This window comes from Oreochromis niloticus, linkage group LG17, assembly GCF_001858045.2.
Source record: "Oreochromis niloticus isolate F11D_XX linkage group LG17, O_niloticus_UMD_NMBU, whole genome shotgun sequence".
NCBI lineage: Eukaryota > Metazoa > Chordata > Actinopteri > Cichliformes > Cichlidae > Oreochromis > Oreochromis niloticus.
The window spans coordinates 38,303,282-38,375,370 of NC_031981.2; the positions used below are offsets into that span (position 1 = coordinate 38,303,282).

General features: G+C 40.6%; 3 protein-coding genes across 4 annotated transcripts; 1 reads left to right on the top strand and 2 right to left on the bottom strand.

The window, feature by feature from the left end:
• Positions 1-6,193: 6,193 nt before the first annotated feature.
• On the bottom strand, positions 6,194-8,525 carry LOC109195078 (uncharacterized). Its single transcript, XM_019346513.2, has 6 exons — positions 8,328-8,525; positions 8,104-8,212; positions 7,410-7,827; positions 6,846-7,005; positions 6,459-6,594; positions 6,194-6,262 (listed from the first exon to the last, which is right to left on the bottom strand). The coding sequence occupies exons 1-6, from the start codon at positions 8,521-8,523 to the stop codon at positions 6,238-6,240; spliced, it is 1,044 nt and encodes a 347-aa protein (XP_019202058.2). The 5' UTR covers positions 8,524-8,525; the 3' UTR covers positions 6,194-6,237.
• A 16,268-nt stretch (positions 8,526-24,793) lies between these two features.
• On the bottom strand, positions 24,794-48,120 carry cmah (cytidine monophospho-N-acetylneuraminic acid hydroxylase). Its single transcript, XM_005475614.4, has 15 exons — positions 48,058-48,120; positions 36,978-37,188; positions 36,808-36,899; positions 34,382-34,491; positions 33,958-34,148; positions 33,134-33,214; positions 32,984-33,050; positions 32,761-32,842; positions 32,545-32,682; positions 32,212-32,347; positions 28,366-28,509; positions 27,637-27,811; positions 26,702-26,818; positions 26,406-26,521; positions 24,794-25,857 (listed from the first exon to the last, which is right to left on the bottom strand). The coding sequence occupies exons 2-15, from the start codon at positions 37,181-37,183 to the stop codon at positions 25,689-25,691; spliced, it is 1,824 nt and encodes a 607-aa protein (XP_005475671.1). The 5' UTR covers positions 37,184-37,188; positions 48,058-48,120; the 3' UTR covers positions 24,794-25,688.
• Positions 48,121-57,573: 9,453 nt separating this feature from the next.
• ccdc107 (coiled-coil domain containing 107) lies at positions 57,574-67,806 on the top strand. 2 transcript variants are annotated; one of them, XM_005475615.4, is made up of 6 exons: positions 57,574-57,910; positions 61,960-62,159; positions 62,240-62,309; positions 62,418-62,508; positions 62,819-62,928; positions 65,730-67,806. In XM_005475615.4, exons 1-6 carry the CDS (start codon positions 57,769-57,771, stop codon positions 66,071-66,073), a joined length of 957 nt encoding a protein of 318 aa, XP_005475672.1. In that variant the 5' UTR covers positions 57,574-57,768; the 3' UTR covers positions 66,074-67,806. The 2 variants fall into 2 exon arrangements, with proteins under 2 accessions (XP_005475672.1, XP_003458725.1); XM_003458677.5 differs by having other exon boundaries at positions 57,575-57,910; positions 61,963-62,159.
• Positions 67,807-72,089: the final 4,283 nt, after the last annotated feature.

Below are 72,089 nucleotides of genomic sequence, written 5' to 3' on the forward strand. Positions count from 1 at the left end.
CAACCACATATTACCATAAAGTGATGCACAATTCTGAATCCGTCAAACCTTTTGCCAACGAAAGAAGAGGGCACTTCTCATGAGTGTAGAGACCACGTAGAGAAGGAGTTTAAGCCGAGGGATGACTTAACGGATGTGCCACTTGGTGAGGGAAAGGTTTGGTTTGTTGATGGTTTGAGTTTTACAACAGTAGAGGGACAGACTAAAACAAGTTTTACTGTAGTAGATGGTGAGAAAGTTATCTGTGCAGGACAACTAGCATGTTTCATATTTGCTTGAGCAGCAGAGATGCTAGCTTTAACGGAAGTGTGTAAAGCTGCAGAGAAATAAGATGTGACAATATACACTGATAGCCAGTATGCATTTGCTACATTACATTTCTTTGTGGTGCAGTGGGTGAGACGAGGTGTGACAGCCTCTACAGGGAAACCTGTAGAACACGCCAAACTCTTGCAAAATCTGCTGGAGGCAGAGTTATTACCCAGTAGGATTACCGTTTGTAAATGTGTAGCACACATGTGAGGGAAAGATCCAGTTGCATTAGGGAATGCTTTTGCAGATAAGATCGCGAAAGAGGCAACTTTAGGAGAACATGGTGTTAACGTTTTAGCAGTGCAACACCAGCAGATGTTGGCTATTATGCGGGATGCACTGGTAGACATGCAGGGCCACTCATCTACTGCAGGGAAACAGTTGTGATTTACAGTAGGAGCGAGCCTGTAGGATGGTGGTTTATCACACATCCTGTAGGATGTGTGATAAACCAATACTGCCTTAGAATTTGTATAAGACTGCTGCTATTTTGCGCCATGGGCTTTGCCATGTCGCAACAGGAGGGAGATAATGAGTAGTTTATACTTTAAGATTAAATACCCTTAATAAAAGATTTTTTTGCAGGTTATGTATGATATGTTGCAAGCACAATTCTCGAGGTAATTTGAGACCTAAGAGAGGGAAATTCCCCAGACCCGGTCACCCATTTTAAGTTATTCACATGGACTTTATAGAGCTGTCCAACTGTAATAACTATAAGTACTGTTTAGTGATAGTGTGTCCTTTTTCAAAGTGGGTAGAAATTGTACCAACTAGGGAAGCTGATGCCATTTCGGTTGCCAAAGCAATATGTAAGAATATCATTTGGAACATGGGATTCCCGAGACCATTTATAGCGATAATGGTGCAGGGTTGGTAGAGAGAACTAATGGAACAGTAAAGTTAAGACTTAGGAAGACACGCAGGACATGGTTAAACTGTATAGAATTAGTTAGGAGGTATACGAATGTACATGAGGATTACTCCAACAGAGAATGGTCTGACTCGTTGAGATTATATATGTTAGAGTATTTAGAGTTCTAGTCTTCTGTAGTGATGTTAGGAGAGCAGAAGAGAGAGCATATTAGCAGATTAGATGCTTAAATTGTGTAAAAATAAAGAAGTCTTGAGAACAAATGATCTGCCAGATGATTCTGTTTCTCCACAGGAGCAGAGTCTGAAGTCTGGAGATTGGATGTTGATAAGGCCATGGAGAGGAAGTGCTGGTCCAGTCCACGGTGGGAAGGTCCATATCGGATGCTGCTGACGACGACCCACAGCAGTGAAGATTGCTGAAAGGATTACTTGGATACATCAAGCGCACTGCAAGAAGGTAACACACTTCCTGGCCGACTCTGGGTGATGGTGAAAAGTCCAGGGTACAAAGGGGGGAGTATATCTCTAGGACCTCTCGTCTCAATCCTGGTGAAGAAACCAACGGATCCTGAACCCAACTTAGAATGGCTGGGAATGTGCTGTTCGCCTTCTTGTGCCTGTGGACCCAGAGTGGGATGACAGCAGCGCACTGGGACAGAGCAAATCACACCCAGTACCCGCATGGGGTTTTCAACAACTACCTGTGGCAGTTTGTGAACACAACCGCTCACATAAAGAACGAGACCAATGGTTATGCTTGTGATGCCACTGTCTACACATTCTTCTGGACTGTGGCCATATAGCATCACTGAGAGCGAGACAGTTTGTTTGGTTGCCTTAGCAACACATCCAGGAGTAAACGTACTTGGAACACTGCCAACTTTTCAACTTCTGAACCTGAATGGACGGTTGGTTCACCAGTAGCTGGGACGGTGAACTGCTCTGGTATGACAGACCTGCTAGTCTGACTCCAAGTATCTGACTTGCTGCAGGACATTGAACAGCTAAATGAACTGGAAACAGGCCAGTTGCCTATGTGTATGAAGGGCAAGGGATTAGTCCAAGTTGGAGATTTATCATGGAATTTATACAACATCACGTATTCTCTTTGTCCTCTGCAAGAAGGACGCAAACAGAGAAGCTTTTTGTCTACATTTACATCATGAACACTTCTCTAAGCTGGTTGAGGTTGTGAGCCAAGAAGATCAAAATACCTTGATCCAATTTCTTTTACAAAGCTTTTCCTGTGGTGACAACAGGACAGGAGAAGAGTTGTAAATGCGGATAATTTACCAGTTGACTCTGATGCCTATAGTGAAAAGATCTGGGGGGGTTGATAGGAGTCATAAAGAAGGGTGTTGACCAGGCTACAGCTTTGAAGTTAGCTGAGAGCCACATGGACAAATGATAAAGTCAACTGATGTGTTTGAATGCCCATGTCTGTATACAGTTGTATTGTAGTGACATATGTCCAAAAGTTTAATCTGTTCATCTGGACATAGTGTTTTGTGGGAGAAACGTTTCGTCACTCATCCAAGTGACTTCTTCAGTCTCAGCTGACTGCAGGTTTCCCCAAACCTTATAAACAGTACATGTACCCTTAGGCCCCCTCCTCGATTCAGAGATGGTCTTTCCCTTTTCACGTAAATGGCCTCCTTGACTCCGCGCTCAAACCAGCGTTCTTCCCTGTTCCTAAGGGTACATCTTTCGCCATCTTACAATGCTGTGATTGCAGCCATTCCCCAACTCTCTGTGAATGGGACTCATGGCCATTGATCAGTGTTCTTTGATCAGTGGGTTTTGGTCAGTGATTGTTGATCAATGGTCATGGGAATTTGCATAATTATGATTAAGGAACTGACCTCACAGCCCATTGTTCCTCAGTGGGCTGGTTTCAGTCATTATGCAAATGTACTCTTTATAAGGTTTGGGGAAACCTGCAGTCAGCTGAGACTGAAGAAGTCACTTGGATGAGTGACGAAACGTTTCTCCCACAAAACGCTACGTCCAGATGAACAGATTCAACTTTTGGAGATTTACTTTCCTGGATGATTGAGAATGCATCAAGACGTAGTGACATATGATTTTTGAGAATGTTGATTCTTCTTGTTTGACTGTTACATTCAGTTGTTTACTTGCAGGAATACATAATGAATCGCACGACAGGAGTAGATGCACCACGAGGCTGGATAACTTGGTGAATGTCTGGTCCTTGGTGGCATCTTCTTTTGAAAATATTAATTCCTGTTTTTGGACTGTTGACACTGATTTGCTTACGTATAGGATGTAGTTTACTGTGTATGAGATCAATGAGAAGCAGGTTAACTGCTTACATGTATTAACTGTGAACTTTTGCATCGATAGAAGGTGAATGAAGAGGAGTTGTGTATGAATGAAATCTACACTGTCACTGTCCAAACAAAGGGTGCATAAGTTGAAATTTAAGTATACAATGACAAAAAGGGGGGAAATGTTAGGTCTAATTGTTGAATGTTGCCATTGTTTTTCTTAAATTTGTACAGTCTTAGTTCGAGCAGTATTATCAAAGCCATTCCTTTGATCCTGAGCACCTCTAACCACTCTGTGTTGGGGGAGGTTTTATTATAGATACATCCTATCTGAAAGATCTGTTTCTTGTGTTGTAAGCTTCCTGCTTTATGACCTTTTTGGTCAGCAGGAGGTCACACAAACGCACCCCCAAAACACACACACACACACACACACACACACACATTCCTACTTACATATAAAAGTTCACACATATACATACAATGCCTTAGAACCATGTGGGCGTTGCTTTGCTGTGTTTTGTGTGAACTGTCTCTCAATAAAAGGCAGTGAGAGGAGGCCATCGTCGGGGTCATTTTTGTGCTGGACACAGATGAGGCCTCCCTTGCGCAAGTAATCGATCGATCGCTGACTGTCTTGTTTTCTTTCATGATGAATAAGTCTCTAGAATTAGCGGGTTTGTGGGAACAGACCCAACACAGGCCTTCTTCTAAGGGTAGGTTTCTGTGTAGCTCTAAGAGAGAAGTAGTCAAGCAGAAAATAGCATTTACAGGAAAAGGGTGCAAAACAAGCATTAGTAAGTGTCTAACACCACGGGAGAAGTATAGCGAAAGATATAGATCAGCGTAAAATGAAAAGCAGAACTTAGTAGCGAAGCTTAAGGTGCACAGAGAGTTCATACAGAGGCCACCCACACATAGAGGAAATGAGGGCATGTGTAGGGAAAATAGAAATAGAAGTTGGGGCAGATAACCATACAAGGAGGTGTTTGTATTGAAACTGTGCATGAAGAAGGGAACAACAACACACAGTACTAAGAAAACAGGATAGTCAGATGCTGAATGAGGAACTCTGAAAGAAGTATAAATGTAACGGATCCAGGGACCGCCCCTCGAATCTGCTTAGGCTGTTATGCTGTGCACATCCCCTATGTACGTGGTGGAATAAAGAATTGTTGAATTGAATTGTTCTGTCTCGAGTCGTTTTCTTGCACCAGGTCAGAATCAAAGGATCGGGGAGGGAATCCAGAATCCCAACATTAGGATGGTTCCTAACTGAGAGACGTGACTCAAAAGTTTCTGTGTGGCACTGTTAGAAAAAAACCCTAACCCTAACCCATAACAGGAGCTGTTCCAATGATCCAAATACTAAGGAAAGTGTCGCAGCCTGGAGGATCACCAGGCTACCAACAGAAAGAGCTTCAGTGCTTCCTTTATTGCCTCCTTTAGCATTGGATATACTGTACCATCTTTCATGAAAGGACAGAAGAAAATAACATCCTATAATTCATTGTGACACACCATCCAAGCATGAAAACAATTGACATAATAAACAAAGTGGCACATTATCATATAATTGTTCATCGTAACTGCATTTTCAATTTCATGCCATAAACTCCAGATATACTATTTGAACACCAGCCAGCTAAACTCACAGCTGAACTCATAAAAATAAATTCTCCCAGTCAACACACATATGTGGGGCCCAAATGTGGAGTAGCAGGGCTAATATTTGGGGCCCAGTTGGGAAACCCAACTGGGGTCCAGCTAATTTTGTCCTCAGTTTCCATGGTGGCTCAAAATGTGTTTGCCCACATGGGTTAATGACGGGCCCTGTATGGGCCCCAAATCAGGCCCAGCCAATAAACAAGTGTGGGACCCAGATGGGTAGAAGTGGGTCTGATAGTTGGGGCCCACTTGGGTTACCCACCTGAGACCCAGCTACTTTTGTCCTCAGTTTCCATGGTGGCCCCAAGTGTGTTTGCCCAGATGGGTTAATGATGGGCCCCGGATGGGTCCCAAATCAGGCCCAGCCAACAAACGAGTGTGAGGCCCAGATGGGTAGAAGTAGGTCTGATATTTGGGGCCCACCTGGGTTACCCAACTGGGACCCAGCTACTTTTGTCCTCAGTTTCCATGGTGGCCCCAAATGTGTTTGCCCAGATGGGTTAATGATTGGCCCCAAATCAGACCCAACCAAAAAACATGTGTGGGGCCCATATGCATAGAAGCGGGTCTGATATTTGGGGCCCACCTGGCTTACCCACCTGGGACCCAGCTATTTTTGTCCTCAATTTCCATGGTGGCCCCAAGTGTGTTTGCCCAGATGGGATTTTGGATAATACAGTAAGCTAAAATTTAAATCACCTGTACAACAAAGTCAGTTTATCTTTTTTATTAATACTGATTAATATGAAATTTTAAAACAGTATGCAGTAGAACAGTAATTTTTTATATACTATAAAAATACACTTTTTTGTTTAGAGAACATGTTGACAAAAATGTCCATAGTATACACAAAACAATAACAAATCAGTGTTATACAGTTTAAAAGAAAAAGAATCTGCTTTCCAGCCATTTGTTAGGGCAGCAGCATCAGAGTCTGTGAGTTTGAAGTCACACTGGTGACACACTGGTAAAGAAGGCTGGCGCTGGAGTTCCTGGAGCTGATTGATTCTGCAAAGAAGAATATTGCACAAACTGCTAAACATAACTGGAAATTGTTCACATACCGTAACACAGTGAGGAACCAAAAAACGGTTTAGTGAGAGCCGTCTTCAAGTATGCTGCAAACCAGAGAGAAATATGTGGTCATTCCTGGCAGGAGCCATCACCCTCCAGAACAACATGAGCTGATGACTCCCCCCCCCCCCAAAAACCCAAAAAACAAAACCCAAACATAATTTCCCTCAGTTGAATAATAAAGTATTTGTAATTAATTTCATCTCCACAGTCTATCTAAACCTAGTCACTAAGGTATACCTCTCTTGCACACGACACTGTGCCCCTGCCATGCGATTTCCTCCTCTATCTCTTGCACCAATAAACCACTTGGATGCTGCCTTTTCTGCCTCTTTTCTGGTAATCTGGCTGGTAAGAGCATTTTTTTTCAAGCTGCCTGTAATGCACAGATATTGACCACAAGAAAGTGAGACTATATTACTGAATCTAAAGACACAGCTGTACTTCTCTTTTTTTTGTTACATACTTATATTTATACTGTGACACGGCATAAAATCTCACATAAATGTAGAACGAAAGTATAAAAACCTTAAGTCACTGATTAAATTGTTTGGAAGACTGACTACAGCTGAAGTGAGCATCTGTTATTCAAACATCAACAAAATATCTTACAACTAATGAGCTTACCATATAGCACTTCAAAAATTTTAAGCCCTCGAAATTCCTGCTTTCCATGGCGCCCAACGAAGTTATATTGCCTGGAAAGAGCATTGTCCATAATGAAGGCCATCATTTTTCTGGTGGCTTCATCAACAGTGCTCCCACCGATCTCTACCACAACAGCAACCTTAGGACACACAAGGACAATAATTTTACTGGCAGTAATACCATCAGTCACACCTAAAAGAAAACCTGCACAGCTACACAGTAATTAGGCTCAATAATTTTGATGCTATTTGACTGAGAAAGAGTTAAGTATCAAAGTCAAACACTGTCTGATGCAAATGCAAAGAGCTAAATGACTGATCCACCAAAAGTGATTTCTTAAGGTTTGGTGTGGCACAACTTGTAATGTAAGTACAACTTATTTTATTTTCAAAAACAGCAACTTTTGTGGAGCTCACCTTCCACTACTTCATTGCACTGACCATGTTTGAACAAACACCAACTTTCCTTGATCATAACTGCTAGCATAAAACACAGATTGAGGCATTAATCAATGACTATTGTTATTACATCATTATTATTTACCACTTCTTTCAGGAAGACAGGGTCTATCAGTTTTTGCTCCAGTGCTTCCACATCTGCGACTGTCTGGAGAGGAAAAACAGCACCCTCGGGTAATACTGCAGCAACTGGTCCATCACGTTGTTTGAGGAGAGACTGTAGCATTCGACTGTGGATCCTCTGAGTCTCCTTAATGTCTTCCAGGAGGGTTATAACACGTACAAACATGCTGGTATTGGTGGCTTGTACAAGTTGTCTTGGAACTGGTTGTGAAACCACAGGTGAAGGAGTTGAGGGTGGTGGTAGCTGAACAAATGGATGAGTGATGTTCAGGTGGGGAGTTTCACTTGAATGTCTATTCTCCATTGCTGATGGTGATGAGGTCTCTGGCTGTTCCGCAGCGTTGTCCCAATCCTCATCTGAGCTTGACTGGATCACTGGCCTTAAAATGAATTTTAAAAAATATTAAAAAACCCCACAAACAATTTAGTTACTGGTTAGTCCTACAAACTAAAAACATTAATGTATAGTCCGGCATCAAAAGGAGTCTAAAACAGATTTTTAAAAGTCAAAAAGTTACAAAGTGCTATTTTAAGATCATATCTAAATCTGGTGAGCAGCAATGGTCTGCTAAAGATACTGTCAGTTTGTTTTTGTTTTTCTTATAATCACCACAATAAATTGTTGCTTTTAAGGCGTTTTTAAGAAACATAATTACCTCCTTTTCTGCTTCCCTTTTCCCAATCTGCTTCCAGAATCCGACTCAGTCTGCAGATCAGAGGTTGCTTCAGACCTCCGCAGTTTCACCCTGGCATTTTCATAGTTTTCTGTAAATTTTTGACATACATCAACAAAATGTTGTTAGTGAAATTACAGTGATTTTTTTTTGTTCTGTCTTTAATGATAGAATATTTGGTAGCAATAAACAAAAATGCTTCTTACCAGCTTTCCCCAAGATGCGAACTCTGTACTGTGACCAGTTTGCATCTGGAGTAACTCCATCCTTTACAGCCTTATTGATATTGACTCTCCCTGGTGGCCAGAAACAAGAATCTTCCGCTGGTCCTGTAAACCACTTGCAAGGAATTATGGATACACCTCCACCATCCAGAAATTCAACAACTGCAAATGGTAGCATGCTAGGGAGAAAGCAAAAAGAAGCCAACTGGTACAGCAGTGGCAATGCCACATATCCAGACTTCAGTGGCAAAAGCACCATTTTCTGTTTTAATTCATCAAGTAATACAAGATGCATTTGTTTAGACAGATTTGAAACAAAGTAAATTCCAAGGCATGTTGAGTCCAATGGATAGCTGAAAAAGGCATTACAGTTTTCAAAGACCTGACACAGTGCTTTGACAACTTGGCAATCCTGTAAAATGTTTGCCACAATAAGAATTTTTCCCCCTACATTGAAACAGTTATCTCCCATGGAGCAAGAAACATATGTCTGTCCATCAGTGTATTTTCTGTACTGCTTAAAAGTTCCAAGATCACTTGTTATTGGTCCAGAGTTATGAGGCTGTTTAAGAGGAGAGGGAACAGACATCCTCTCTTTTCTTTTCTTCTGAATACTTTGCGTCTCATAGACGCGCTTGACAATTTGTTCCACAGGTTTATGAGGCCTCCGCACAATCTTTTTCAGTTTACCCAGGAAGGTTTCAAATGGGAAGCAAGAAATACTGTCCAAAGGTCCAAACTTTCGCGCATCTTCAGCTAGGTGTATTAAATTATGTACATTATAACCAACAAATTCAAGACCATAAATCGAACCAAAATCTTTCACAAACTGCTTTAAAACATCCTCTGCATAATCACAGTTATCAATACACAAATCAGGACTTAGAAGAATTCTTATAGATACAGATAAAAGTATAAAGTGTCTATACATTTGGCTCGGTATATTATTAAACAGAACAACTGGGCCTGTGTAAAGCAAAAATTGTCTCAGTTCAGTTGCTTTCCGTATGCTAATTTCAAGGAGAGACCTTGGTTTCCTTGCAAAACTTTTAGGCAAATATTGCCCGACAGAAACCATGAATGCTGAAATCACGGTTAGAATTTGCATAGACTGTCTGCATTTTCGGGGACCTTTTAACCAAAGATAAATAAGCTTGCGCATTACCCCCAGACACACAAGGTGCATATAGTCCAGCACAAAACCTGAGACTAGTCCCACACCCAAGTCATTTAGAGGTGACACCCCAACCTGATGTTCTTTGTAGGCCATAGCACGAAAAGTCTCATCAGTCCTTTTCTCAGCAGAAATTTCAGGAAAACACAATCTCCTATTCATATACATGCCCTTTTGAGTGCACCACTCACACGCATAATAGCCAGTGTGTCCCTTCACACATTTAAGAAAAGCATGAGCAGGTGCATCACAAATGAATGCATCTGGAGCAGCAACACTGAAATGGACACCATTATACTGAACTCCATCTTGTATAATTGCCCTTACATCTTGTACAAAGTCATTCAAGTACTCCTGTACATTAGAAGGTTTGGTCGTACCTGAGTATAACCCGATCACAAAAACATCACAATTTGGGATCTCCTTGATCCTACCCAGAATAGGCCACAGACTAACATTGTTGCTGCGGAATAAAGGTAGACCATCAACATTAATTCTAAGTGTTAGATTGTTTGTTAGTTTCTTTAAATCAAAATCTAAAAGCTCCAATGCTGCAACAATTGAATTCGTTAAACCAAAATGGTAGTATGATCCCCCAGCCACATTTATCACATTACATTTGCGGGCAGTTGACATCAATGTTCGAGCATCTAGTGGTACATTAAGACCTTTCTGTCTAAGAATTTTAAGAAGAGCAGACAAAGCATGGGGTGGCTGTAGCTCAGGCGGTAGAGTAGGTCATCTACTGATTGGAAGGTTGGTGGTTCGATTCCTGGCTTCCCCTAGTCTGCATGCCAAATATCCTTGGGCAAGATACTAACCCCAAATTGCTCTCCGATGCATCCATCGGAGTATGAATGTGTGTGAATGTTACTTAGAAAGCACTTAGAACAATGTGCTTGTGCGAATGTGGTGTGAATGGGTGAATGCACAAGTTGTGTAAAGCGCTTTGAGTGCTCAGATGAGTAGAAAAGCGCTATATAAGAACCAGTCCATTTACCATTACCATTATGTGACACATTGTATTCTGCAGCCCACTCTGCAAGTCCTTTTGTATCATCTGGTGTGTCTGAAAAAGCATCAGAATCGAAACAGTCATCGTCCAGATCAAATTCAGTAAACTCAGACACCCCACTTTCAGAGTCTTCAGGAAACACGTCAAAGTCCAGTGCATCATAAAAAATTTCTGCAGATTGTTTATTTTGTGAACTGACTTCAGCATGTTCATCGCAATCATGGTACTCTTCCACGAGGGGTTTATTCTCAAAAGAATCCAAGCAAAAAATTAAGTCCTGATGATGATCTGACTCATTCTGCTGTGAAACGAGACGTAAATGTTCAACAACTTTCGCAGCTATTTTTCTTCTCTTTGTCCTCTCAGATTGCTCCATTGCTTTCTGAAAGATAAAACGTATAAAAAGGATAAAATGTATTTTTCAGTCACCTGGGTAACAGCTTGGATAGGTTACACTAACTACATCAACAGGTCCTTACTCAGAAATATTATTGGGGCCTGACAACTATCCAAAGCACATTTACATGTTATTATTCGTGGTTAATAAGGCCATTTTCTTAAATTTCATTCACTTTAGCATTTGGCTGTCACTTGTGTATCAGAAATATAGGAACAATCATCTTCTGGTGGGGATTTGTGCTGTTGGTCCTTCAGTTTAGCTTTAGATATTTAGAAGTCAATGTGGGCAAAGATCTACTTCTACATAATAAGCTCTAGTACATCAATCTTTATTATTTTCAGCTCATGATTTATTTCCATCTTTCAGCAAAGCAGCCTTTGAACTATGCACAGCACCTGCAAAGGGAGTTTTTCCTTCCCATTGTCACCAAAGTGCTTGCTCATAGTTGGTCATATGATTGTTGGATTTTTCTCTGTATTTGATACGGGCGGCACGGGCAGTTGCAGTTGCCCGGGGCGGCATCGTGGTGGGAGGCGGCATCACGGGCATCGGCAAAAAAAATAAAATAAAAATTGCTCGTACTCATGCTGCCCCGACGTCATGCCAGCGCATATTGGGAATGGCACAGGCAGCGATCGGTTTTCTATCGCCCATTTGCTGGGAGTAAGGGCGCCTCCGTTTGCGAGGTGCACCTGCTGCTTGCGGCACAGGGAGGAGAAGGCGGGGCGGCGGGGGATTCTCTGGCTGGCTGGAGCAGCATCTAATAATCAACTCGCAAAATAAAAGAAAATAAAAACAAACAAACAAACACGAAAACACCAGACATCATGATACAGACTTATAATTTGCACTGATGTTTTTTCGAAATTCATACGCGAAAAGTGAGCGCGAGAGCCCTCGGTGCGCCTGCTCGCTGCTGAAGTCAAAGTAAACTTTATTGTCATCTCTGCTACATACAGTCCAGTATATAGAGAGACGAGACGACGAAGCTCCATTTACAGCAGTGCAAGTAAATAAACAATAAATATAAGAAGAGTAAGAAAATAAATATACACTTTAGGACTCGGGGTAAAGGGATCAATGACAATGTAAAATTTATAATTTACAGTTTGATGATTTAAAGTCTCAAACACAATCCGTCGAAAGGGGAGGGTGTCGGCTGGTTCCAAATAGAGCACATTTCATTTATAATGTTGTAAATCCAAGCCCATTATGTATTCGTGATTTGAATCCTGGGTTGTGCGAAATCCCAGAAATAAACCCTAGACAAAGTGAATCTGTGAACTAAGGTGTAGGTCTGTTAGGTTATGTTGTGGTGATCCTTGGGTTGGGGGATGGGTGTTCATACTGGAGTGCAAAATTAAAACCAATGGAAGATGGACAAGAAAAGTTCAAAACCATCAGGTGCTCAGTTTAGAAAAAAACAGAAAAGAAGAGGAGGAGAAACGAGCAAAAGATACAGGTAAGCAGATGTGCCATTGGATAATGGCAGGTCATCCTGAACCAATCAGAATCAGAATACTTTATTAATCCCTAAGGAAATAATGTGGGTTACAGTTGCTCCAAGAAGAAATGGTAAACATAGTAACAGACTAAACTCCAAACAATACATTATGTTACAGATTTTAATTAGCCAATCAATTAGTTGTCAATTGTTGATTTGTCCTGTTCTCATTGTATGACGAATTATGATGGCTGTTTGGTAGCCGTTTGCATACGATGCATACTCTCTCTCTCTTCATATGTGTGTGTGTGTGTGTGTGTGTGTGTGTGTGTGTGTGTGTGTGTGTGTGTGTGTGTGTGTGTATGTTTCTCTGGTGAAATTCAGTATGGTTCCGACAACAGTTTTATGTTAATGTACAATCCGTAATATGTTTTATGTGTGTGTGTGTGTGTGGGGGGGGGGCGCCAGAGGGAGTGTTCGCCCAGGGCGTCAAATGGGCTAGGACCGCCACTGTATGTATTATTGTAGGGGTCTACTTTACAATATAAAGCACCTTGAAGCGACTGTTGTTGTGATTTAGTGCCGTATAAATAAAACTGAATTGAATTGAACCATCTCACAAGCTTACTCACAATTAGGGGTAGGTTTCAATAACCGATTTTCCGATTAAAATCGATTTTAGTTTGAATTAAGTGATATGGATTCATTAAAATCCTGAATTGACTTTTAAATTTAAATGTATTTTGCCAGAAACGCCAGAATCTCAGGCTACGTCCACACACGTTTTTAAAAACTCCTGCCAGGGTGGAGATTTTCGAAAACTCATTTTTTGCGTTTAAGTATGGATGAGGAAAACGGAGATTTAGTCACCCAACGTCAAAGGTGTGTGCCGTTTTTGACGTCACGCTGCACTGAAAAAAATAATCAGTGGGATAAACATAAAAAAATTATTGTAATCGGTTGCACGAAATTAAGTTATGTTTGGTTAACCTTAGTTTTTTATGTTATACCTGCACACATTTTTCTGGTAACATGAACATGACTTTTTTATGTTGTTGTTACGTTTTTCATTCCGGTCAAATATTTATAGAAACCACTTGTTTATCAGACATGAACTTTTTGTGTTAATTGTATTGGACTACTATGTGTTATATTGACAAGATTATTTTATGGTAAGCTTATTTTATTTTATAACAAATTTCTAATATATAATATATAATCTAATATATAATTGAGTGTTCAATAAATAAAAGTAAATTAAGGCTGATCTTACTGTGTGTACTGTACACTTTCTCTTCAATCAAAGAAATAAGCAAAACATTTTTGAACAATGACCTGTATTTTTGAAAATACTACACAGTTGTAACAATGGACTTTCAATTCAGGCTTCCAAAATATACATGAGTCATATTTGTACAATGCATCTCTTGAAAAACATTCCACAACATTCCTCAAAGTTATCTGCTGTAACCTGGATTCAACATTGTGGGGCCTTATGACATCACGCTATCGAGAGGAGAAATATTTTACCGCTATTATTGGCTGCTATTTTTATAATCATCATTACCATTTCATTATTAATGGTGATGTTGCATTCAGATGCATTCAGATGTTCAAATATATGGTTATAGTCTTTATTACAGGTTCAGTTATAACCACTTCAAACTGTGGAGTTGAATCTATAATTTAAAGGTTTTTGAATGTTTTTATATTCTTACACATAGTCTTCAGTGGGTGAGAGACGGAGTTGCAGGCTGACAGGAAACACGTCTGCAAGGCATGCTTTTGCAGAAGTGAAACTGAAAGCAGACTCTGAATGCAAGTACTGTGAGTAGGATATGAAACTGTATTAAGCTTTTAGTAGAGGCTTTTGATTAAAACATTTATTCAGTAGATTACATATATAGTTCTAGTTAGGTTATTATATGTAAGGATGAGCCTCTGTTTTGGTGAAAGGTCAGAAGTGCAACGGGTGAGATGTGAGAGCATTTAAGGGCGAGACACCCATAAACACACATACAGACACATATAGTGAGAGAGGTCACGACACGTACGCAGTACACAGCACGCACGCGCCCCCGCACGTGCACGCACACACCTATTAGATGGACTCATTTAGGTAAAAGTTTATAACTGCAAAGTTTGGGTGCGTACGTGGTAGTCTGTTCCAGGAAGTACACCAGATGTCCCAGAGATAAGCGACAGCGAAGGCAGGCTGAGAGGAAGCACCTGGCTTCGACCCGAAGAAGATGTTCTGTTTTAAACTATGTTAAAAGTCATTGTGGTTTTGGAGTGACGTATGCTTTGTTTAAGTCTGCCTGGTAACAGGAAGACTGCCAACCCTATAAAACCTTTGTCTAATTATTGTAAGTTTAGTTCGACGCTGAAATCTGCACAGCGTTCGGACTCACACATGTGTTCATTAAAATGCCGTCTAAGTGCACCAGGCTGGATCTGTGGTTATTTTTTGGATTCCCCCTCAATATTCTGAACCTTAACAACGCTTATGTAAAAAATAGTTTTTTAAATGTAAGAGCCATAAGGTAATATGGCAACAGGGGTGTAATTATTAAAATGACACAAAGAAGAGACTTAAAATAACATTATAACCCACAGGCACAAAACCAAGAGACCTAAACTGATTAGTATTGGCTTGCTTCTATCACTAAACATCACAATCACTAATACTAGACCACGCAATCTGTTTGTAGTGGTGCACCTTGGGAAAGAAATTGCAAACTGGTGAAATTGGTGCAAGGCACCATTTCCATTGAGAAAAATGGACATTCAAAGTTTGAATTTTTTTTCAAAAGAGCCATGGCTTGAAAAGTGAACACTGAACACTGCAGTAATAAAGGCCCCAAGTTGAAAAGTGCCAGAAAAATAAGTTTCACTATGTACTGCAACTTTACCAGTCCTGGCTTAAAAGAAAGGATGGTACATATTCGAAGAGGTAAACATGTTGTTCCCACATCATAACTGGAAAACTGTTCAATCGTACAGTCTGGTCCTGAAAACCTGGGCCTTCTTTGAAAGGCTGTTCCTTTTGAGCTCCATAACCAGTTTCTATAATACCTCGAAGGTATACTTTTCCAGTGGGTAGGTGAGGTTCAAAGTGTACATTAGTCCAAACAGCACTGCAGCTGCTAGGGTATAGTTATCCAAATCCTGCCAGACTCTCTGGCCTTCAAGGACTATCCTGATGTCCTCAGGGCTGCCATTGGTATCTCTTGACTTTATGATGTAAATTCCCATGGTTGTTTCCTTATTAGATCGTTGGATAATGGCTTCATCTGTGGCCTAGAAAATGCAGAATTCCAAAATTTAATTAAACAGAACACTGGTCAAAGAACATTATACCAAATCTTATTTTAATCTGTGTCACTATTCCAAAAAATGTTAACATTAACACATTAGGTGAACAAAAATGGATTCATTACAGCGTGTGATTTGAGTCCTCAGAATGCTTAAAAAGGTAATACATTTCTGAAGTGAAATCTCCATGCAAAGAAGCAGAATACTGTCAGAGCATAGAGAGGTGTTCAACTATGAACTCCACACATAGTTCTAATGCAGGTACAAGAAAAAAAAAAACGCACCCATGGTAAATTGTGAAAATCCCAGGTGATTTTCAACATACTCCTGGCATAGAGTGACAAGCAGCATTTTGTTAAAATTATTATTTTCCCTAAAGTGTATACACAAATTATTTTTTTTTCTTACCTGGGCCGTGGGCTCCAGAATGTTCTGAAGTCTTCTTCCTATATGTCCTCCTCGCCTTTTAAAGACCTTTATTAGTTTGTCAGATAGCACATCTATCTGCGAGAGTAATCTGGACTGCAGTGGCATGGTGGTAATGCACTTAAACTCTGCATTTATCTGAAAAGAGAAGTTGTCACATAAAAATGCTGTCAAAATCTCAGATCTCACAAGGTTACTTCCACACAAAGTTGTTATTTTGGTCAAATTACAATTTATTAGCTATGGGTCCCATGTTGCTGAGCAGTTCCATAGTTTCCTTTACTTCCATACCACCCAAAGCCTGTTTGCAACCACAGCAGTTGCCTCCTTCTGGCCATTTTGCAGTTCTGAAAATGACCCAGAAACTACATCTATTATTGTCATATACACATCAAGGTCTTTCATTAATACTTAGTTAAATTAGTTAATTTGACCTTTCCAGAAAATTTACCTTACAGAATGTGAGATAACATATGCAAATCTTCACTAGTAAATAAAATAATGTTATTAAAACCTTAACTGTAACACCGCTACGTAACAACGCTAGAGAATTGTTCTGAAGCAACACCAATCTGCCCTTCAGCAGGGATAAGCACCATGTATCGATACAGAAAAAATAAATTTAACATATTTATATTGTCATTTTTTTCTTATCTCTTTAAGCCCTCCTCTCAGTCTCTCTATAAATCAGTTAAAATAATTTGTTGGGTTTTTGTGTGTCTTTAACATGTTATCAGTACATTACATTCACTGCCCCAGAACATGAAATAAAGCCCCACGTCATGCACTTCCTCTCCTAATGAGTACTGCAGGTGTCATGCCCTAAATAAACCGACTTTAGTGAAGACCTCCCCCCCCCCCCCCCCCCCCCCGAACACACACACACACACACACACACACACACACACACACACACACACACACACAAACACACACACACAGAGCCCACCCCATGGCAAACTAGCTTGTTTAACTGTTTAACTAAAACATTTTAGGTACAACCAGTTAACTAAATGGACACAAGTTTGTTAGTCTGTATTCACTGAGAAAAAACAAGCGAATGTGACTGGGCACACACTGAAAAAAAGCTAATGCACATAATATTGTCCCGCAGCTTAAGCTAGCATTATCGTTAGTTAACTTAAGGAATGACTTGTTTTTTCCATTATGTTGCTCAACGGCAATTCATGAGAAAAACTTCCCTATCTAATGGATGTTCTCTTCGTTTCCTCTTAAACATGTAGTTTTCAGTTTACCTCGACAAAGTAAAACTCAGCACCAAAGGTAAACGAAGCGAAGACAAAAAATGGCGGACGCCACAGTGAATTTTCCCTCGCAGAACACACCCTGGGGGGTGGAGTTTCAACAGAAAACATAACTATTTTCTGTTATTTTGATATGACTGGTTTTAAAAGACTGAACATCCTTCTAAAACAAGTGAAAGGCGTGAGACTTAATTATGTTTAGACCAAAAATATAAATTATTCATGTTGGATATATTTACTGTATTTTTACTAATTTAACAACCTCATCATTGCATTAGCTTTATGCTATAGCATTACGCTTACATTAGCTTGAAGCTCAAGGTCGTCATTTTATTTAATTTCTTTTTCTGGGCTTACAAACAGGACACACAACATTTAGATAACCGTTACACTGAATCTTGGGTCTGTGTTGAGTCTTCCAGCTGCTGACTACAGAAGCTAGATTGACCTTTTAGCATGTTTATAGCGGCTGTGGCTATGTGCTGGTAATGTTACCATGTGTGCGCAGTCACATTGGCAGCAGACATGTTTCAACAAACTAGTCATATCCCGGCCCTACATTAGCTTGTTTAATGGTTAAGACACTGCAGGTACCACCACTTACTACAGACACCGATGCAAGTTTGTAATAGTCTGTTAATTTAGACTGAAAGAATATACAAACAATATTAACTCACATTATATATGTTAATTACTAATTTGCTTATCGCATAATTTCGGTTACCATTAGCTAATTGGAGCCTAACATTGGCCTTTCATGGTTTTCGATAAACAGCCCACATACCTGTAAAATAACAACACCCCAGTAAAAGTCCACATATATAAAGGGTCTACACTCTTTCTCACTGGTGTGTTAGCTTTAAAATCTTATTTACCTTCAAGTGTAAAACTCCAGATGGTAGTAGATTTTCCAAAGCGAGAGACAAAAATGGCGGACAGTGCAGCCGATTTTTCCTTTCCAGGGGGCGGAGCTTGAGCATAAAACACGACTAACTTGTTTCTTTTCAACATGATTTGTTCTAAAAGAATTAATATTCTTAAAGAATATGTGAAAATTAAAAGACAAAGATATGTTTAGACGTGAAATTTAAATTAGTCATGCTGGATATATGAAGTAATTCTATGCAAATTCAACAACCACCCTATTGCATTTTTTTCAGTGTGTCCTCCACGTTATTGTTTACATGAGATTCATTTCTACAATAAATAAATACTGTTGCTGTTAATCTTACCATCTGCAGTTTTTACACGCTTACATATACACATGCAGTTACTGTCCCAGAGGCATCAGAGTGAACCTCTACATTGAACACAGACGCTCTCACAACCCAAAATCCCGACGTCAGTTTTGAATAAATGTTTTTTAAAAAAAATTGAACTACTTATGCTGTATGCATTGATTAAATTACATATGCTGTATGCATTTTGTTCATTCCTAAGTTGCGAGTCTACATCAGCCAAAATACTGTCTTTAGTTAATTTGGAATGATGAAGGCACTTGAAAAGTAACACAAAATTAGCTGCCTTTTCAGAAAAATACGAAAACTTTTCAGAAGTACTTAAAGTTTTGTGACGCCACAAAACCCTGTTTACTCTTTCCCTCCTAGGCTTCAAGACTTCTGATTGGCCAACATTTAGTTTTTAGCGTTTACATGTGGGCGGAGATATTTGTTCAAAACTGCATGTGTGGACTGGATTTTTTTTGTTGTTGTTGTTGTTGTTGTTTTTAAACAAAAAGGTAAAATCTCTGTTTTCAAAAAGACCCCTGTACGTGTGGACATAGCCTCAGCTTAAAACTCACAAAACTATTTCAACAACCACCAAACAGCTAAAACAGTAAATGAGAGCAGGTAAACGGATTCTGCACAAAGATGTAAACACAAAGCGCAGAACCGACGCATCAAAATGTGTGAGATGTCAGCTTTTTCGCTGAGGGCAGGTACACTGACACTCTGTCAGGGCTGAAAGCCGACAGCTCACTGATTCTGACGCTGCAGGTTTCATCACTCTGAGCAAAATTTAGCAAAAGAAGATCCAAACTACGCTTAACATTTGATAAACATCGTCATTAATTCCCTCTTAATTTTGCTGTTTTGCTTTGCGATAAAAATCACACTTCCTGCACAGCTTTCTCTCCCTCTCTCTCAGTGTACTTCAAGAACAGCTTCCCATCTCAAATCTCTGTTTTCTGCACTATTGGCTTGCTTATTACCCACCAGTCTACCGTTGTTTACAGCGCTGTCAGCCATTGGTTTTTTGTTTGTTTGTTGTTGTTTTTTTAAATGAAGCTAATAAAGACTGCAGCAATTTTGGTTGCTGTCTTAGTGACGCCCCAGCGCACGCACGCACACGCATGCACACACACACGCACACACACACACGCGCTCTCTACAATTAAATAAGTCATGTTCTTGGGATTAAAAAAATTCGGTTTAAACTCAGGAAGCTCACATGCAGCTATATTCCTCTCAAAAAGTTTCAACTTTGTAAAACTGGTCTTGTACAGCCATTTACTAATACTAATCTTAGGAAAAACAAGATAATGTTTAAGTATAATCCGCAACAACTTGATGTTAAGTACACGTAGTTATTAATTTCGGTGCTAGTTAAGCACTCTGTATGATACAGCACAAGGCAATGCCTTCAAACTGTGAAAATTGGCTAAGTCTATCTGGTCAAAATTTCAACTAGCTTGAGTGCTAGGAAAAAGTCCAGGACTTCACTAACCACATACCACGTACATTATCGTAACTTTCTAAACATTTCATTCAAATCAGGTCAAAAAGTCCTTACCTTTAGTGCAGAAAATAAGATTAACTTAATCCAAAAAATGCCAACTCAACTGTCCAAGGACGCGAAATTACGAATTTTCCAGTGTGGGGGGGAAGGGTTTCCAAACACCTTGCGATATTTCTTGAAGTAACGTGAGATTTCAAAGACCACTCCTACATAGACTTAAAAAAATATTTCACTTAAATGGAAAACCATCTATTTTATTTTCTCAAGTGCCTTACAATTTTAAGTCACATCTGTTCTTTCTGTTTCATTTATATTAATATATTTTATATGTATATTTTTATTAATTAAATATACAATTTAAGGATCGTTTTTGTTTTAATGTTTTAAATATGCTGGCTCTGGCATAATTTATTATCAGTTATTTCATTTTAATTTATGTTCATACTTACACATCAGTAATAATTATACTTAACTGAGGTCGTTAAACTTAGTTGCCTGTTTAACCTACTTCCCATTTATTACCCATATGGCACCCATATAACATAGCCCATTTCGGCTGGCTCATGTGGGTCCTACTTGGCTAACCCAAGTGGGTCCCAGATTGGATGCCCATTGTGTAGCAGCGGCCGGTAATAAACCAGTCCTCATAAAAGAACAGTGCTCTTTAATGAATTCACAAGCTTACATCGAAGGGGTAGCAGTAACACACATCAGTTATCAGTTAGCCATCTAACTATATTCTAACGCTTAACTTTTGCCGACTCTGCTTTACTCTTATTTTGCGACACCACCCTCTAGTGGTGCAATATGATATAAACATTACAGAACACAACACATTGTAAGCCCATGCCCACTTGGAACCCCGATAGCCCATGTGGGGCCCACATACTGGTGTTTGCTGGGCTGTTTGTTGTGGTTGTGATAGCTATGCAACTATCAAAACCACAACAGACATAAGGTATACTTTTTTCAGCATTAGAGTTTGTGCAATTATTAACTCATGTACCATTTTTCACATTAGCTATCTGCTTTAGTCTGAGTTTTAAATGGCTGTGACTCCTAGCTAGCTAATAAGCTAAAGTCAATGATATACATGACTAGGAAAAGTGAAAACTGCATGTTCTACTGATGTATAGACAGGAAGGACTTTTGCGGTGCACCCTGGAGATGGTTGTGCTGCAAAATCATCATCACTGTTTGAAAGACTCCAGCTCAACAACCATGCTATGTTCAGTCATCTTTCTCCCTAATTCTGATGCTTGGTTTGAATTTCATCAGGCTTCATCTTGACCACGTCGACATGCCTAAATGCTTTGAGCTGCTGCTGATGTGAAAGGCTGATTGGATGTTTTGATTATTGTGACTAGCAGTGGAACAGGTGTACCTAATAAAGTGGTTGATGAATGTATGTAGCGTGACCTTACTAGAATATACTCCAGTTGATGTTCTCAGATTGTATCTGTTTTCTCATGCATGGTTTCATGTAGTTTTTGATTTTCTCCATTTTACCAGTTTGATAAAGTTTAAAAAAAACTGCTTCAAGTTTCATTTTTGCACAACTCTTCAAAGTCAGTAAAGTTTTGAGAAAAAAAACCATTTTGATGACTCCACCTTTAAAGCCTAGGGAAAAGTTTTTATTTTATCATCCCAGAGTTGCAGTGAATGACTTACAATTCATGCTTTGACAATCTTTTGCTCAGGTGAGTCTGTGTTATGAAAAACGCCCTGTTTTGGAACTGCATGAAGAGTGGTGAGCATGACTTTCATGCTCTGAGAATTGAGCCAAATCAAGCCAAATAATTGTAGTAATAGTAGTAATAATACCATAGCTTATTTGACATCTTCTTCTAACGTTATATTCTAGCAAATTATCTACACGCCAAAAGGAAAGCAGGTTTAAATGTACCCTCAACAGTATAGTTATTCATCAATAAATAGGTCTTGTGTTACTCATGAGAGAGAAAAAAGGAAAAGCTAACTTCATGACACAAACCAGTGGTAGTAATTTCATTACAATGTTAGACAACAAAAACTGAAAATTGTTCTGATGATGCAGGGTAAAGTGATAGGTCTGATAATGTGACCTAAAAACTGTCTGGGTCCTTATATTGTGTCCAAAACACAGTATGCATCTAAATGCATCCATCTATAGCACAGTATGTGCGGTGGTGTGTGTGTGGACCCAGGTGCGAACACACGAGAGTAGGCTGGAGTAAACTTAACTGAAAGCGAGCCTTTATTGTGGCTGGTGACAAGAAGTGCGAACAAGGCAGAAACGCAGTGATAAACTAAACTATAACTAAACTGGGAAAATGATACTAGGAAAAGCTATGAAGACACGGGAAACCGTAACTACAGATACAGAGACTGGCTGTGACAACGTGGAGGGTGGAAACACAGACGACGCGACACTGAGCACAGCAAGACTGAGGACTAAATACACACATGAGGCGATCAGGGGAAGTGGAGACACATGAGAACACAGCTGACTAGAATGGAACATAATGACAATACAGGGGAGAGTAACACTAACTACAATGAACAAAGAACACCAGACTCTTCCAAAATAAAACAGGAAATACACAGACAAAGACATGGAAATGAAACATGGCATGAACTTAACATAACTGCATAGACATGAAACGTAGACACAGAACCAGGGAGACTGAGTACAGGGGAAGATGGCAGAAATAACTACAAGAACTTGACAACATAAGACACACAGACATAACACACATGAAGGGCAAGAGAGACTAAACACAAGGGTAATTGTTAAGGTTCAGATATTGAGAAGGAATCCAAAATAACCACAGATCCGGGCTGGTGCAATTAGACGACATTTTAATGTACACACGTGCGGAGTCCGAACGCTGTGCACATTTCAGCGTCGAACTATCGTACAATAGTCAAACAAAGGCTGTATAGGGTTGGCAGTCTCAATACAGCATACGTCAATGCAAAACCACAAAAGTTCTGTCAACCCTTGACACAGTCCAGAGAACATCGTCTTCGGCTCGGTGCTTCCCCTCAGCTCGCCTTCGCTGTCGCTTATCTCTGGGACATCTGGTGTACTTCCTGGAACAGACTAACACGTACGCACTCCAACTTTGCAGTCGCAAGCAAAACATAATTAAACTCTTACCTATATAAATGAGTCTATCTAATATGCATGTGTATGTGTGTCAGCTTCTGCTCGGGCCACTTCGGGGATGGGGTGCCCTCGGCCTCTCGGCCCGGGGCTCGGTCACTCAGGCACAGCTGGCTGCCGGCGGAGCTCACGGGCACGTCACTGCAACCCCCCTGGCTTCTGCTCCGCGGCTGCTGAGTGACCCCTCATCTGGGACTCTCCTCAGCTCTTTCTGGGATAGTGGCGCGGCTGCCCCTCTGTTGGTCTTCCTTGGTCTCTTGTGTTCTGGGGGCCTCTGGATGTCTGGAGTTTTGTTCTCCTCCATACCTGCTTCATGCCCTGGAGGTCGGGGGCAGTGGCCCCCCCACACCCTCTAGCAGATCATTACATGAAGGAACCTTTTAAAAACAAGCGCGTCCATGCTCACAGGTGTACACACGGATGATCACACACACAAACTACACCCTTTTGGGCTCCTACCTCAAAGCACACTGTGCGCTGTCGATCTTACGTGCTGCACAATAATGTTTAATATTTAGTATTTACTGTCATATTCCCATATATCATTGTGATCTTGTTTATTACTCTTGTCTTCTTCTGCTTGCTTTCTTTTTTCTTTCTCAACAGGTGATCCAGGTGATCGATATGTATTTTTTTTTTTGTCTGCTTATTCTGTTGGTTTTTGTTTTTTGCCCTTTTTCCCCGTCCCTCTTCTCAGGTGTTTTTTTTTTCTTTCCCTCTTTCTTTCTCCCCTTTCTTTCCCCCAGTCAAGTCTGTCCCGTATTCAGCAAGTGAAAATAAAATAAACAATAAAAGGTGAATCAGATGGACCATTACGGCAAGGCTGGGATGGTCCATTTGGTAAAGTAAATCCGTTGGGCATCTTTCTTCGCCTTTAGACAATAATTCTGATGGCAAAAGAACCAAACGGGACAGGTTAAAAAAAAAAAAAAAAAAAAAAAAAAAAAGCTTCTGCTGCCCTTTATTTCACCCTTCACTTCATCGGCTAAACCTTGTAACCTTTCCACTAGACAGAAGGCCAGCACAACTGAAACTATGTGTGTGTATGTGTGCAATAATCTTGACTGATATATAAAATATATAAAACAAATGTTTCAATCTAATACACCTACTTGAAGCATAATCAAAGCTTAATCAAAGATAAATGCATAATAAAATAACCTGCTCAAAATTCTTGCACTCAGGCTCTGCTTTCGGTTTCACTTCTGCAGAAGCATGCCTTGCAGAAGTGTTTCCTGTCTCATTTTGGAACAGAGTTACTCTACGTGGGGGCCTTTTCTTTCACCATGCAGTCTGCATATAAACATTTAAGATTATAAATTCAACTCAACAGTTTAAAGTGGTTCTTCTTGGACCTGTAATAAAGACTAATATAATACCAATATATTTGAACATCTGAATGCATCTGGATGCAACATCACTATTAATAATGAAATGGTAATGATGATTATAGAAATAGCAGCAAATAATAGCAGTAAAATATTTCTCCTCTTGACAAATGAGCTGGAATAACTTAATGAACCTAAACAAACAATAAACATCCAAATAAACTAAAACTCAAAACACTGGGTCGCATGACCCAGGACCATGACACAGTGTAGTTCTTTGCCGGTGTCACAGTCATAATTTATTGTTTTTATACTATTCATATGTGAGACAATCATTACATTCAAGATTAATCAGTGATTCCTCAAAAAATCTGCAGTTTTACTCGTTTGTTCACATCAGGTTTTTTCCCCAGAGGTTCGAATGACAAATCCACAGTCGATGTAAACTTAATGAAAAAATTTGTTGACAGCTTGACAGTCATACTAAGCATGTGTAACAAACAAAGCCACAATGAATAATTTAATCACGTTTGCATTCTTGTTCATTTCACAATGATAATAATAATGATAATGTCAAATATATGAGAAACTGATTTCATCCATCGAAGTAGATACAGTTTACACTAGTTATTGTTTTGTTTTTGTTTAATTTTATGCAGATTAAAACAAAATATTTGATTGATAGCCATCCTTGTGTCTTGTATTCATGCAACTCAACTCATGTGTTTCCTATTTTTCAGAAGTTATTGAATCAGCATGTTTTGTTATTCAGGTGAGAATGCAGATTAATAACAAAATAGATTAAATTTCTATTACCGTCAATTACATAACATTGTTAAGGTAAAAAAATAGATTTTATACTTCATAGAAATTGATTGTAAACAGGTTTCCTGATCTGAAAGATGATTAAATGTGCAAAATCAGTCTTTTGTTTATTAAAGACTGATCACCCAGAGCTGAGTTCCTTACCTAACAGCCGTCTGATTGATTACTTTGCTATCTCATTAATATAAAGCGGTGACCTAAGCCCAATTGGAACTGCATAGTTAATATGCATTACATCAAATCAGGAAATCAGTAACTGGACCTTCACAAATCCAGAATCAAACCAGAATCAATTCCTGACAGGGCACAGTCATTTCCCATCCCTGTATCACTGAGAGGTATGGTCGACTCATCGATGTAGAAGACCTGTTTTTGGAACTGTTCCCAGTCTGGCCTGCAAAGTGGCAGCTCTGCTTGGAAGTGTTTCCAGAACCTAGAGGGCAACACGAGGTGATTGAAGTTCATACATTCACAGTGTACTAGTACAGTGTTCATGTGGATGTAGCCTAAGTTACTGTTCTTTATCTGTAACTGACACATACCCTAAATAGATCACATGCAGGCAATTATAAAGTTAGTCAAAAGAGAGCAGCATCAAGGATTTTCCATTTCCACCATTTCATGATTGTGATAGTTAAGTTAAGAGTTATTAGGCTTTAAAATGGAAATGAATATTCTTAACAAAATAGCCAAATAAACATGGCAACATACATGCTGTAAAAACAGACGTGTCTGAGTGCTCCTCCTACATAAATTAAAATAGATCAAAATTATATTTTGCTAAATAAACTGTTTTGTGTATTTTGATCTGTGTGTATAATCAGATATGTTAATGTGTAACTAAATCTGTAAGCGTGTTCAGATATTTATCATTGAAAGTCTTCAAGCTTAGCTAAAACGCACTGAAAATGCAGCATAGTTATTCGAACTATTAACAGCATGACAAAGAATTCTCAAACATGTGAGATTAAACGTCTGTACTTGTGGTGGTAGATGTCTGGGTCCCGGCTGATGCGGTTCTGAAAGCCGATGTACAGGTCATCCCACAGACAGCCATGCAGCACCACGTACCTCATCACTCCAATCCTGTTTTTAATCTCAGATGAAACCAAGAAGCATGAGCGTAACAGCATGTAAATAAAGTATCCAGGCAGAACAGGACTTTCCAGATGTTAGATGGCAGACGTGATCATTTCCTCATGATACGCTGGGAGTCACGAGGAAATCACTATTATTCACATCCTGTTATGCTGCTGTCTGTTTGTTTAGTGACTCACCTCCAAGTAGGCGTGCTCTCTGTCAGGTCTCTTTGTGGGGAACGATAGATCCAGAAAGTCCACCAGATAGTCATAACCGTCAGTGATGCATTCAAACTTGTCATCTGTTTCAATGACCTACACAGAGACACATTCTGAGTAAGACAGCAATGCAACAGAAAAAAGAGTGAGCCAAGGAGATCATTAACAGCTGGAAGGAAGTGAAGTGGTGATGAGGAATCAGAGCACAGAGCTAGATCTTTGTTTTGTTTTTTTAATTTCATCGTTGAAGGATGCGACCTGCATGTGTATTACCAGCTTCTGCTAAATTACTACAGAGGCTGCTGTGAATTATTAAAAAACATATAAAAAATAAAATTTCTGCTCAGGTGTAAAAAAAACACCTATTTAATGCTTTAAAACACTGAAAACCCGTCTCTATCATAGCATAGTTACAAGTACAAAAAGTACAAGTAAAAAAGGGACGAAAAATCCCAATAAGGTAGCCCAAGGTATGTTCATCAAACAAGGGTTAGAGATGAAAACATCTCAGTTCTTTTGGTTTTTGTTGAACTTCTACATTTTTCCATTGGATTTTATGGTTTACAAGGTTAACAGAAAGTAAAATGATGCACAAATCACTACTATGTGCATGAAAAAAAACCCCATTTCATTCATAATCACATTGCTCACAGCTTGGCTCGTTGGATAAGTTCAGTACAGAAGATCTTTAGTCACACATCTGTCAGTGTCCCAGGTTTTTGGGGGCTAATCTCAGCTTCACATCAATTTCACTGTCAAATTAATTGTGACATCACTGATCTAGTCCAATCATCTTTTTTCAGGCCAATCATCCTCCGCTCCGCATACTTTAAATCTCATCTGTCGACTGCAGGACAGTTCATGCCAAAAAAAGAGTCAAACAGCTCTGCAGAAGAACTGGTCAGAACATTTACCCGCACAACAAGGTTGTAGTTTTGAAAGCCAGCCCACGTGTAATAAAACTGGATCCAGCTTTGATGTTTAAATATGTCCGACTTGATGGCACTGTTCAGCTCGTTCACATACAAGTAGAACTCCCAGCTGTCCTTGTAGAGTTTTGCACCGGCTGGTGGATTGGTGATGGCCTCACTATGGGTGGTCATAGCAAAGACAGTTGTAAAGAAAGTATTTCATTTAGCGCCTGGGTGTTATTTATGTGATCATTTTAGTTTTTTACAAGTTGTCTTACTTGTGCTGTTTGTAGTGATAATAACAGTTGAAACAATGTAATAACATAATGTCAGCAGATAACATGGACATGCAGTCAGATCTGATTTTCTGATTGACATGAGATAATTGAGTAGCTGTAGCTTGTTGTAACTCGGTTAGTAAGAATAAAAGTCATACACAGTTACTGCATACATACAAAATATATAAAGATTAAAAAAGACAGGCTGAAGCTACTGTCCAAAGCTTTTGAATTTTACATTTGCAGTGCAGACTGTGAGTGTTTGGACAGTGAGACTCTCATCAGACTCTCAGAAACAAAATGACCTGTTTATTCACTGGCCTTTTAATTACTGACATTACTGTTTAAATGTCTGTGGTTTATGTAGTTGTATTCCACAGATGGAATAAGAGTCTCTTTCTTTCCCACAGCGACAAAGAATGAAAACACAGATAAACATGTGAGCTGTTCCAACCTGCTGGTGGGGTCTCTCAGAGCAAGGCCGAGGTCCAGCACAGCACCTGGCTGCGGTGTCCAAGTCTTGATTGCTGGTGCCAGCTTATTAATGAGTGCATTGAGGTGCTCTGCACTGTTTTTGATATTAGTGTCCTTTATGTATCTACACCCAACACACAATACAAACAGAGAGAAAAGTAAAAGGACACATGAAGAACAAGTTAGGTTCATGTTTCCATTTAAATGCTACATCTGTAACTTAACAGTCATTGGCAGTTCGGGCCACGACTGTGTCGTACAAGTCTGTTTGCAGAAAAGTTGGGTATGATGTAAATAAAACTAGAATCTCAAACAGAGAGAAAAATAACACTTTAGTTTCAATGTTTTATGCCAACAACATGTTTCAAAAATATTGGAACAGTGGCAACAGGAGACTGAAAGAATGCTAAAACAATAAAACACCTGCTAGAACATTTTAAACTAATGATAAACTGAACAGTTATAAACACAATTCAGTACAATAGGAGCAGCTCATGAAGGTGGAGTCGTGGTTGTAGACAGGGGCACCCCCAAAGATTTCTTACTTTTTCTTTTAACAATATTTGCTGTTTGTGTGATACACTACAAAAAATATAAAAACCATACAGTACTTGGTTGAGAAGTAATAGTTTAACAACAAAATTATAGAACCCCCCCCAAAATGGTTTGTTCCAGCTCGCCTCTCCCCTACTCTGGCTCTATCGCCCTTTCTGCCAGAACGATGGTGACTGAGACGCAGCGGAGCGGAGGTGTAAGTGCCTGGCTTAAAACAGGACGTGTGTTTGTGTGTGTGTGTGTGTGTGTGTGTGACTGTGTAGAGAGAGACAGCCAGGTTCATAATGGATATAAGGAAGTTTTTTCAAAAACAGGAGCCACATTCAGGTAAAAGTGTAAAATCAAATGATCCGTCAATCAAGAATAATGTTGGATCAGTGTTTCAATATTTATATCTTTTATTAGATGTTCATGTGGTTTGGTTATTTGCCTTTTGGTTGAAAGTACACTGAGAGAGGACTTTTTCATTAGTGATCTTAATAGTATTTATTTTTCATATCAATGTGATTTTTTCATCTAATTCAATACAATCTATTTGTGTATGATTGTCAGTCCAAAGAGGGAGAGAGGAAAGAGGGAACGTGAGGAGAAAGTGAAAAGTCAAAACAAACTGGGTTGAAACATTTTTGACCCTCTTTAACAACATTCCAACATAACATTATCATTGATTGGGGAGATTAAAATTAATGATATATTTTTATGTGGTTCAGCCACAACTCTACTAAAACCTCAGCCAGTAATAGGTAGGCCAACTTTTGGACTGTCCAGTTGTCTGTATGACTGCCGCAGTACGTGCACCACATTTGCCACATCAGAAAGTGCCAAACAGCCCTGGTGGAGTGAGGAGCTGTAGAGAGAAGCAGAGTGCTCTGTTTATATTCTAAAAATGTTTTAAGCTTGTTTCAAAGATTCTGTACTGCAGCTTTAAATGTTTTCCAAAAGCACACATACACTTATCAGTGTTTCTCAAACTTTTTATAGTGTGTACCACCTGATAAAAATGTCAGGCTCTCCCAAGTACCACTATGAGAGCATGAAACTCATAAATCTTACAGCACAAAATTCCAATCTGTTACTAAAAAGTCACATCAAAAAGTAAGTGCATTAAGTCAGAATGAGCAGCCTAAGAATGTAAAAATGTAGCAGGCTGACATTGAAACAAGCAGAAAAGCACCCCCAAAGATCTGATCGTGGAATCGCCCCTGGTTGTAGATTAACATGCCGAGATAAACTGCAGCTCATACACATCTGAAACTGAGCTACAGTTAAATAGGCACGAGATACAAAGAGGATCCCAGATATAGACTCTGTTTTATCAGTTATTGGATGTAGTTGTTCTTTAAATATGAAGTTGCCCAGAGGAACTACACATCAGCTTTGACCTTGGACTCTATCTGCATCAGATCAGCTAACTTTGTTGTGAGGATTCTTCCTGTCAGGGAACATAAAAGTCATTCCAACCCTTTTGCTCTTTATTGATGCATCTCTGATGCTGTGCAAACCTCGTTACAAACCCAGTGCTCGCAAAATCGCTAGCCCGACGTCCCGGGGCTAGCGATTTTTCCAGTCGGGCTACCAAAATCTATCTCTGCCCTGCCCGTCGGGCTATCATAGGAAGGAAAAATATATGTCAATGTTTTTGCATTCTTTCGGAAATGTAGCTGGGTAATTATGTCATTGGCATCGGGAAGCCACTGTCAATATGTGACATATTGAAATCGCGTTTGAATTTGCGCTTGTTTTTTGCTTTCACTTTGCGATCGCGCGAACTGTGTATAGAGAGCGGCAGCACTGATTGGTGAGTGACGATTAATTGCGCACCAATTCCTCTGACATCGTCTTATCACATAGCTTACTATTCAAACCTGACAAGTGAAATCTCCCACAGCAAGCTTAAACATGTGAGAGGTTGATTGCGCAGAGAATCGCTGACCGTTATGTGAGTGCGTGTGTAAAAGCAGCAGGATATATATTTTAGCTCTGCTGAGCCAAATAAGACAAGTCAGGGTGAAGAAGTGACAGCCAAAGAAAAGCCTACCACAAAACGGAAAAGTTATGACAAATCAGACTATGAGGGAAAAAGAAAGTGCATCTTTATGGTTTCATGGACAAAAGAATTTCTGTGGCTGGAATATGACAAGCTAAATAACCAGGGGTGCACATAAGTGGTCCGCAGGTGCGCATTCACTGTCAAAAAAAAAAAAGAAAAAAAAATGCGCATCAGATAAGAAGTTGCAACGCGCACCTCCAGATTTTCTGGAGGAGGACAGACATTTGTTTAGAACTCCTAAAGATGTCGAAGAAGCTCCTTTAAGCAATTACTTTGGTGTTCCTCCACCTCCAAAGAAATGTCAGGAGGAGTCCGAACCGCAAAAGAAGCGCGTATTCTCGGAAAAGTGGTTGCAGGAGGTGAGCTGGCTTCAAACAAATGATGAACACACAGAGATGTGGTGCAGAATATGCCGTGAAAATCCCACTCTGCGGACAAAAACAGTGCCTTTTATATGTACGCAAAGGCGCGTTGCAACTTCTTATCTGGTGCGCGTCTTTTATTTTGACAACAAATGCGCACCTGCGGACCACTTATGTGCACCCGTTTAAATAACATAATGTTCTGCCGGGTGTGTTGTTGGTTTTCCCTCGATTTCTGAGTCGACAAGCGCCTTTGTTACTGGGACCAGTAATTTTAAGAAAGACCCCCATTAGAACCCATGAGAAATGCAATATTGCTCAGTCTGCAATATCTTTCCCAGAACAAACACCAATTGCAAAGAACATACTAAAAATAAACCTGAAAAATCTGTTTAGAACAGCGTACTATGTTGCAAAGAGTGAACTACCATTGGCAAAATTTAGCAGTCTTTGCAAACTTCAAAAAAAATGTCCTAGATCTTGGTTTCACTTATCTCATACCCTTGACTTCAGTGGAAATTCCAAATTCAGGACCTGACACAGACTGATTCATGTTCTACACAGTTCTTACAAGTGCATAGAAATTTCTGTTCAATTAGAACCAAGTATTTGAGTTGATGATTGTAACTTTTATACAATGTTTAATTTGTGTTTCAACAATGTTTTGATTAATGTTTTGTTTCCGTTACAATATTATACTTTAATATTGTAACGGAAACAAAACAGGAAACAAAACATCAATCAAAAAATTGCTCTCTTTTTTATTCGGGCTACTTAAATTTATTTTGGGCTACCACAAACTGAAGAGTCCCTGCCCGAAGGGCTACCAGGGATTTTGAAATTTTGCGAGCCCTGCCACCTGTCTGATGGATGAGCCTCCACAAAGTATCCAGCGAATGGGCAGTAGATCCTGGGCTGCAGGGATTTCACCAGTGTAGCTTTGTAATTCAGCAGCTTCTTCCTCTCATTCTTGATAAACTCTGCCTTCCAGGAATCTGGAAACACATCAGCAACATTTGCTTCATCTCAGCAGTTTGGTGCACTTTGACACTGTTGATCACAACATATCGGTTAAACAAGTCAGTTTCTACGTGGCTAAAAGAGCTACATGTAACTGTCAAAAGACTAACTTAGACATTGCTGTGTGCAGGTGGAGCTAAAAGCTAACTAAGCTAACCTAGCTCAGGCTCACCGCTGTATTTCCCTCCATAGAAGGTCATCGGGAATCCAGAAGCTCCTCCTGCAAAGTCAGTCATCAACACGTCCACATTTTGTGGTAGCCTGCCTCCGTTTGGTCTGGTGCAGTCCACAGTGTTGAGGATCAAGTGACCTGCAATCAAAACTGAGTTTTATAACCTAATCAGACTTATTTTCACAGGATCAGTAATGATATTATTCAAAATGACACCTTTGTAGTCAACAATGATGCAGGTGTCCATTTCAGGATGTACACCATCCATCAGGATCATGAATCTCAGGTGATCATCAATCTGCAAGAGACAGTAAGAGCCATTTTACTTCGTAATCATATTTCCCCCAAAATGTAAATGAATGAATGATTTTACAATGCAACATTTTCCAAACATGTTTATTGTAAATACTCTTGACCAAATGACAGAGGCGTGACTTACATGTTGCCAAACACCAAAGGGAGTGACTTTAATGTTGGTCAGCTTCACTTGGCTTTGCTCCAAATACCTGTCACAGCAGAATAGCAGACTCACTTTGGATCGTTTCCTCTGTAATTTATGGGGAAGATTGAGCTCCACTTCATTACTAACCAAAACACAGGTCTGGATGTGTCACCAACATATATGGGGACATCGGGCCTCCTTTCTGCCAAGACCTTCAGTGTGGGATAACTACAAAGCAAGGGTCAACATGAACAGTGTCCAAGGCTAAAAATTATACTCTTTGTAGATTCTGAAGTTTCTAACCAGAAAGAAACAATTTTATTTAATATTCCAAAAACTGCTTTTGTTTCTTTTCATTTGTAGACAGAAGTGACATTAACAGTTACATGTGAAGTCATGAGCCACTCCTTTTTCTTCCTATTGCTCTTCACAGAATGAGCTCGTTGTTAATTACAAACAATTATAGGAAAACAAATCCTGTAATGTTAAGAGTTGTAATTATATTCTATAGTTTTCATTGCAAAATAACCAATAGAACTATTTGCATGATTTTATTTGTCTTTGCTAACAATATTCCTTTACGTGCACAGTCACTTCTAACGTTTTACATATCACAACATCATAAAGAAAGTAATCTGGTCTTGGTTTCATTATATATTATATATTTGTCCTTTCTGAATTGTTATTCAGTGTCCTGTATATGATGGAGTCCTTTTACAGCCTTTAATCTAAGAACAGTATCCCTTCCCTTTGCCATGACTGTATACAGTGTGTGCTCTTTTCCTTTTTTGGTCATGGATCAAACATTGTAATGTATCTAAGCCTGTGCAGTCCAGATGAATCGAACAGCTGAAGTAGTTTGTAGACACTGTACTGTGTTTTCTCTGAGTCATTTAGTTGCTTCAAATAAAATCAGCAGTAATATGCAATAGTTATTTGTATGTATATTTAACAACATTAGCAGAGCTTGCCTGAGGTGGTCTGAGTGCATATGGCTGATGTAGATGAGATCTGCAGCACAAAGTCTGTCCAGGGCGTCTGCTGGAGGCTCATGGAGAAGCCACCAGCCTCTGGCAAACGCAGGACCCTTCAACCAGGGATCGAACATGAACCTTCTCTCACCAAACTGTAGCTCCATGCAGGCGTGGGTGAAGTATGTAACCTGACAGGAAGGTCAAACAAAATGTATTTTCGGAGACAGCTGATGCACTTTTCACTCTTCGTTCATTCACAATCAAGAAAATTTGAGATTATTATTATTATTACTTAGAAAATTCAAATTTTAGATAATTTTGCCAAATAGTTTCATAAGAGTAGCACAGTAATATGAACAGTGTTGTCTCAAAAACTGTGGTTAAATACTTGTGATTTACAGTGTAATATCAAAACAGGTACTTTGACTTCTCCTTCCTGGAGCTCCAGAGGCTCTCGAGGATCAGCCATCCAGGGGTCAACAGGGCTCAGCTCCACCAACTGCAGCCCCCCATCATCCAACACCTCCACCTCTGCGAGTGCAACAACAAGCTCAGGTGTTGTCCTTACATGGCATTTATATTATTATTATTTTGTTATTCTCAATAAGATAAGATGGCCTTTATTAGTCCCACAGGTGGGAAATTTGTTTTGTTACAGCAAAAGTGCAAAGTTATGTAGCAGAAATTAGAAAACACTGGAATGCAATAAAATACAATAAAATAAAATGCATTAATTAGAGCTATTCATACTACTTGACATACATTTAAACTGTAGTGTTCAATACAAGCTTCACTATAGCACCTTTTCCATTTTTCTTATAACTGAGTTACATTATGTATGTAAGTAACTATTTCATATTACTGATTCAACTAAACAACACGTTTAAAGGGGTTCAAATAATGATTGCTGGTAACGAGCTAGTAAATGGACTGATTCTTATATAGCGCTTTTCTACTCTCCCGGAGTACTCAAAGCGCTCTATACAACATATCACATTCACCCAATCACACCCATTCACACAAGCACTTTATCTGTACTTAGTGCTTTTTCTAACTACATTCACACACATTCATACTCCGATGGATGCATCGGAGAGCAACTTGGGGTTAGTATCTTGCCCAAGGATACTTGACATGCAGACTGGAGGAGCCAAGGATCGAACCACCAACCTTCCGATTAATAGGTGACCTGCTCTACCTCCTGAGCTACAGCCACCCTATGATTTGTGTTTCTCTGATGGGAGAGAAGCTAAGCCTCTTCTAGCTCCCACATAACTCAAAGCTAAGTTAAGCTGAATTATATTCTGCTTTAGCTTCAGACTGGATCGTTTGTACTTGAGTAAGAACAACAAGAGAAGACAGTAGGCAGTGTGTTCACTGCACCACTGTGTTACAAATAAGTGAAGTGAAGCAGACAAATCGGTGCTGTAATGCACCGTGTGCACATAACATTAGAAGGAGCTGTTTAAGAGCAGGTCCTCGACTGCAGAGAAGAGAGCTGCACTAATCAAGACAGGTGTGACAACAGCACTGCAAGTATGGCAGTACGTTTGGAGTAACAAAGGTGGTTAATATTGTGATGATAGTGTATGTGCTGTGAGGAAGAGAGCACTGCTGACACAGAGACTCTGAGAGGAAGATTTGACATTTGTGTTATCAATAAATGATGAAACTGAACTGTTTGATTTAGATTGGCGTCAATAAGAATTATTCACTTTTTACCAAGTTTAAGAAAACTGAGCGCAAACCAAAGTTTGATTTTATTTAAACATTCAGAATCAGATTTGTGTGAGAGAGCAGGAGTGCGGGTGAACCCGTGAATAACTGTCTCTTAGTTTCCCTGATATTTCCACTTCCCCTGATTACTGCTTGTCTGTATTTTTTGCATTAGTTTGCGTGCATATTTTACTTTATCAAATTATTTTCCTCTGCTGTCTTTTTCTTGTTTGCTCTCATTTAATATATTTGCCACTGATTTCTTGGTTACAGTATTTGTCTGACGGGATATCTACATTTTCTTTTTAAATGAACCTTAACTCCAACTCGCTGCTTATTGTACTTTACAGCAATTTATGGCCACTGTTGAATTCCTGGAAACCTGCACAACAACGATAACTGCACTTCTGGCTAATGTTTAACTGAGGATTTAAAACATTATATTGTCCAGATGGGTGTTTATTCAACCACCACACAACCAGATAATGCAAGTAAAGGGGAGAGACACAGATTAATCAGAACAAGTGCAGTCACAGAGCGCTGTTGCTGAGTGCTGAGATGCATAGTGCACAGAAGTTGGCGACACTCTGCTGATTCTATAACTGTGGAGTTAACCGACACTAACATCAGCAAAACTGTGTGGTAGGAGCTTCATGGCATGTGTTTCCATGGCTGCGCATAAAACCAGAGGGCTAAGAGAGCTGTCCCTTTCAACAATTTACTATTTCCTATTATAAATAGTTATATTTACTATTCTTTAAGGGAAAAATTACCCTGCAGAGAAGAAAATTACATTAATAAGTTTACACCCCACTCATGTGCAGCATGGGAAATGTCTGTTGGAAAGAATTAGTTTGACATTGCTTCACAATTGCAGTTATTGGCACAAATTGTCAAATTATTCATTAGAAGGGGCCCTCTGCCAATTTAGCATTTAAATAAAAAAAGCAGGGAAGTAGTTTCTATTCTGACTGTTAGCGGCTACTTTGGCAAGAGCTATAGTTACAAGCTAACCACACATCCCATAATCCAGCTTTGTAGTTTGCATATTTAGATTTCAGATCCACAGCTCACATTGCAGGAAGTGGAATATCAATATACAGGAAATGGCACTGTGCAGACAGAACTTACCGAGCTCATCCTGCAAGAAGCTGTCGGGCGGGTTCACATATTTCATTGTTGACACATTTAATTTCCAGTTGTGTTTGGTGCATTTTACAGTCCTGAGGGAACAGACAGTTCTGTCAGCTATAATCAAAAGTCGACAACGGATAATCTCTGAAATCTGTTCCTGCTCTCACATTGCATCCAGGTCTTCGACGTCTTTGACGAACAGCCCCCCTTGATGCTTGCACTGGTTTTTGCATGCTTTAAAGTAATTGTTGCTCTTAAAAATGATGTAACACTTGCCGTCCTCTGGGCTTTTCTTGAAATTGACTCCTTCTTTGAGCGAGCCGACTGCTTCAGCATCCAATGACAACAACACCTTTGCTATTTGAGAGGCCATTGCAACTAAATGTTAAGAATCAAAAAGAAGAATTTTAACTCACAGTATTTAGTGCTAGCACAAAGAATCTTACAATAGGATTGATTCAAATGACAGACTTCAGATACTGAAAAGAACGTTGCATATATTAACCCTTACATGCTGTTGGGGTCAAATTTGTTATTTAAGTACAAGTAAAAAAGCCCAAATGTCATTATTCAGCACACATTTTTTTTTAAAACTATATATTTATTGGGTTTTTTTGTTTTTTCTTTTTCATTTAAGCATGAAGTAACACAGGCAGGATCAATATAAATAAATTAAAACAAAACAACAACAACAACAACAAAAAAAACAAAGCAAAAAAAAACCAGACAAAAAAAAAGTGTCATCAGGGAGAAAATCAGGGAGTCTAGGGTCATTTCTCTGTGAAAACATTTCCATTTCTCCCAATATTGCTCGTATTTTTATGAAGATAGTCTCAAAGAGAAGGTTAGTCATTCCATAGTGTGAATTTTGTGTATTATTTCTGTCCAGTCCGAAAGGAGGTGGTGAGTGACAGGAGAATGGTGGCTAAGCTGTCATCCCTGTTGGACAACATCTCCCACCCCATGCATGAGACTGTGACAGCACTGAGCAGCTCCTTCAGTGGGAGACTGCGGCACCCACGGTGTGGGACGGAGAGATTTCGCAGGTCTTTCCTCCCCACTGCTGTCAGACTCCACAATAAAGACTTTTGCAGCTGATCAAACACACAAACCCACACATGTGCAATAAGACTGCTATACGTGCAATTCTTCTTCTGACGAAGTTGTTTTTGTATTTTCCTACTCAGTTGTATATAGTATTTGTATTTCTATTTTATTCTATTGTATATATTATTCTATTCTATTTTATTCTATTGTATATAGTATTTTATTTTATTTTATTGTATTTTATTGCATTCCAGTGTTTTCTAATTTCTGCTACATAACTTTGCACTTTTGCTGTAACAAAACAAATTTCCCACCTGTGGGACTAATAAAGGCCATCTTATCTTATAACAGTTGGTGGTTCCTCATTCGGCCATTTGCGTGTTATAGCTTTCTTGCTGGCAGCCAGTAGTATCTGTACCAGGTATCTATCCTGTTTCTTCAGTCTGTTTGGTATATTGCCTAAATAAAAAACACTGAAACTCCCTTCAAGCTGTGACCCAATTATCTGCTTAGTGTGTTCAATCACAACTGACCAGTAGGGGGAGATTTTAGGACACTCCCAAAAAATATAGAAATGGCCTGCTTAAGTATATCCACATCTCCTCCAACATTTTCCTTGGTCAAAATTTTTGCTTTGATGTTCTGTAATCTTAGGTGTGATAAAAAAAAACCTCATAGTGTTCTTTCAAGTGACTTCTCTCCATAGTTCGGAGCTAGAAGTAGTGGCTATAGTTTTACATATATTAGACCAATCTTCTTCGGATAACTCTATTCCGGCCTCTTTCTCGAATCTAATTTTATATAGGTGGTAGACAATTTGCTTTCTGTTTGTAGTGTTGAGTTGATCATGGAAATTTGGGTTTTTAGCAGTTTCCCTGTCACGGGTTGCCGGGGCAAGCCGTGTGTGAATTATTAATGGACCCAAAATGTAGACTGCTTAAGTTGAGAGCAAGCTTTATTAACAAAAAGGTGAAAGAAACAGGGACGAGGTGGATGAAAACCGAAACCTAAGAGTAACCTAAACTGGGAAAAGCTAAGCAAAAACAAACCTGAAACCTTGAGACGTGAAACAGAGATGCAGGGAGAACAATGCGGGGAGAATGCACAAGAAAGTGGAGGTGAACAACACAGACGAACCAGCCATGAGGATGGGTGAACACACACTATAAATACACACACCAGTAATGACACAGACTCAGAGACGCGGACTAAACACAGACCTACTACACTAAGGGGATACACAAGCAGGGAAGACACCAAACAGAGGGAACACCACTAAACCCTAGGAAACCCAAAACAACAGTCATAATACAAAAACTATCAAAAGTAAAAGTACACAACCAAAAACAATGGGTCACCGACCCAGGACCATGACATTCCCTTTACATATGTTTATAAAGATTTGGACTAAAGAGCTTTACTCCTTAGACATAATATCCTTAATAAAATGAGATCTTAATTGGAGATATCTAAAAAAAAATCACCTCTCTCCAAATTGTAATTAACTGACATTTGTTGGAAGGTATCTAAACCTTTTTCAGATGATATTTTCCAGTATGCGATGATACCTAGGTTGCACCAGGTTTTAAACCTACTGTCGATATTTGCAGGGGTGAGTGCTGTATCATATATTGGCCACCATAGTATTCTCACGTCTCTTTCAAACATTTTATCTTTAAGTTCCTTAAACCTCAGTGGTACTCAGTGGTACTTTTATGCAGTAGGATACCTTATTTAAAAATGACTGTAACAAAGATTTATCCCCAAGAATAGCCGGAAGAGGGACATGAACTTCCGCCTGGTCTATTTCTTTCCATTTGGCGTCACATGTTGAGTCGCACCATGCAATCAGGACTCTAAGCTGTGCAGTCTTATAATAATTTTCTAGACATGGAAGAGCCATGCCTCCTTTATTTCTAGGTAATTGCAATGTCTCATACTTTAGTCTAGGTCTGTGTTTTCCCCAAATATAATTTGAGAACATTCTTTTCCATTTGATAAATTGCCTGGAGGACACCTCAACAGACAATGCCAGGAATAAATAAAGCAGTTTAGGTAGTATCGTCATTTTTATTAATTCAATCCTGTTATGCATATTTATTGGCAGTAGCAAGCATCTGTCAAAATCTGTTTTAATGTTTACTGTTAGAGGGGTATAATTAAATTTGCAAATATCGGTTGATTCTTTGGGCAGTTGAACCCCTAAATATTTAATTAAGTTCTTGTTCCAATAATTCTTTAGGAGTTTAAGAATATATTTGTTTGGTTTATATTTAAAGGTAAGAATTTGAGTTTTATGAAGATTTAATTTGTAACCAGAATATGAGCCATACGTATTGAGCAAAGATAGTAATATTGGTAGGCTAATATCGGGTTTAGTAAGGCTATGTCCACACGTACCCGGGTATTTTTGAAAACGTAGATTTTTCTATGCGTTTGCACCTTTCGTCCACACGTAAACGGTGTTTTTGGTCACTGAAAACGGAGATTTCTAAAAACGCCTGTCAGGGTGGATATTTTCGAAAACTCCGTTTTTGCATTTACGTGTGGACGAGAAAAACGGAGAAAACGCAGCGTCAAAGGTGTGCGCCTTTTTTGACGTCACACTGTGCGCCACGTTATTGTTTTGGTGAAATGAATTTCTACAATACTGTTACTGTTAATTGTACTCTCTGCAGTGTTTAAATGCTTACATATACACACACAGTTACTGTCCCTCCACACATACGACTCGGTTCTGCTTCTATGCCCCATCTTTGTTTACTATTTCCTACCGAGGCTTGTAGACTTCTGATTGGCCAACATTTCTACACGGTTAGGAATATATCACCACCTGTTGCTTTAGCAGCGTTTCCCTTCATGTCTGCGTTTACGTGTGGACGGGATTATTTTTTAAAATGAAAACAGAAAATCTCCGTTTTCAAAAATACCCGTGTACGTGTGGACGTAGCCTAAGAGTCACCAGGACATCATCTGCATATAAACAAACCTTGTACTCTTTGCCGCTGATGGTAACACCTGTAACTTCCTCACATTCTCGAATGACCTGCTCCAGTGGTTCAATAAACAGTACAAATAGAGCAGGGCTAAGAGAACAGCCCTGTCTACATCCTCTTTTAAGGACTAAGTCTGAGAGGTCCCCATTATCTTTAAACAACTAATACTCTGGTTATTAAAACCAAAGCATTTTAGAATAAAAAGAAAATAAAAACTCCCATCTAACAGAATCAAAGGCTTTTTCAGCATCAAGGCTAAGAACGATTGACTCTATGTTTTTCATATAATTAGTTTGATGAAGTGTCCGTCGTATGTTATCGTGTGTTTGTCTATTCTTGACAAATCCTGTCTGATCAGTATCTATAAGTTCGGGGAGTATAGGTTCCAGTCGCTTGGTCAATATTGTCGCAAATATTCTATAGTCTATGTTTAATACTGATATAGGTCTGTAGGAGCTACATTCAGTTTTGTCTTTTCCAGACTTTGGTATTACAGCGATAAGAGCTTGGTTCCATGATACTGGTATTTTGCCACGCCCCAAGATATAATTAAAACAGGATTTCAGTAACGGTGTAATAATATGTTTAAAGATTTTATACCATTCTGAGGGAAAGCCATCTGGGCCTGGCATTTTATTTCCCTTCAACTATTCAGCACACATTTTGATTACTTTTCCTAAAGTGACTCAAAACCTGTACTCATGTGTAGGAGTAGTGTGGAGTAGTCTACAAGTTTTTGTACAGTGAGGCTGTTGGAGGACTAAGTTAACCTAAATTTCTATTGAGATGGATTTTAAATCCACCAGTGAGGGTCAAATCAATGAAAATGTTTATTTTAAAAATCTTGAAAGTCAAAAAACACATAAACACACAAAATGAAAAAAGAACTCTGGTTGCTAGTTTTAACTGACTAGTTATTTGTTTGTGATCATCAACTCTGATGATGTTTTCACAGTTTCAAAGGTGTCATCCAAACTGACCTCGTTTCTCAGTCGTTACTTTGGCAAAGGTAATCTTAATCTTTACCTGATCTTCAGCTGCTTCTTTATGGCATCTACATCTTTATGACACACTCCCATAAACTATATGAGATAGCTAATGGCACTGGCATAATTTCAGAAGGTAAAGAACTCTGTACACATAGAGGACAAAAGACTGAACGTAGGTCTAAATTCTTCAAATGAATGTAAACATTCGTAAAAATGTAAACATTTATAAATCCCTTTATGAACATTGCTTAACAAATACATATCAGCCTCTACATCAGTTCAGTAATCTGCATTGAGAATTTTCTCTATCACCAACATTATTCCCTTTCCCATTAGTTCCAGGTGCACTGTGAGAGTCATGTTCTTTGATTTCTCCAGTGCCTTCAATACAATCCAAACCTCAGTGCTAAGGGAGAAGCTGCAGGGAGTGGGAGTGGACCATCAGCTGTCCTCGTGGATTATTGACTACCTCACCAGGTGACCCCAGTATGTGAGGCTGTGGGACTGTGTGTCTGAGGTGGTAGTCTGTAGCACGGGGGCCCCACAACGAACAGTACTCCCCCCTTTCCTCTTCACCCTGTACACTGCAGACTTCAGTTATAACACAGATACTTGCCATCTCCAGAAGTTCTCAGAGGGCATCGCCATTGTGGGTCGGGTGTCGAAGGGAAACGAACTGGAATACAAGGGGGTGATCAATGACTTTGTCAGCTGGTGCGAACAGAACCATCTTTGCATCAATGCCAGTAAGACGAAGGAGCTGGTGATTGACTTCAGCAAGAAGCCACCCTCTATTACACCAGCGAACATCCAGGGATTGTACATTGAAATGGTGGAGGAGCACAAATACCTGGGTGTTCACCTCAATAACAAACTGGACTGGTCCATGAACACAAATGCACTTTACAAAAAGGGTCTAACTCGTCTCCACCTGCTACAACGGCTGAGACCCTTTGGGGTGAACAGGACACTCCTAAGGACGTTTTAAGACACTGTGGTGGCGTCTGCTATTTTCTATGCTGTGGTCTGCTGGAGTGGTGGAATGGCAGAGAGGGACAGGGGGAAACTCAACAGACTGGTCAGGAGGGCCAGCTCTGTCCTGGACTGTCTGCTGAAGTCCATCGAGCAGGTTGGGGAGGAGAGGATGTTGTCTAAGCTAACATCCATCATGGACAACACCTCCCACCCCCTGCATGAGACTGAACACTGAGCAACTCGTTCAGCAGTGGACTTTTACACCCACAGTGTAGGAAGGAGCGCTACCGCAGGTCATTCTTACCAGCAGCTGTCAGACTCTATAACACAGTTTAACATTCTTTTGGTCAGCTTACTCACCAGCTTGTTTGTTTACTGTACATTTTATACATAGCTCAGCTTCAGTTTTTCTATACATATTCTGTACATTGTTACCTGTATATACTTCAGTTGCTTATGTGTATAGGACCACCCTGTGTCTTCCTTTTATATTTTATATTCCCCCTGCTATAAAAGCTTTGTAGCACCCAAATTTCTCATCTGTGGGATAATAAAGGTTTATTCTATTCTATTCTATTCTATTCTATTCTTTTTCTTTGGCCACTCAAATTTCTTATCAATAGGAATACAACTTAAACACAGTTAGAAAAAGAAAAGAAAAAGAACACATTTACCCACCAATTTGGGACCAAGGATGAAATATATGAGTCATTTGGATACAGTATGGTTGCTTAAGGAATGTCAACAGAAATAATTGAGTTCAATTTATTTATAAAGCACCAAATCACAACAACAGTCGCCTCAAGGTGCTTTCTTATAAGGTAGACCCTACAATAATCCATACAGAGAAAAACCCAAAAATCATATGACCCCCTTTTGAAGAAGCTTCTCGGATGAGAGGTGAAACGTCTTCAAGCAACTTAAAGAAGTCCAGACGCTTTTTTCTTTGCACACTCCTTTGACTACGATGACCTGGATGACTGAGAATCTTCACAGACATATTATTCATATTGCCACATTCATTGACCTTGTTTATAGGTAATGTCATTGTTTGATGTATGTTCCTAATTTAATGTCTGAAAGCACGTGAAACAGGCAGAATCCCATGTAAAATTAGGGCAACAAACTGTATTGTCATTACTGAAAATAACTGTATTTTTATGAGAAAATTATTTTCTGTTATTTTACGGTAGTATTTTGGCGCCCTAGCTGCAGGAATATTACTGTTTTTTTAAGATGTTTTTTTTAACAGTGTGCGGTGATAACTTTGAAGCGTCTTTGTGCTGCTTTTTATCTTTGCTACATGTTGTCAGCTTTATGTTCATACATAAAAACTAGAAACACGTGTAGACGAATCTGCAGAACACCAAGGTGATCTGCCATGTTAGTGTGCAGACAAACACCGTCATCTTTATGACACACTCCCATAAAATATATGACAATCACATATTTGTAAAAGCTAAAGAAATATGTACCCATAGACAGACAGAGTCATTAACAAGAACGCTGATGTGAACTTAGGTCTATATTCTTCTTATATGAAAACAATGGTAGGAGGTCGTTTTTGAAACTCTGTGCATATTTCTCAACAAACACATCTCTTTGTTAATATATTCTACATGAATCCAGTAATCTGCACTGGGTACTTTCCCTGCCCTCATAGTTTATTTCTTTTTCTACCTCAAATACAACTGAAGTAATGTTGCTTAAACACCAAGGATTTTACTGCAACACTTTGGACTGATCCCAGTTTGAACCTGTAACAAAGCTGGGCAACACTAAAATACATGAAAGCCATCTTCTATATAAAGTGTAGTTTGTTTAATGAAATTAATGCATCACTTTAGAGATAAGTATTTCCTTTGAATTTAAAGTGACCTAAGTGCAGCCTTTGATATAAGAGACCAAAAGGCTGTTGTAGTTTAAGCCTCCAATCTGGAACAAATTTTAAAAAGTTCTTCTGGATACAGAGAGTACATTTCTGTCACTCATTAAATGATTTCTTCAGTCGCAGCATACTGCAGGGTTCCTGGGTTTACTAAACAGTATACTGTATTTGCATAACGACCAAAACTAGCTCCACTGCCTAACAATAAACCACAAGCTCAGTTTTAGGTTCTTTGCTAAAGTCTCATGACACTTGATAAATTGGCCATCAGTGCTTTTCACAGAGACCTGAGTGATGGCTGCTGTCACAACACTGTAAGATGGCCTCAACAAGTACATGTTTAAATAAAGTGTATGAAAGCCTTGACCTTTTTATTTACTATTTTGTTTTCTGTACATGCAGTGTTTTCTATAATGTGACTGTACAATGATGTGACTGGGCAACTCTGCCCTCTCTGACTCCATCCGTCTTGTGGATTTATCAGTTGATGAGCTTACCAACCTTTTAATTCCACATGCTCCTCTATCCTGGACACTGTGGCTCCTCCAAAGACTAAGCGTACTAAGTCTTTACGCCAACCCTGGCTGAATGAAACTACCTGTGCTCTCAGGCGCAAATGCAGTCATGCTGGGAGGAAGTGGAAAAAGGACAAACTTGAAGTGTCAGTGGAAATCCTCTATAATTGTTTGTCGAAATATCGGAAGACTGTGAAAACTGCTAAATCTGCCTTCCTATCAGGTCTTATTTGGACCAATTTCCACAAGCCTCGTGCCCTTTTTAACATTTTTAACTCTGATTACTTCTTGTGCCATCGCATATAAGGAGGCTTCTCCGGCCCTTTGTGAAAGTTTTTAAGGTATTTTATTGATAAAATTACAACTTTAAGAGCCCCGTTTTTAATCGGTAGTCTCACATCAAGTGCCAGTTTCTAGATGCTCTGCTGTCTTTCAGCAGTTTGAGGCTGTCTCTCTTTCGGATGTAAAGGAAATAATTGATCACTTAAGCTGGGCATACACTGTGCGATTTTTTCAGTTGCGTTATTCAGCTTCAGCTCAAACTGCACGATTGACTCGCAGGGGTTAGAAGTTCATAGGTCACGATGCAGGGTCTCACACTATACGACCCGATGCTCTGATGCGACCTGAGTGCTCACACTGTGCGTCCATAAAATGAAGGTTATAACGGAAATTCTGTCGCTCGCTCTCCCTCTCTGTCTTTCACTCACCACCATCAACTTTGCTAAATTGCTAATGAAAAACATTGATCAGGCAGCTGTGATTGAGCAGCGGTGTAGATCCAACTATTTTCACGGTTGTTGTGGTCGTGATAATTTTGTGATGCCACATCGGAAAGGCTCGGATGAGCTTTCCAAAGTTCTACAAGTGCCTCCATCGCTTGTGTCCAGATCACACGCTGCACTGCTGTGCTACTCCGTCTTTTTCACCGACATTTATGTGTTTGCACGTGCTCAATGTGAGCGGCTGAGGTGACACCCTCATGACGGTCGGGAGGATTTCAAACAGGTTTGAAATCCTCCCGACCAAGCGAATGATGATTGGGAGCTGGTCGTGAAGTGTTAATTGCTTCTCGTTACCCCATGTATACTACACGATGTACGACACACGATGAAGGCCAAACTCGGGCCAATCACCAAAACGGTCGCACGACTGAAAAATCGGCTCAAAATGGGCCAAACATCGCACAGTGTAAGCCCAGCATTAACAATCTCCAATTCCTCACATGATATTCTCCCTGCCCATATTTTCAAGGAAGCCCTGAATACTATTGGGCTCTGTATTTTATTTATATTGAATGCATCACTGTCCTCAGGCTGTGTACCGTCTGCCTTCAAGCATGCTGTTGTTCAACCCATTATTAAGAAGACTAATCTTGACTCCAGTGTTCTTTCAAATTAAAGGCTGATTTCGAAACTTCTGTTTATGTCAAAGATCCTGGAAAACGTGGTCTGTAAACAACTTCAGACCTTCTTAGATACCAATGGTATTACTAAAAAGTTCCAGTCTGGCTTTAAGCCTTGACATAGTACTGAGACAGCTTTGTTAAGGGTTTTTAATTATCTCAAAACTCTCTTACTTTGAATGAGAGTAAAACTGAAGTTATTGTCTTTGACAGCCATAACCCTCTGAACCAACTAACCGATACCCTTGGCCCCCCTGCTAGCTACCTCTCCCACATTGTAAAAGACCTTGGGGTACTCTTGGATGCACGATCTGATATCGTCGTGTTGGTGTTGTTCCCAGATCATCATACTAAATGTTGTTCCAGGATCAACATTGCAAGTGACCAGTCAGAATGCTGTGACGTCATACTTTTGCGACTTCGGGAAAAACCGCCGTAAAACAAAAAACTGTACTTAAGCTGCGAGAAATCGAAACCTCTGTCCGCCGATCAACGGACCCTGACCCTGACCCTTTAATAAACGCTAAGCAGAATTGATATTGTCCTTGCAACATTGGAATTTCATAAATGCACGAATGACTTGGCGCGCAAAAGAATAATGTCACAACAATGTGATTGGTTACTTGCAATGCTGAACCTAGAACAACATTTTCATGATGATCTGGGAACAACACCAACACGACGATATCAGATCATCCACTCTTGGATAGCTCCTTCAAATTAGAGAAACAAGTATCTACTGTGGTTAAATCCAGTTTCTATCAGCTACGTCAAATTTCTAAAGCTAAGCCTTTTCTTTCCCCCAAGGACCTTGAAAAGCTTATTCATGCATTCATGACCTCTGGACTGGACTATTGTAACTCCCTTTATTTTGGCCTCCCTCACTCCCCTCTCTACCGTTTGCAATCAGTACAGAATGCTACTGCATGCCTTTTATCAGGTGCCAGAATGCATGATTGTATTACTCCGGTTTTAGCTAAATTACACTGGCTTCCTGTGAAATTTCGCATTGATTTTAAAATTCTTTTACTCACTTATAAAATCTTAAACAATATCGCGCCTAGCTATTTAACAGAACTTCTCCATTTGTATAATCCTAAAAAAAAACCCCACTAAGATCTTCAAACCAGATGCTCTTAATGCAACAAAGTCTAGGCTGAAAACCAGAGGCCATCATGCCTTTAGCCACACTGTTAAAGCTGCCAATGCAGGAGAGTATTCTCGGCTCTTAATGAATAAATGTTTTGATGAATCTGTTTATTCACACCTTAATGATGTTTCAAAACATTTGTTAAGCTGTACAAATAACACTTTGTGGAGTGTAGACGCACATTAACACATCAGCGCCATCAGGTGCTGCAGCTTGTTAACAGAAAAGTGCGCATCCCATCTCAGAGCATTTTAACAGTAAGTCAGAGTCTATTCAACTCACCTTCAAAAACGCAGTTTTCAAAGAGATGCTTCTCAAGAACCTTGGTACAAAGTTACTTAGGTCAAACCAGTCAAGTCTGATTTTTTAAAAGTCCTGTCGGAGGGGGAGGGGCTCTCCTCCTTATCCAGTAAGATAAGCGCGTGCACACACCTTGTAATAATAATAATAATTGAGTACACCTTGAACTGTCTTTGTTTACCAAGGCTGTTTGCTTCAGGCTCATATTGTCATGTGTAGGCTGTGTGCAGGCAGGATAGGATGAATGATGGACCCAATAGTGCAGACTTAAAACAAAGATTTATTACTAAATGACAAAAACAGAAAGCTGGCTAAACTGGGAATAGAGAAACTAGGCAGGCGGGCAGGTGGACCGAACCCACAGCATGGGATGATGGAGATCACGACACAGAGAAAGGAAAACACAGGGCTAAAATACACAGAGGGAGCAATCAGGGAATGGGAAACAGGAGGGCAACAAGGGAAGCAAAACCAGATACATTAACATGAATAACCAGACATGAAACAAAGACTTTCAAAGTAAAACAGGAAACATAACACAGAGACGTGGACTTGACAGGGGGATACAGCAGAGAGGGGAGACAGAGCAACCATGGAACACAGAACAGAAACCAGAAGGCAGAACTCTAACAAAGAAACCAAAAGACTAGAAATGATAAATAAAGGCAAAATCAAAGTACAATAATAATGAAAACTCAAAACTTTGGGTCGACGACCAGGTCTCCTAACACATATGATCAAAAATGTTCACACAACATTGATCACGTGTGCACCGTCTATGTATTAGAACCATTTTGGAGGAACATGTGGTAGCGACCAATAAAGATAAAACAGCAAATCAACACTGGTGCTGCAGATAAGACAGGTGAGTAATGCGCTGTGTTAGGATGAGAGGGGGGGGGGGGGGGCGCTCCTGTGTTCCGGTCTCGGTTTCAGCTGTTAGACCGCTGCTTTTCAGTTTCCCGTCACAGTTTGCATCCCTTTAGTTTTCCTGAAAAAGAATGCGTCTCCAGGTCGGAGACTGTTTTGAGCTGTAGTTCGTGGTTTTTTTTTATTTCTTTACTCTAATAACTTTGATGTCCGGCTCATTTTTTCAAAATTACATTATCGTTATTATTATTATTATTATTAACTCCAGTCAGAGGAAACTATGTTCCCTAAACTTTCTCACACTGTGTATTTTGTCTGTGGATTGTTGCTGTGGAGAAGACAAATACATCAGTCTTTACAATTATCATACAACTCATCAGTTTTTAGTCCTAACTGAGTAAGATGCAATATTAATGGTAATGCTTCTTGTACATACCCCACAGAAATACGAGGTAAGCACTGAAGGTAGCTGAAGCACTAAAACAAATGTTGTCTGTTGCAGGGTTTTTAAACTATATTGTATTCAGAGGTGAATGGCCTAATAGACCCAAAGCCCTTTATAATCATCCACACACTCATTGAAACACCAACAGGCTGCGGCCTTGTTCACTTGCATTGAAGCTCTCAGACTGTCAGTGTGTTAATTTACTTGATTTCATGTAGTGAAATACTTTCACTCTGTGGTTTTACTTTGGAAAACAAGCAAATAATTAAAAACTTTTTAAAAATCTTTGCATTTTTTTTTCTTTCACATAGGTTATTAAAATACTGCAGAGATTATTTATTTGTTGTATGCTTTAAACTTGAATTTGATTTCTGTTTCATCATTTGTCCTAATAACGCACACTGCTTATGCTGTGATTGGAAGATTCTGGCCTTCTCTGTGTTAGGTTGTCCTGTCTGAATGGAAGGATCCATAGCATCATGTTTTGGCTCTGTATAATCTGTGAATACAAATATCATTGACAGTACACGTTACCTGTGTACAGAACGTTCTGTTTCAGTTCTGTGACCATGGCAGGTGGATAACGCTCCGGGTTATCCATGCATTAAAAAAATGCATCATCGCTCTATTGCTTTAATCACTCACATCTTTCCATGAGAGGGATGGGGTTAGGGTTGATGCACGTACAGAATCAATAAATGATTATCACAGCACAAATGCTGGTGTATCCTAACCCACAGAGTTACTATTAGTTACTATTTTAACATTAGCAGCTTATCATATTGTTAGCAATTATTACTCAGTTACATACATTTCATTGTAATATTACAGAGCTTATATTGTGTTATTACTTGGTTATTTTCATATTATTACCTTCTTGTTTCAGTCTTATTACCCTGCTTTTACTGCAATATTAGCAGGTTACAAGACAAAGTGCTGCTGACATGCCAAACAAACAAACAAATGAGTGGTCTTAAATAAGCTTATATATAAATATAAATTAGCCTCACACATCATGACAGAAAAAATGCATTATATCATGATGGATTTCTCTGTTCTTACACTGGCTTTGAAGTTGAGTGTGTTCAAAGACACAAGTGTAGCTGAAATGTGTTTCACTGGTTGAAAACAACATAAAAATGTCAACAGCAAAATAAGGTAGAAATGACTGATCCTTTGTTATTACAGCTCACAAACCATAAGAATGTGAGATGTGTGCTTTATGAGAGGCTACTTTCAGTGTTTTAACAGCTTAGTTGTGATTTGTGCAACATCTCTAAAATTAGAAATATCCTGTCTCAGAGTGATGGTGAAAAACTAGTTCATGCATTTATTACTTCCAGGCTGGACTACTGTCATTCATTATTATCAGGATGTTCTAAAAACTCCCTGGAAAGCCTTCAGTGTAAAGAGTTTTAGTAAATTTAACAGTACTTTACGAGGATTTGTATCATAACATGCTGTCAAATTTTTTTTACAGTATTTTACTGTACAAAGTAAAGGGTTGTGGGAAAATGTATCGTCTCTTTTGTCTCTATTGTAAAGAATTTTGCAGTAGTGATGTGACTCAGGAAAAACTGACCAATAGCAACAGAAACTTCTTTCAAACTGCTTTTTTCCAACTGTTTGTGGAACTAGCTGTAAAAGGGAAAATATTTTTTTCTGGAGAAAACATGACCTCAGCAGAATGTCAGCATGTTCTTATTATGTTTGTTAGGTTTATATTGTTGGATTGTCATTTATGCTTAGAAACATATACTCATATATGCTTAGAGGTATATAATCAATTGTATAATGATAGAGGCAGGGGCAATTCTAGGATTAGAGCTTTGGGGGTGCTGAGCACCCAGAGAGCTGCCCAGCCAGGCAAGATAAACTTTACACGTCACGATGAGACTTCTTCCCCGTCTCTGTGAGTCCCTGCATCCTTAAATGTCTCCAGTTGTCCCGAGTTCCCTCTGAATGTCTCCTTGGTGCATTTAAAACCCCTGTTCCTCTCTGTCCTTGTCTTCGTCTCTGTTATCACTCATCCAAATTTTACCATCTCTGTGCAAGTCTGCAAATTCCTTTATTAAATCATAAGATTCTTAAATTCATCAAGTCTCTCTGTGCTTGGGTCCTCGTCACAAAACATGACATCACTGTTTTGTACATTTTAACACAATTTAATCCGTGAAAGAAAAACAAAACACTTTTTTGAAAAGTCTGTAACAAAACCATCAAATCTGATAAAGTTTATTTAAATGCTGAAAAAGAAGAATGGATTGGAATAAAAAAATACATATCCTAACCTTAATTCCTGGAGGAGAATAATGAATGATGCTCATAGTGAGTAAGAAGTAAACAGTATAATACAGATACATAAAAAACACTCTCAAAACAGAATACATTATTACAAAATATTAATAAAAAAACTATAAAAATGGAGGCAACTTTGCCTGTGGTAGAATGTATACAATGTATGAAAAAATCTTTACTGCAGATACTAATTTAACTAATTTAATAATACTAATTTTGTGTTGTGAGATTTATGAGTTTCATGCTTTCATAGTGGTACTTGGGAGAGCTTGACATTTTTATCAGGTGGTACACACTGTAAAAAGTTTGAGAAACACTGATAAGGTAATTTATGTGTGCTTTTGGAAAACATTTAAAGCTGCTGTACAGAATCTCTGAAACAAGCTTAAAACATTTTTAGAATATAAACAGAGCACTCTGCTTCTCGTTACAGCTCCTCACTCCACCAGGGCTGTTTGGCACTTTCTGATAGTGCGCAAATGTGGTGCACGTACTGCGGCAGTCATACAGACAACTGGACAGTCCAAAAGTTGGCCTACCTCTTACTGGCTGAGGTTTTAGTAAAGTTGTGGCTGAACCACATAAAAATATATCATTAATTTTAATCTCCCCAATCAATGATAATGTTATGTTGGAATGTTGTTAAAGAGGGTCAAAAATGTTTCAACCCAGTTTGTTTTGCAGATTCTGTATAGCAGCTTTTATATAGGGAGAGCACAACTTCCAGATTGTGTGAGTAAAATCAGGTTTTTTCTCTTTGTCAGTTTAACAGTTTCTGTTGTGCCTGTCACTGTTCCCTGTCTGTTTTCTTACCTGGTTTCACCTGACCTTGTACTTTCTCCTCACGTTCCCTCTTTCCTCTCTCCCTCTTTGGACTGACAATCATACACAAATAGATTGTATTCAATTAGATGAAAAATTACATTAATATGAAAAAATACTATTAAGATCACTAATGAAAAGTCCTCTCTCAGTTTACTTTCAACCAAAAGGCAAATAACCAAACCACATGAACATCTAATAAAAGATATAAATATTGAAATACTGATCCAACATTATTCTTGATTGACGGATCATTTGTTCTTACACTTTTACCTGAATGTGGCTCCTGTTTTTGAAAAAACTTCCTTATATCCATTATGAACCTGGCTGTCTCTCTGTACACAAACACACACACACACACACACACACACACACACAACAGGAGTTATAAGGTTAATGGGCATTCAGTCAGTTAGCTAGTTAGTATCCATTTCAAACAGGACAGTGGTAACAACAGTAGGCTACGGACAATTTCAAGTTTTAGATTTTAAATAGGCTGTATACATTTCAATGGGAGCAACAGGACGGTCAAATGTCGCTGATTTTACTACAGAGCAGGACGGATTGTAGGGTAGCAAACATCGTCGGAAAACAAGTTTTCAACACTGCAGGTTGCCTGGTGTAATGCATCAAGGGTGCTAGAGCCAGAGTAGGGGAGAGCTGGTTACGTCTCAACCAAGTACTGTATGCTTTTTATGTTTTTAAGTAGTGTGTCACACAAACAGCAAATATTGTCAAAAAAAAAAGTAAGAAATCTTTGGCGGTGCTTTGATTCATTTTGGGGGTGCTGAAGCAAAATGGGCTAAAATCACCCCTGGAAAGACTGCTAAGGATCAGAGTGTTCTGGCATGCACACACATCCTAAGGTCATGATAGAGGTCGTGCCTTCTCTTTTTGATTTATGTTATAGGAGGACACCTACTCTGTGTCTGTTTAAGTATAAGGGCCCTTTGTTTCGGTGGACCGCTGGACTCCTGGCACCGGCTTTTTAGGGAGGCATTCACAGGGTCACATCTTGACACACGCACACGCACCTACACGTACATACAGACGGTACTCTTTGTTCACATGTATGTCTGTGTAAGATGTCATATATTAATGAACCTATGCATATTCATGTAACCACAATAAAGAGCAGAGCTACGGGGGAGCTAACTGAGAGTGACTGGGGTCCGAGCGGCAGGAAGAGCGCTCGTCTATATCTATGTACAATAACCAAAGACAGGACACAGACAATACGACGTGGATTGTGCAGCAGGTACTGAATACCAGGTTCAAGTTATGAGTCAGGATATTGCAGACGAAACCGGACGAAGACATGTGCAAGATGCAAAATGTGCAAATGTAGTTTCATATATAATTTACATGTGTTCAGTAACTATGTGACTGAGTGTGCAAATAAGCAGATTGTTCCCAGCTCCAGTTTGTAGTGGATTTGTGGAAGTTTGTGTTGTTTTTGAGTCTTACATGTCTTACATCTTACATTATAGTCTTACATGATGCTAATATTGAACTGTTTTCTGTCTTGTCAAAAGGTTTTCTAATTTTACACAAAAACTAGCAGAAGTGAGTCAAGCAAGTGGCGAAGGAGGAGTTATTTAAGCATATACTTTGTATTTTCAAAAGCACCTTTTTTTCGTCAAGCTTTTAGCCGAGTCATCATTTGTGAGGTGTTCACTGGTGGCTGTTATGTGAACTGGGTTTGACTGTGGAAACTCAATGGGTGAGTAAGCTAACATGACTGAATTAACTGCGTATATGTTTCTGTCCTACTGAGTTTGTTTGGAGGAGCAGAATTTAGCAACTTTAAAATAAAAAAAACTGCACCACCACCTCCTTTATGTAGTATGACCATTAAACAAACTACTAACTGTATACTCCGCCATATCTGCATGAGACGGGAAGTACTTTATTACTGTAATTAAGTACAGTTTTCAGGTATCTGTACTTTACTTTAGTATTTTAGTTTCATTTTGTTTCAGTTTTTGAAAGACACACACGGGTCCATGGCAAATAAAATAAATACATACAAAATACACACACAAAAGATTTTAAACAAATTCCACAGTGTCACACAATTACACTGAGTCTAGAACACCAGTGTTTCCATAACGTACTGGTTCTGGAGTCCTTTAGTCCACACATACACCTGTGCATCAGACAGGCAGGTACTCCAACACTAACAAACTTGTGGCTTGCACTGCTCCACCACCTTGGCCACTTGAGCATCAGCCTCATTCCATCATATATGTTACAGTGAGTTACAGCATGATGCAGCTCTGTAGCTCCTCCACAAACGAGCAGTGTACATTGGAGTGCAGAAGGATTTGTCCAACCTTCACTGGAACAGTGCACCAACCATGCTAACAGCTCAACATATTAGCTTGTGCATAAAATAACCAGCATTGTCTTTGTCCATATCATGAGACAAATCATCACATATGTAGTGCCCTAAATATGTAACTGCAGTACAAACTTTAAGAATGGAGCCTGATAGAGAGAATTTGGGAATGACTCAATTCTGGTCCTCCTTACTTCTGGCAGTCAAACTATTACTCTTCTTAGCGTTATAATGAATATCAAGCTCTACACCATATTGAGAGCAGGCCCTCAATAATTGTTGAAGGTCAGCACTACATGGGGATAGGATCACTAAATCACCTGCATACATCAAATAGTTAACTCTGGTATCAACAACTACACAACCTGTTGTTAGATGTTAGTCATCTAACAGCTTTGACAAATCATCCATTTAAACATAAAACTTTGGAGGCATCAATAAAATAAAAATTATCGAATTACACCCGTGCCTGTTATACAGATCCAGAATTTCCTTCAGGGCAAAAATACACATATCTGTATCATGTTTCGATTTATCAGAGGTCACGACAAAAAGTTCAATTCTATTCAAAATATTCTTTCCTAGAACCTTGGATAACGTGCTAGATGAGGCTATGGATCGATAATTATTCTTGCTGTTTATTTTTCCCACCTTGTCCTTAATAATGGTTACTAACCATGAACAATGAACCCTGTGAAACAAATAGCAAGCAGAGGACAAAGTTTCCTACCAACAAACTTTAATGTTCAGCAGATATCATATCCAGCATGCCTTACTGTCTTTTAATGTTCTAATTGCATCATAGATTTCCCTTGATGACACTTCCACATAAGATAAGAGATAAGATAAAACTTTATTAATCCCTCGGGTGGGTTCCTCTGGGAAATTCGGTTTCCAAAAGCACAGCACCGACAGAAGTTACAGAGCGTGAGCAGAATATTATATATACACACATATATAAATACAGAGACATATATAAATAAAATATACGAAGGGGATAAATAGAATAAATAGGAATAAAAATGCAAGTGAATTGCACATTTCAAGTATTGAGGTCTATTGCACCGTTGACTATTAACAAACGTATTGCACAGTGAAGTGAAGAGGCACTACAGCTTAGTTGTTCCCCCCTCCTTTGTCCTCCTGTCTCCCCTCCCTCTCCCCTCCAGAGAGGAGTTAAACAGTCTGATGGCGTGTGGGACAAAGGAGTTTTTAAGTCTGTTGGTTCTTGTCTTTGGGAGAAGCAACCTGTCACTGAACAGACTCCTCTGGATGTTTATGGCCGTGTGCAGAGGATGCCCAGCATTGTTCATAATGTCCAGCAGTTTTTTTAGTGTCCTTTTCTCTGCCACTGACACCAGAGTGTCCAGCTTCATGCCGACCACAGAGCCAGCCTTCCTGGTCAGTTTCTCCAGCCTGGATGATCCTTCTTTGCTGTGCTGCTCCCCCAGCACACCACAGCATAGAAAAGTACTCCAGCAACCACCGACTGATAAAACATCCTCAGGAGCTTCCTGCAGATGTTGAAAGACCTCAGCCTCCTGAGGAAGTACAGTCGGCTTTGGGCTTTTTTATACAGGTGCTCTGTGTTGCATGACCAGTCCAGTTTGTTGTCCACCCACAGCCCGAGGTACTTGTACTTGTTGACCACCTCCACCTCCTCCCCCTCTATCTGAACCGGCAGTGGACCTGCTCTGGACCTCCCGAAGTCCACAACCAGTTCCTTGGTCTTTGAGGTGTTGAGCTGCAGGTGGTTTGTGTGACTCCATGCGACAAAGTTCCTCACCAGACTTCTGTACTCCTCTTCCTGATCATCCCAGATACACCCCATGATGGCTGTGTCATCTGCAAACTTCTGAATATGGCATAATTCAGAGTTGTAGCAGAAGTCAGAGGTGTACAGGGTGAAGAGCAGAGGGGACAGCACAGTTCCCTGTGGTGCTCCTGTGCTGCTGACCACAGTGTCAGACATGATGTCCTTCAGCCTGACGTACTGTGGTCTGTCAGTGAGGTAGTCGGAGACCTTATTCCTTATTATCAATTTCATCCAGTGCAAAAACGTCACAGTTAAATAGATCACAGTAATGTTTCTGCCTCATTCCAGGAGTTTCCTCAGAGGCACTAACACCATCAATATAAGCTGGTAAAGATGTCTGAACACTTCATTCTTTTGATCATTTACCAAATTGATCTCCAAATTTTTAGCAAAGGAGTCTGCCCTCATTGTATCTTCATTCCTATTAATAAAATGTAAAGGATACTTTGCGGTTAGGGTACCACTGTACCTGCTATCACTTGCTCACACTGAAAGGAAGGGCCGATGATCCTGGGCTTCAAACATGAGACTGACCTTTAATGAGATGTGAGTCGGTTACCTTTAAAATTTGTTCTTCGCAAAAATTTTCCCTGAAAAATACCAACCCCCCCATTAAAATGTAAAAAAAAAAAACCCACTTACAAATATTTAAAACTGTAATGTGCAAACTCGGGTTTTACTAACGTAACCCACCCCGAATTAAAAATACACAAACTAAATAAAAAAATAAAAACAAGTCTACTACAAAAGTAAAATACAACACCTCGGCCAAGTATTACTGTGTCACTATCATGGCTCTTAATATCACTTCATTTAATGTCTGAGTTCACGTTTGCTACTCATCTGCCTTCCTGTAGGGGGCAGTAACGCACTACGGGGCAATCTTCAGCCTCCACCCAAACCGGGAAAAAGAAGAAGAAAACGTCCCCTTCCGGGAGGCTTGTTTTGCAGAGAGCAGCGGGCTGAGTTTTGGACTCATGCACGTTACCGAGAGTTTTCACGTTGTCCTGACTGTGTGAGGTTACTGTTTCGCGTCTCTCTTAGCACTTAGCAGCGTCAGTTGCTTGCTACACTGCTCCTTCCTTCCGGCTTTTCGGGAAGATGGTTTTGTCAACATCACAACAAGTCGCTCTGGCTTTCACGGGCGTGCTCTTCATGTTTGTGGTGCTGCCGCGGTTGTACGGCTTTGGCAGCGGGACCGCGGCGAAGGACGCCAAACTGGACTCTCGTTACAGCAGAAAAGGTGGGAATATACAACTGGTTCTTGGGCACTCTGAGGTTCACTTTGCACTAGTTATCGCGAGAAAACAAAAAAACAACAAAACCGAGTGTATTAAATGTTACGGAGAAATGTCTCGGTTATTACACATTCTCTGTGTGTTTATACCTTATTTATATATTTATTTATTTTTACATGTGATGAGATCCAGCCTCGTAATAGGACACGGTCTGTTCAGTGTGCACACATTATTCCTAATGAACTCACAGTGGTGCACCTGATGTGTGATTGGTGGAGATCTGTACACACATGTGTGGAGGCTATTAATGAATTATGTCCTTCCATCCCAAAGTACACATGCCCTTTTATTAGCCGCACACCTGCATATTCATGCAGTTATTCATCATCATTTATGTGTTTCTACAATACTGCAGAACTTTAGTTAATGCTCGCTTGAAACATCAGAATGGGGCAAAAAGTGTGTCCTGAGAAATCCAACTACATCATGCTGAAAAATGGCTAAAGCCCTAATTTGTAGGAGGAGGACAAAAGAGTTACAGGTTTTGCAGTCATGTAACCGCTAACCACATAATGTCAGTGCACTGTGTGGACGTGTCATGCTGGAGGGTCAGGTGAAGAAGGCCTCAGTCACCTAGACCCAGAGCCCACCAGTCAGTGGGTAAAAACATGCATTCCTCCACCAGCTGGTGAATGGTTGGTGGCAGTGAGAAAGTGACATTGGTTCCAAAGAAGCATTTGGAGCTGTCTCAGAAACCCAGGTAGGATTGCTTTGATCGCTGGCAGGTTGGTGAAGGGGGAACATGGCGACTGCAAAGTTGGCTAGCAGTGGTGAAAAGCGCAACAAGTGGAGACAATTTACCTTCAGAGTAAAAGTTCCACCGTTTAAAATGTGTTGGCTTCAGCTTTTACCTTGAAATCAAAGGTTCCCCATTTCTGGTTTGTGTCGCTCTTTGTCTAAATTTACATATGCTCGTTGGTCCTTAGCAAGAGTTTGCAGACAAGCTGGCATCTTCCATGTAAACTGTGGGTGACTGCAACAGTCTCCTAGCTACTAAAGCATGGTCTTTGTTGCAGGGCTGCCTTCGCAACTGATAACTTTTGCTTGCATACAAGTGATAACGTGTAACATAAAGTGTCAACTCCCAGCTACCACATGGCGAGAGGCAGGGTACGCCCTGCGCAGGTCGCCATTCCGTCGCAGGGCTAACACACAGACACAGACAACCATTCCCACTCACATTCATTTAGAATTACCAGTTCACCCACTACCAATTAAGGGTAATATAGCCTGAACAACAAGACACAACCTGGCAGGTCAAAGCCTCCAATGGCAATTTAGGAAAATGGCCGTTAGTTTAACACTAGAACTACCACAACAGCAGTAATGGCACATACATCTTTTTCGTGCTCAGTTGTTAATTTTCATTGAATATTTGTCATTACAGATCTTAAAGTTGAAATAGGACAGAAGCCTAATAAACAAAGGCTACAACAAGTAACACAACAGCTAACAGATGTAAAACATGTCATTGTTAAAGAAGATGACCATGATGAAGAGTTAAAAGAAATTTTGGATAGTGTGTGGGATTAAAGATAAAAACCAGAGCACTGAAACAGACTGCATACATTTTAATTCTGACCTCACAGCTAGCTACAAAAATGTAAGAGACACGTTTGAAATAATGATTATAAAAGTTCATCGTCTCCGGCATGTCTGCCCAGAACCTGCAGTCTCTCATCCAGCGCGCCGCCTCAGTCTGCAGCTTCACCTGCTCACAGCCCTCAAACCTGTTTGGCTGCTCTGCCCACTCTTTATTTGCCTGGATGAGTTCTCCACACTCGGGATCCTGTGCTCAGCCCCTCCACTCAACTCCACCATCAGGCTGGGGTCTTTCTGTGTGGAGTGGGTGTGTGTGGTGTCGTAGGGTTCATTGGTTAACCCTTTAAAGCCCACCATAGAACCAAGTCTGCCAGAGCTTTGCATTTTTACATTTTTACATGCTGTAGTGCCATTTTTGGACTTTTCAAGTTGCTATACATCAATACAAGCGTTACATCCCAAATTGTAATAATATGTACACATTTAGTCCACAGCAAATTGCAAAAAAGTGCAATAAACTCCAAAATCGTTTCTTTTTTGTTTACACATATTTCTAGTTAGAGAAGTTTCACAGTTTGATCCCTCAGAACTGTAAATGCAAAAAAGCTGCATAAAATAGTTTCAAAGCACAGAAAATTTATTCTGAGCATCTTCATAGTTTCATTTTTGAAATGCACTAACTTTGATAAACTGCAGGAAAAATGAAAATAAACATCATTTTGCACAATTTGCAACAAAACGGCATCAAAACAAACTGTTTCCAGCAATGCAGTGTAAGTTCTCAGCATCCCAGAAACTATACAAAAACTGTCAAAAACACCAGTGAGCCTTTGAAAGGCCCTGTAGGGAAAAACTATGTTTCCCATGTGAAATGACGTCCCTTCCGGTTTTCGTGCTGACAATATGATGACGTTTATTCCAGCGTAGGAAGTGCCATTAACAGCTGATCGGATCGGCAGAGGCTGTTTCTGAATGATAATGTTGTTGTTGGGAGCGTGTGTTATGCGACCTTTACAAAGACATTTGTGGAAGCTCCAAAAGTTGAATCTGTTCATCTGGACGTAGCGTTTTGTGGGAGAAACGTTTCGTCACTCATCCAAGTGACTTCTTCAGTCTCAGCTGACTGCAGGTTTGTGGAAGGAAACTGCGAATGCTGAATGCATAAGACGCACGTTAAACTCCTCTCATGTCCTATGCAAAAAATGATTGTGCTACCTTATTTGGTTGCAATCCTACCAGGATTTAAAAACAGGTACAGAAGTCGGAGCGTACGCGCTCCCGTGGGACACTGTTACAACAAATCTATACCAGCATTAATGTGGATGACAACTGGCTCCGCCCTAATTTCATTTTGAAAACTCCAGTTTGCTGAGCTCACGTGTACGTGACTATGATTATGTTCATACAGCTTTGTGTAAATGGAGGAGCCTGCTCTGAAAAACCTTCCACATGGAAGAGGAGGTGGTGACGGATGTGGTGGTGTAGCAGCAAGAATGAGTGCACATCAGATGTGGCTTACATGTGTTGCCCCATTAAATGGCATTAGGACTGAGGTCAGTTAAAATCTGTGGCCAAGTGGAGCATCAAGATTCCCAGCACCGTTCTCTAGTTGTAGAGTACTACTGCACATAGTGTTTGACATTGATCGTCTACACGTGTTCCTTATGTGTGTATTTGTACACTTGTTGTTTAATGTGTAGAGAAAACATATGGGAGAGTGCCAAAGAAGGACCTGTGGAAGCAGAGCAGTATGTGAGGATGCTGCACGACGTGTGTGAGGATAATAAGACAGTGACGGGGTCAGATGGTGAAGAGCCTCGCCTCTGTCAGTGCGCCCCAGGGCAGCTGTGGCTACAATGTAGCTTGCCATTGCCAGTGTGTGAATGTGTGTGTGACTGGGTGGATGACTGAATGTAGTGTAAAGCGCTTTGGGGTCCATAGGGACTAGTAAAGCGCTATACAAATAAAGGCCATTTACTATTTACCATGTCATCATGACATGTTTTTGCAGGAGGTCTTTGGGAAATATGAGTATTGAAGCTTGAATCTTGCTCCTACCTCCACACACACACACACACACACTTCATGATTATGAGTGCCAGTCCATAAAATGTGATGCTGACATTTGTATGTCACTATCACCTGTCAGGAAACAGCCTTAAAGTAGCTGTTTAGAGATAAACTATCACACTAAGTAAGCTATAAAAGGCTGTAAAAGCAGGGTGGCGCATGAAAGGCCTTTAACAGCAGATGATTTCATGATAAAAACTCCTTTTACTGTTATACAGTACTACTTAAACGTATGACTTAATCCCCCACTGTAGCTTGTTGGTACACACCCCTTACCCTCACCTCACTATCTGCTTTAAGACAAATGATTTGGAACGGTGCTTATGTGCCATGAATGCAGTTTCTTAGCGCGTCTCTTACGTCCGTCACGATGTTGTGTCAGCAGGCCCAGCGCGAGGTCAGCCCATCAATATGAACGGCGCTGGTCAGTCCCCGGAGAACTTGCAGCAGATGAAGAAACGGGTGGAGCAAGAGCTGAAGAGTGACAAATACAAATCGAGCAGCAATAAGGGCTACGTGTTCACGCTGATGCCGCTCTACGCCATTGGAGTGGGAGTGTTTGCAGCATACAAGTTTTTGAAGGTAACTGCGTATACCTGCAGCACCACAGGTCTCAGATAGCATCTACAGGTTGAGCCGTCGCATGTTTGTTTTTGTTCCAGATCAGGTCTACAGACGACAAGGCACAAAAGGACAAGTTTGCCAAAGGGGCCAAAAAATCCATGGAGGCAGGTGAGTGACAGGATTTGTGTTTGCACGTTTTGTTTGGTTTCAGACATGGTTTTCCCCAGTGTGTGTGTGTGTGTGTGTGTGTGTGTGTGTGTGTTTGCTTTCGTGCAGAGAACCAGTTGAACGAGCTGGAACAAAGGCTTGCACAGACAGAGAGGATGCTCAATTCCATCCTCACCCAGCTGGACCCGCTGACCAACTGGTGAGTGACCTTCCCAGTGAGGTTTCTCCAGGTGTTCCCCACACAGCTCTCAAACATGACTCTTTAACCCGTCTACAGGACGGCGTGGAGCTGATCACCTGTGTGCATGTCGAGTGCTGATTTCTCCTTTTCACACATGCATCAGAAACTGAGCGGTGCTGTTTAAGAGTTTCCGTGTCTGAAAGGCATTTCCACAAACGCTGATCACCTGACTTTAGTTTCATGTAATAAAACGGCCGTTATGACAATCACAGACCCTGTGTGAGAATCGTCTCGTTTCTCTCTGACCGTGGCTCTTTTGTTCCTCCAGCGTGAAGTCGGTGGCCCAGGAACAGAAGAATGAGATCATGTCTCAGCTGCAGACCATTCGGTACCTGATGAAGAAGAGAGGAATGGACTGTCCACCCCTCCATGCCACCAGTGGGTTGTTTGCTTTTAACTGTGCAGCATAATTCAGTCACTTTGTGGTGATCAGAGTGAATTTGTCAGGTGTTGCAGGCCTGACTCCAGGCTGTGTGGTAGCTGTTTACAGATTGTGTGCAAAATAGAAACACATCCAGTTTCTATGGTTCGTACTGATGAATGAGGAGAACGCTCTGTTAGTGTTTGATTTACACATGATATGTTTGATTGTTGAGAACAATGGTCCTCAATAACAAAGCCTGTTTTGTTCTTACTGTCGTGTGTACGTTAGTGAATTAGACTGGCCTGTGGAATCTGCATATTGTGTGCACATGACACGCCCACATATCTCACCGGAGGAGAAAAAGTGAGTAAGGAAGAAGAAACCGGCAGGCTTTATAAAAGGCTCCACACTGGAGCGACGACATCTTTTTAAAAGAGAGGCTGTGGCTGAAATACAGGATCACTCAAAGCTGATATTAAAGTAATAATAATACAACAGTGGTACTAATCGTAGTGATGGTACGCATTTGTTCGTACGCATGGTGAGAGACACTTCTAAGTTTGTTCACAAACTCAATAAATTCAGGTGCAAAAGTCTGAATAAATCACTGATTGGTTAAAGAAATGTTTCTACATGCAGCGCCTGCACAGATCAGTCCATGAGAGTAAATCTTGATGCAGTGCACCGTAGTGTGTCAGTGTAATGTACGGTGTCTAATTCTAGGTCTCCTTTGAAAGTACATGTGTTAGAACAGTGATGTGTCTGCATGTGTGTGCCTGAAGCGTGGCAGGTTAGGACCGTGATGCTGACACGTTTCTCTCTGTTTTGCATTTATGGTCAACGTTGGGTTTGCAGTAACTCAGCATTCAGCACTGTTTGATTTCCATCCTGCGTGTGGCGTGAAGACTGTGGGCTGTGTTTTAAAATCAGGCGGTTGATGCTGACAACCACAGTCACATCTGACAGCAGAGTGAGCTGCAGGGTTGCTTAGTGTCTGACTCAGTTTGGCCTGTGTGCCTTTCCTTGCACCATCAAGCATTTTGAGCCACATCCTGGAGATCCAGTTGTACACCCTTATAGTGTGCACTCTGCAGTTTGACCACAAACCTCACACTTTACATGCATCATCTCTGTGGATGGCAGCTGGGTTTCCAATTTCAGCCAAGCAGTTTCCAGTTGAAGGCTCCACAGTCTCACATGTTGGTGGAGCGTACTCTTCCTTTTTAATTGACATTTGTTCCTCTGGATCCTGTCCATTGTTTCTACTTCCGAAGAATAAAAACTGAGTTCATGTGATCTTCATCTTCAAACCCACTTTGGTACGAGACACATGAAATGGGGTCAGTCTGCGATCATCTTTCAACCAAACTGGATCAAGTTAGCGCTTACAAATGACCTGGTTATGTAATTAACAGTGATGAATAGTTAAGCTGTGCCAGAGGCAGGAGGACTCAACACAACAGGAGTGTCTCAGCTACAGAGTGGGGCCAGTCTCTCATTCACACATTTAGAAACAAACATGCGACTAGTTTATTTCATTAATGAACAGCAATCTGCCACGAGCAGTGCAACCTGGGGACCAAATTAGGCAGGCGCAAGCGCAGGATTTTGTTTCACTCTGAAATCAGTGTGTTTACAGAAGTGTAGATAAATGAATGGAGGCTGAATAAAAAAATCAATGTTATTCATGTAGCAATTGTGTAGATAAAAGATCACAAAGTGCTTCACACAGATGTGACACAGTATAAAACAGAAACAGACAAAAGTTAACGAAATGCAATTTTAAAAAGATGTTTTTAGTTGTTTTAAAACAAAACAACTAAAAACCTGTGGCTGAGCTCGTTTATTAAAAACCATTTCTCCAGATAATCAGCTGACACGTGTGATGTGTCGAAGCAGAAATACTACGCTCAGTGTTGGCGTCAGAGCTGATGGTGCTGTGTGCGCTGATGGAGAGGAGCAGCCACGCTAAGGAGCTCAACACTAAGCTGACTGTCATTCCCTGCATCATCGCAGTGTGGACATTTTTAGATGTGATGCACTGTTGCAAGGCAGCAACAAAATGCTGTCAAAGCAGACACTTTTCTTAGGAATCTAACCTCATCTTGTTTTCTTTCTTAGCCTGAAACTGAATTCTGTGCTGTAACATTATTATTACAAATTAAATAGTGAAACTGAGTGACAGCACTCAATTTACTTCTGGCTTGTAAAATAGTTTCTTTGTCTTGTTGCAGTCAAATGCAAAGAGGACAGCTTGGATTGGGAATGTTGTGCATATGAATTTAACCAACATCCACACACATAATCAAATGCACTAATATACTATAGTTGCATTTTGACGTTGCTCTGTGTGCACACTGCTGAGAAAAGGCACGGAGAGATGTAACACTGAAATCCACTGCTCACTGTAAAAGGAAAAATAAGATATCTGCGGATTCTGGTCCTCCTGTCATCAAGTTCACTTCAGCTCTGTGTTTCAATAAAGTTAGTAATGAAAACATGTGGGACATGGCTCTAAACACGCAGAGTAAAGAGGACAGAGATTTGAAACTCTAGCTGTGCTGCACCTCCTATCACACACACATCAGTGCAAAATAAAAAATACTGTTCAGTGAATTTGCTACAAATTGCAGAAAAGAAAAGAATTTGCTGTTTTGGCAAACTTGAGTAAGTCGAAGTGTTGAACTGGTCACAAAAATGTCTGAGTGGAACATACAATGTCATGTGTAGTCCTGACTCCCAAAGCCTATTGCTGGCACTCCGGTACGTGCACAAGAAGAAATGTTGTTCTTTAATCAGCTTCTTTTTTTTCCAGATGGTGAGCGTAATCTGGACGACCTGATTGAGTCCCTTGGGGCAGGTGATACTTCAGACAAGCAGCCGTCCAGCGAGAAAGCAGAGCCTACTGCAAGAGTTTATGAAAAGCATTCAGACATTAAACATGAAGCAGAAGGTGAAGAGACGAAGGAAGTGAGAGCAGAGGAATATGATGGAGACGCAACAGTGGAAGAATGTGACAGAGAGGAAGAAGAGGAGGAAGGAGGGTGGGAACACTCGGAGCTCATACCCTCTTTAGAAGCCTCACATGAGACAAACGCTGAGGAGATTGGAGCGGAGCAGCTCGTGTCCGGCCTCAGGCGACGCAACAGGCCTGAATGAACCTGGACTGTGTAGAAATGTGACATTACAAATATTTATTCTTTAAAAATGCTTCAGATGTTTCCCAAAAGCCTGTCTGCATATTCATGCAGGACGTATGATAGAGTCTGTAGGAAAAGAAAGCCTGGTTACATGTTCCCAAAGATGGAGATGGCACTTTGGTCTGATCTTGGTCACTTTTTTTTTCTCCTCGACTCCACCATGAATTTAAAAACGCAACAAAGACACTCAAGATTTAGCTTGTAGTCAGTTCAGCTTATAAAGTCAATGATGCCAGTTTGCAGCAATGTAAACATTTGATATATAGACAAGGTAAAAGGTTCAACGAGGCTCAAAGCTACCTGCAGACCTGTAGAGCAGGATTCCCATTAAAGAGTTTCCATGTTCCTAAAATGTTTTTTAAATTCATCCTGTTGCATCCTAACAGAGTCTGTCAGTGATGGCACGCAGCTTTGTCTAACTGTTGTCTGTGTCCTGTCGCCTGTAGAAACTCTGGCACAGCACATTCAGTCTGTAAGTTGATGGTTTGGTTCAGCACTGCTTCTCTTTGTGCTGTAGACAAAATTAGACAACAGTTTGTTTAAGCTTTGTCATCAGTCGTGTTTATACACTGATCAGATCTGTTCCTGACATTCTTTTCATTTTGGTCTTATTTGAATATTTAAATGCAACCTTGTGTTGTGTTTACCTACCAGTGGGGCAGCTTGTGTCGGCTGTTTGCTCAGCCTGCAGAGATGAAGCTACATGTCTGCTTGTGAGCTCGTTGTTCTCACCATGATAAATGAACCAGGATGACCGGACTTCAGCACAGGGCTGTGCTGCCACCCTCAGATTGCTTTCGACCTAGTTGTGATTTGACAGGTGGTTTCAACTGCGCTCGTGCAGAGTCTGGTAGTTTCAGGATTTCTTCCCCACAAAGAAAATGTCGATTATATTCTAAATCCTTTCTGTGCTAATGGAAATGACCAAGTGCTGCTGCTGGATCCTTTTGGAACTAAAAATATGTCCAACGTGTGGAAAGTTGTTTATACATGAAAACATAATTGCATGTTTTCCTTCCCTGTGTGTACGTGGTGAATGCACGCCACTTGTTTTTCTGTCTGTGAACAATGACGATCACCTGGTACGATAGAAATGTTTGAACTTTCATTTCTGTCAGCGCGAGTCATCACTTTACCTCTTCTTGCTGTTATTTATTTAAATATTTATTCGATGACATTTTAATAGTCAGAGCTTACTGTGACGAGGCTTCTGTGTACCTCTGACTGTTTTTGGGTTCTCAGTAGTTTGTAGGCAGCTTCTCTTCTGCCTTTTTGCTGACATGAGCTAATAGTAAGTAGTACTTCCACAAATGAAGTTATGGTTATATTAAGCATGTGTCTGTGGTTTGCATCTAAATTTGCTACATGTGGGACTAATGCTGATGTAGTAAGATGACTTTAAAATAATAGAGGCTGCCCTGAGTGAGGGTCTGTACTGTGTCTGTTGTCAGACCAAAGCACGACTTTGCCTTACATGTGAAGAAATAAGAAACAAGACATCACAGTTCTGACACCAACTACTCACCAACACATTTTGGAAAGCACTAACGTCTGCCTTAACCTACTTACATGTTTCATATTGTTATGTTCCTATTATGCATATTAACATTTGTGTATTGAAGGTTGTGTGTTTTGTGTTTCTGCTGAGTCGTCAAACTTAGCTTAGAGTGAAATAAAAATATTTCAAAGTCATTCTTTGGTTCTGCTTGTTTTTGGAGCTTCAATGAATATGAAATGATGATGCTGAATCATTTGATGTTCATGTCACTCATAAAGACCCTTGGTATTTCTCCAGCTTCTCGTGTTCCTTCTTCCTGATATTGCTGTCATTCGGAACTGCTACATCGATCACTACAGCCGTCTTCTCCTGTTTGTCTACCACCACTATGTCCGGTTGGTTAGCCACCACCATTTTGTCCGTCTGTATCTGGAAGTCCCACAGGATCTTAGCTCGGTCATTCTCCACCACCCTTGGGGGCGTCTCCCATTTTGACCTCGGGACTTCCAGGTTATACTCGGCACAGATGTCTCTGCCGGCCACTTGGTTATGGCGTTCCATGTATGCCCTGCCTGCTAGCATCTTGCACCCTGCTGTTATGTGCTGGATTGTCTCTGGGGCATCTTTACACAGCCTGCACCTGCTGTGATAGACCCCAGCCTCTATGGATCTTGTGCTCAGAGCTTGTTCTTGTGCTGCCATGATTAGTGCCTCTGTGCTGTCTTTCAGTCCAGCTTTGTCCAGCCACTGGTAGGATTTCTGGATATCAGCCACCTCCTCTATCTGCTGGTGGTACATACCGTGCAGGGGCCTGTCCTTCCATGATGGTTCCTCGTCTCCCTCCTCTTTCTTGGGTTTCTGCTGCCTGAGGTATATCTCAGGCAGCAGAAATCAGGATGCAGAACACACTGCGCTGTAAGAAAAAAAAAAACATGTAAAATTGCAAAAAAAAAATCTGCCAAACAGCAATCCCATGAAAGGTGAAAAGGCGTTATAGCGAGGGACCACTGTTTTCATATATATATATATATATATATATATATATATATGTATAATTAGAAGAAGATGCCAGTGACATCAAGACCAGGAAGCTCCTGACCATGCACAGATCGTTTCACCCCAAGTCCAGCACCCTGAGGCTGTACGCTAAGCAGAAGGAAGGAGGCCGGGGACTGGTGAGCGTCAGCACCACAGTCCAGGATGAGACAACAAACATCCACAAATACATCAGGAAGATGGCCCCAACCAAATGCATGCTAGGTGAATACCTCAGGCAGCAGAAACCCGAGGAAGAGGAGGAACCATCATGGAAGGACAGGCCCTGCATCCCCAGACAGAGGAAGTGGCTGACATAAAGAAATCCTACCAGTGGCTGGACAAAGCTGGACTGAAAGACAGCACAGAGGCACTAATCATGGCAGCACAAGAACAAGCTCTGAGCACACGCTCCATAGAGGCTGGGGTCTATCACACCAGGCAAGACCCCAGGTACAGAAAATCGAAAGGACTATCCATAATACATTCCCTGAAAACAGAAGATTGTGGTCGACACGCAGGTCTCTGTGAACTACTGCAGTACTTGGCTCTGCCGCTGTTCGCTCCCCTGCCTCCAGAATCCTGTCTGATCCCAGAGTCTGACCAACGATCTTCTTGCTTATCCCGTCTTCCCAAATAAGGGAAAATTGTATCAGACTAAATGTGTTCGTGGGTAAGAGTGGAGTTACATCAGAACCACCCCAGAATTATGAAAACGATTTGTAAGTGGATCAGAAGTGAGAGGACATGGCTGCAACCACAGACACACAGGTGGAGAATAACAGGTGAAAAGACCTTACATAGTGAAATGTGCTCTCAAGGTCAGTGCCATTCAAATGAAACGTTATTGTTTCAGCCATTACAGTAAAAGATGCAGACGCACAGTCAGCATGTTTCCAAGATGGCGCCGCGTATGGATGCCCTGGTGCTTCAGTGCGTTACTTCTGTTTTGTTTTTGTGCTTAACTTGTGTGTCTGGGCACTCCTCTGGATATTCTTACACCAGAGAAGAGCTTCTTAACTACAGGACTACAACACCTGTGGATTTACTTCCAATATTTGTCGCATCTGCGGCAGATTTACTGCAGACTTTGATCAGGAAAGTGAGATGCCGAAGGAGAGGAAAGCGAGCCGGCGCACTCGTGCGCCTGAGGAGACGCGGACTGCGAACTGCTCTTCCTGGGATCTTCCTTTCCAACGTACGCTCACTCCGGAACAAGATGGACGAGCTGGCCCTGATGAGAAGCATGAACAGAGACTTTGCCTCTTCCTGTGTCTTATGTTTTACGGAGTCGTGGCTCTGTGAGGACATCCCAGACTGCGCGCTCAAGCTGGAGGGTTTTCATCTGCTGCGCGCGGACCGGCAGGCCTCTCTCTCTGGTAAGACCACAGGTGGAGGTGTCTGCTTCTACATTAATAGTGGCTGGTGCACAGATGTAACAGTGATTGCTCAGCACTGCTCTTCCTCTCTGGAATACCTTTTAATTCACTGCAAACCGTTTTATTCTCCGCGGGAGTTTGCTTCATTCATCTTGGCCGCTGTTTACATCCCGCCAGGTGCAGATGTGCAGGCAGCTCAGTGCGCCCTCGCGGAGCAGATACTGCACATGGAGCGAACATTCCCGGACTCCCTCATTATTGCTCTTGGGGACTTTAACAAAGCCAATCTGAGTCAAGAGCTTCCCAAATACAAGCAGTATATTAAATGCCCGACCAGAGAGGAGAGGACATTGGACCACTGCTACAGCACGATCAGCGGGGCCTATCATGCGGTGCCCCGTGCTTCATTCGGACTTTCTGACCACGTCATGATCCACCTGATCCCCGCGTACAGACAGAGGCTGAAGCTCTCCAAACCTGTCGCGAGGACTAAAAAACTGTGGAGCAATGAGGCTGTGGAGGAGCTTCGCACGTGTTTGGAGTCTACAGACTGGGACACAATGAGGACTGCTTCTAACAGCTTGGACGAGTTTACGGACACTGTCACCTCCTATACCCACTTCTGCGAGCACAGCATTGTGCCATCACGCACCCGGGTGCGTTATAACAATGACAAACCCTGGTTTACTCCTAAACTCAAAAAGCTGTGGCTGGAAAAGAGAAAGGCGTTCAGAAGCAGAGACAGGGACTGCTACAGAGAGGCCAAGTACAGGTTCACTAAAGAAGTGGACATTGCTAAACATCAGCACTCTGAGAAGATGCAGCAGCAGATCTCAGAGAATGACTCGGCCTCTGTGTGGAAAAGTTTTAGGAATATCACCAACTACAAGCCTAAACCCCCCACTCCACTGATGACTTGCTCTTGGCCAACACCCTTAACGACTTTTACTGCCGTTTTGACGAGCCATCAAGCAGCCTTCACACCTCCAATGGCCCCAACAATAGAGACACTTTGGACACTCTTTCCTCCACCTCTCCCCCCTCCATAGAGCCATCACCACCATCAAACACTTCACCTACAACACCCCCCTCCACACCCCTCACCAAGGAGGATTTCACACCACCTTCTCCCACCACAACTCTTCATATTCATGAAGCAGATGTGAGGAAGCAGTTTAAGACTCTGAATGCTCGAAAAGCTCCTGGCCCAGACGGTGTGTCTCCTGCCACCCTCAGACACTGTGCAAACCAGCTGGCCCCAGTGTTTTCTGGCATTTTCAACTCCTCACTGCAGGCATGTCATGTGCCTGCCTGCTTCAAGTCCTCTACCATAATCCCTGTCCCCAAGAAACCAAGGATCACTGGACTAAATGACTACAGACCTGTGGCTCTGACATCTGTGGTCATGAAGTCATTTGAGCGCCTGGTTCTCTCCTACCTCAAGACCCTCACGGCCCCCTCCTGGACCCCCTGCAGTTTGCATACAGAGCCAACAGGTCTGTAGACGACGCTATCAACATGGCTCTACACTTCATCCTGCAGCATCTGGACTCCCCAGGAACCTACGCCAGGATCCTGTTTGTGGACTTCAGCTCTGCCTTCAACACCATCCTTCCAGACCATCTCCAAGGCAAGCTTTCCCAGATGAATGTGCCTGATCCCATCTGCCGGTGGATCACTGACTTCCTGACGGACAGGAAGCAGCATGTGAGGCTGGGAAAGAATGTCTCGGACTCCCGGACCATCAGTACCGGCTCCCCTCAGGGCTGTGTTCTTTCTCCTCTGCTCTTCTCCCTGTACACCAACTGCTGCACCTCCACCCACCAGTCTGTCAAGCTAATCAAGTTTGCAGATGACACCACCGTTATTGGACTCATCTCGGATGGGGATGAGTCTGCCTACAGGAAGGAGGGTGAACGTCTGGTGTCCTGGTGCAGCCACAACAACCTGGTGCTGAACGCCCAGAGAGATTATTGTGGACTTCAGGAAGCACACAGCCCCACTCCCCCCCATCATCCTGACTGACACCCTCATCACCACTGTGGACTCATTCCGCTTCCTGG

Coding starts and splice junctions, on each gene's coding strand:
- ccdc107 (XM_005475615.4), top strand. CDS start 57,769: ATGGTTTTGTCAACATCACAACAAGTCGCTCTGGCTTTCACGGGCGTG. Junction 62,160..62,239: donor CAGCATACAAGTTTTTGAAG/GTAACTGCGTAT, acceptor TTTTTGTTCCAG/ATCAGGTCTACAGACGACAA. Junction 62,509..62,818: donor CTGGACCCGCTGACCAACTG/GTGAGTGACCTT, acceptor TTGTTCCTCCAG/CGTGAAGTCGGTGGCCCAGG.
- LOC109195078 (XM_019346513.2), bottom strand. CDS start 8,523: ATGCTACCATTTGCAGTTGTTGAATTTCTGGATGGTGGAGGTGTATCC. Junction 6,595..6,845: donor AATTTTTGAAGTGCTATATG/GTAAGCTCATTA, acceptor TGTGCATTACAG/GCAGCTTGAAAAAAAATGCT. Junction 6,263..6,458: donor CAGTGTCGTGTGCAAGAGAG/GTATACCTTAGT, acceptor TCTGGTTTGCAG/CATACTTGAAGACGGCTCTC.
- cmah (XM_005475614.4), bottom strand. CDS start 37,183: ATGGCCTCTCAAATAGCAAAGGTGTTGTTGTCATTGGATGCTGAAGCA. Junction 28,510..32,211: donor GAGGCTCATCCATCAGACAG/GTGGCAGGGCTC, acceptor TGTTGGGTGTAG/ATACATAAAGGACACTAATA. Junction 27,812..28,365: donor CTGAGAGACCCCACCAGCAG/GTTGGAACAGCT, acceptor GACCACCCATAG/TGAGGCCATCACCAATCCAC.